Source organism: Rattus norvegicus, chromosome 10 (genome assembly GCF_021556685.1).
Source record: "Rattus norvegicus strain SHRSP/BbbUtx chromosome 10, alternate assembly SHRSP_T2T, whole genome shotgun sequence".
NCBI lineage: Eukaryota > Metazoa > Chordata > Mammalia > Rodentia > Muridae > Rattus > Rattus norvegicus.
The window spans coordinates 74,515,251-74,583,251 of record NC_141543.1 but is presented as its reverse complement, the minus strand read 5'-3'; the positions used below and the strand labels follow the sequence as shown (position 1 = coordinate 74,583,251).

Here is a 68,001-nt window from a genome sequence, read left to right as displayed (position 1 = left end):
GTGTGTGTGTGTGTGTGTGTGTGTGTGTGTGTGTGTGTGTGTGTGTGTGTGTGAGAGAGAGAGAGAGAGAGAGAGAGAGAGAGAGAGAGAGAGAGAGAGAGAGGGGTGGGGGAGAGAGAAGGAGAGAGAGAGTCCCTCTCATTGGATGACCTCAAAGCTGAGGTCCACTGGCTTTGTCTCAGTATAACCCTTCTGACAGTTTTATCTCTGGTCCTGAGTGATAAAGCCATGTTTGGGGTTTCAAATGTGGTAAAAACAAAAATAAAGCCCCAAGCTTGGAAATAGTGTTCTTCATATGTTAAATCCCCACACATGCTCGGTAGCAGAGTCGTGTAGGAGACAGTATGAGATAAACCTCCAAGACCTGGATTCCATTCCCACTGTCCCTTGGTGAGCCTGGTCATGGGGCCCCACCATTTTCTCCTCTGAGGCTTCGGTGCTCATTGATTCAAGGGGGCGTCTCATACCTTTCCAATTCACTCAACAGAGTCTTGCCTGGACCTGTTCCGACCGGAAAGGCCAACAAGACAGGAAGTGACTTATATCCAGCAGGGAGGGCGACAGATAAACAGGCAGGTGAACAGACCAGAGTGGCAAAGCATGTTCTGAAAGATGGGAACTGGGGGCTGCTGCGAGGAGAGTAGGTTTCCTCCTTCGTTGGGAAACTCGAGTTTTCAAGCCAGAGCTGAACATGCAGTGGTGACTCCCTCGGCAGATGGTGCCAAGCAGAAAAGGTGCCAGGAAGATAAAGCTGTAACCTATGAACAAGGGACATTGTGGAGGCTGAAAGATGGACTGCATACCAGGGACAACCGGTGACGTCCTCAGGAATTCCCTTCCATCTCTACCTCAGGTCACTGAAATGCCTACTGTAGCCTTAGATAGCTGGGTGTGGAGCCTGTGATCCCAGGACTGGGGAGGCCAAGGCAGGAGGGTTGTGAATGTAACTCCAGTCTGTGCCTATGGTGACAGCTCAGCTCAAAACAAAAACCTACCCCCCCCAAAACAAACAAAAACCCCAAGGAAACAAAATAAGGGGCTGGAGAGCAGGCTCAGTAGTCGAGAGCATTTGCTGTCCTTCCAGAGAACCTGGGTTTGGTTTCCAGCACCCTCCTCAGATAGCTCCCAATGCTGTCCCCCGTTTCAGGGGATCCAACACCTTCTTCTGGCCTTGAGTATTTGTACACATGTGCACATACAAGCAGGTAAGTACAGACACACATAAAACGAAAGGCAAAAAGAAAAAAAAAAAACCCATGTCAAACTCTACCAAAAACTCTCCCTATAAAACCCCACAAACCAGAGTTCTGTGTAAATCACCCTGAGGTTAGAAAACCCCATCCCACAGTAGGAAGCTGGTTAAATCACTGTATCAGAGCAGCAAACTACAAACTGTCACTGAAGTCACGGTTTAGAAGAATCACCAATGTCCACCAACTGGTAAGCAAACTGTCCCACTGCAAACAATATATGGCAAAGCCCCGGTTCTAAAGCTCAGTCACCCACAGTGTATCCAGTATCCTGTGCACGTGCACACACACACACGCGAACACACACACACACGCACACTTGGACTGTAAGTCCACAAGCATGATATAGACTCATGTCTGTACACATAGCTTCACAAAAGCCTGTAAGGAAATGCATTACAATGACATTAGTGATGTCCCTGGAGTGGGAAGGTCATTTTTACCCACATCCTTCTTAATTTCTCTTTTCCATGAAGACCTCGTTACTTTTGAAATGCAGAAGGCTATTCATGGATATTATTTTGAAATTAACTTATAATGGCTGTAATATAAAAATAAGGTACACGCTTTCACATAAGGAAGTGAGGGCGAGCCTTGGGGAGCAGAGCCCACACTGACTGGGAATACACTGGGCTGAGCTGTCTGACTTCCCCTTTACACCGCATCATGGGGTGATAAACAAGAGTTTATAAACCCCTTGGCACCGAAAAGGAGTGCTCCTGGCTCAGGGGAGGAAAATGCCTGGTGCCCCAGGTAGTCCAGGTTGGCCAGGTAGTCCAGGTTGGCCAGGCTGCTTACACTGCTATTGCTATTTCCAGAGGAAAAATAAAGCTGGCAGTTAATTCTCTCTTTCTTTCTTTCTTTTTTTTTTTTAAATTTCCCATATGATGCTGTCAGGGGCTGGGGAGACAGCCCAATGTAGAAGGTTCCCCAGCATATGAAGATCTGGCTTCTACGTACAGCACCACATATGGCTCCCATAGTTACTGTACTAGACTGGAATCTCCTGAGAGCGAGATCAGTGCTAATTATATTGTTTTATTCTCTTTAATTTTTTTTTTGTTAAGGAAATTCTTATTTTTATTTATTTACACACAGGGTCTCACTGTGTAGCGTTGGCTGACCTGGAACTTGTTCTGTAGAACTGACTGGCCTTGAATTTAGAGATCTGCTTGCCTCTGCCTTCTGAGTGCTGGAGTGAAAGGCAGGAGCCACACCCCCAGCCTGATTATACTGTTAGCTTGGGTTTATTATCGTCAAAGAATATGCTGGCTTTCCAAAAAACATCAAGAGTTCATAAATTCTCCAGAAGATTCTGCAATGCACCAACCACCCCTGTGGCATGTTCTGAAGTCTCAGGCTTTGCTGGAAGTGGAGACATTAATGCAACCAGTAAAAACCTCCCAAAGGCAACATACCTCAGACCACTCAACTCGGAACCTGTGAACTGTTGTGTTATTAAAGTGGGGCTGGAGAGATGGCTCAGTGGTTAAGAGCACTGACTGCTCTTCCAGAGGTCCTCAGTTCAATTCCCAGCAACCACACGGTGGCTCTCAACCATCTGTAATGGGATCAGATGTCCTCTTCTGGTGTGTCTGAAGACAGCTACAGTGTACTCATATATAAGTGAATGGATCTTTGAAGAAAAGAAAAAAAATAAAGTTGTCCCAGGTGACGTCAACATTTAACCTGCCCTGCACCATTGTTTCTAATGAGAACTTGATAACTACCCTCATCCCACCCCACCCTACCCCAATACTCATGCCCAGTCTAAATGACTTTGTGTTCTCTGTCTCCACCTGCTGGCCATTATACCAAACTGCAGCAGTTTAACTGTGCTATTTGTATATCCAAGACCTTGCTACTTTTAAAAAAAGTTTGCTAAATGGATAAAAAAGAACCAATGTGATGAAAAGATTAAGTAATAAGAACATATAAAAATCGGGGCTGGGGATTTAGCTCAGTGGTAGAGCGCTTACCTAGGAAGCGCAAGGCCCTGGGTTCGGTCCCCAGCTCCGAAAAAAAGAACCAAAAAAAAAAAAAAAAAAAAAAAAAAGAACATATAAAAATCATATCCTTTCCAATAATGAGATTGTCCAGGAGTGTTAAATACATTAGGAAAAAGCATGTTAAAGCCAGGGGAGTATTTGGGAAATAAGACGCAGCCAGTGATATTTACTGAATTATAATTAAGCGTAAGTTGTAACTCCTCTGTTTTGTACCACTGAGTCATTGCCAATGAATTGTTTTAATTTAGTCAAAGTATATTTTGTCCTATTTTCCTGATGTATTGTTGACTATGGGTACTTAGTGGTGAGGGTTGGTGGGTAGGAAATACAGGTCTTGGAGCTGAAGAGATGGCTTAGTGGTTAGAAGCACTTGCTGCTCTTGCAGAGGTCCCAGGTTTAGTTCCCAGACCATACAGGGCGGCTCCCACACAGCCTCTTGTAACTTCTGTTCCGGGAGGAAAATCTGATGCCCTCTTCTGGCCTCCGAAGGTACTACAATCCTGGTCACAGTCATACAGGTAGGAGGTAAAATGGAAAAATAAATCTAATATAGTGGTGGGGAGATAGCTCAGTGAGTAAAAACACTTTCTCTGCAATCTTGAGGACCTGACTTCAGTTCCCCAGCACCCACCTAAAAGAGCTGGGTACGATCACCTGCACGTAACCCCAGTACTATGTGGAGTGGACAAAGAATAGGTCACTGGGGATTGGTGGCAGCTAGCAGCTAGCTCAGCTCCAGGTTCAGCAACAGACTCAGCTTCAAAGGAATAATGCAGCAAGTGAGAGAAAACAGAAAAACAGAAAAGTAGATGCCCTTCTCTGAATGAACTCTACAGGCACATGCCCACACATGCCCAGCTACCACACACCTGCACACAAGCACACAGACAGACACACGTGCACACACCTGCAGATGCATAGCTACCACAGACATGCACACAGATAGACATATACATGTGCACACACACATACACACACAAGCACACACCCACAGATGCACAGCTACCACACAACTGCACACAAGCACACAGACAGACACACGTGCACACACCCACAGATGCATAGCTACCACAGACATGCACACAGACACATGTGCACACACACATACACACACAAGCACATACTCACAGATGCACAACTACCACACACATGCACACATGTACACACACACACAAACAAACACACTGTCACCACCACCACACAAACATATGCACACACAAAATCTAATTTTGATTCTGATGAAAATATAAGTTTACAGACTTTTTATACTATTGAGTTCTTCAGCCTAGGAACATGAATTTATTTTCTCTTTTTGTGTCTTTTTTTATGAACTTCAGTAAAAGTTTTTATTTCTATCATAAAATACGTGCAGAGGCCTTCATTGTATCTATTCCTGAGTATTCTATTATTTATGTTGTCATTGTGGATGTTAATATAAAAAACAAATTGATTATTGTTGATATATGGAAAGGCTACTGATTTGGGCATTTTTACTGTTTAGCCAGCTGCCGTATTGGCTCTTTATATAGTCTATTATTTTTCTGAGTTTGTTTCTTAGTTTCTGCACATGTTGTATGTCAGACTGACTTTATGCAATGATCGTTTAGAATGTTTTTAAGAAGTTATTTTTGTTTTTAATCACATTGGCCATTAATTCTTGTACGATGTTAGCTGACAGTAGGAAGGCCTGCTTGCTTTTGACATTTTAGATGCAAACATTTTATTATGTTGATAACTACCTTTTTTGTTTGTTTGTTTGTTTTTGAGATGGGGCCAGCCTGGCTTTGAACTCACAAAGATCTGCCTGCCTCTGCCTCCCAAGCGCTGGGATTAAAGGTGTGCTCCACTACACCTGCCTAATGGGCTACCTTCTAATTCTTCCTAGCTTTACATACTTTAAATATAGATTCCAATTATAAAAAAATTAAATTACATGTGCATGTCTGGGTTTGTGCATGTGAGTGAGTGTCCACAGGGCCAGAAGGTGGGACTGGATTCATGTCTTGGAGCTGGAGTTTCAGGAGGCTGGGAACCAAACTCACATTCTCTGTAAGAAAGGAAGCACTGTCTACCACTAAGGCATCTCCACCCTTCTTCCCTATGGTTGAAGAGAAGTCTTGAGTGAGAAAGGACACTGCATTTTGCTGTTTTATCCACAGTAAGGTGAGCGGTCGGCTCCTCCCACTGATAGAACTTGTCTGCATTCCCAGGGCAATGCCCCCTTGCATTGTCTTAGACCAGACCAAGAGCTCTCACAGATCTGCTGAAGGGATGTGTCCTACCACTGCCCTCCTCTCCTCACCCCTCCCACGGGCCACTGTCACTGATAGCCATGCTGTGGTCCTTGGCTGTGGACAGAGATGGCAAACACAGGAGTACTCATTACGGGAGACTCAGCCGTGACTAGCCCTCGTGTAAATGTCCTTGTCTGTCAGAGCTGAGGCTCCCTTTAGCTAGGCTGGAGGGCTGGAGGTCGGGGAGGACCAGGAGGAATGGGAGGATTGGGAGGGCTGGAGGACGGGGAGGACCAGGAGGAATGGGAGGATTGGGAGGGCTGGAGGATGGGGAGGACCAGGAGGAATGGGAGGATTGGGAGGGCTGGAGGACAGGGAGGAGGAGGAAGGGAAGAGGAGGACTGCCTGCTCCAAGTGGTAAAGCGACAGGATTACTCATCTCATGTGTGGTACTTGGGATGAAACCCAGGGCCCCCGTGTAGGGTAGGCAAGCGCTGAGCTACACCAGAGTGGAGTTTAGCGCCATGAACAGGAGACTGAATCCAAGGCCTTTCTGCTGTTTTGGATCGATCTACTGGTGGAGACTGTGGCAGTGTGCCCTGCTGTCTGCTCCTGTACCAGGACGCCTCAGTGAAAATCTGTTCCCTTTCGACAGAAGTGGGAACCAGGACACCTGCAATATCTAGAAGTGTTTCTGTATTTTCCCCTTTAGGTGAACCCCCACATCCATACCAGAGACCCAGAAACCAAAGGGTTGTGAAGAAATGTGAAGTTTTATTCAAGGTGAGCAAAGCCTAGGAGCACATCATCAAATGAACCATCAGGTCCTGTTTCACAAGTATTTTCACCAAGATACAAACCGGTGAAAAGCTCAAACCAGACACAGCCTGACAGATTCTCTGTCCTAGGAAGGTGTGAAAGAAGCCATAGTGGAAGATGTACTGAGGAGGGGATGGCCCATGGGTGTGGAAGCCATGCAGGGTCAGGGCAGCGTTAGCTCGACCCCTGCAGCCCTCCATGTCAGAATCACCGATGAGGGAATACTAGGTGACTACTCCCTTTGGAGAGGCTAGCCCTCTACCATCGGAACATGAAGATTTAGTCAGTGTATGTCCCCAGTCACTGTCTACAGCAGTTTCTGAACCACCATGATAGAAAAGGAAAAACAAAGAGGTAAACTAGGGGCAAAGGAGAAACACTGATGAAGTACACTCAAGTGTGTGCTTTAAGCTAATTGTGTAGGTCTAAGGTGATTGCTAGGATTCACTCTTCCATTGGTCTCCACCTGAGGCGGGGCCTCTCAACTGAACCCAGAGCTGGCTGTATTTGCTCATATGGTGTCCACCTGGCTTTTTGGTGGCTTCCAATCCACCAAAGGGGATTGAATCCCCTTTCCTTTCCGGGGATTCAAACCATGCGTGCACAGTACTTTTACCACTGAGCCATCTCCCCAGCCCCTGCTGGTGTGTGTTTGAGACCTGTATGTATGTAGCTCAGGTTGGCCTGGAGCTATGCAGCAGGGAGAGCCCTGGCCCTCCGGCCTTGACTCCTCAGTGCAGGGACGTCAGGTGTGGATCACTGCACCTAGTGTTACTTCTGTTTGCTAAGACAGGTTTTGCTGTAGCCCCGGCTGGCCTCAAGCTCTTCTTCCAGCTCGGCCCCCAGGGTGCTGGGATAACAGAAATGGGCAACCACGCCTAGTGGGCTTAACTCTCACAATTACATATCACCAGACCCAGTCTATGCGTCTTTGAGTTTATCCCACATCGAATGTAAGTGTGGAGTGCCTTCTTTCTTATATAATCCTACATTTTGGATGGAAATAATTTTACTAAATTGGTTGTGGTCAAAAGTACAAAACAATCGGCCAGAAATTACTTTAACAAATGTTTGACATTAATAAATAGATTTAAAAAAAATCTCTCGGGGTTGGGGATTTAGCTCAGTGATAGAGCACTTGCCTAGCAAGCGCAAGGCCCTGGGTTCAGTCCCCAGCTCCAAAAAAGAGAAAAAAAAAATCTCTCATTGAAACCATCTAAATTATACAGATAACCTAAAATACACAAATTAAAAGGTGGCTGGTCAAACGGCATATTTAATGTATAGGACCACATTATCCTGAGGGTCGTTTGTAAATTTAGACAGAAGTTGGCGCTGCTGTGGCCCAGGCTCCTGGGCGGTGGGGAGGTGGAAGGGCCCTGGGGTGCATGAGTGCTGGGTGAGCGGCTGCACACTCGAGGGCTGCTCTGCAGTCTGCAGCTGCTGCAGCCATGGCGGCAGCCACCGCATGGACCCGCTCTGCTTGTTACTGTGCTCTTTAAAAAAATCAGTTTACTATTAAAAAAAATCCTGAAAACACAATTCTGGTATGATTCTAATCTCTAAATTTATTGTCTTTCTTTCTGAGACTCAAAAGACCTCCAGTTGCCTGGGCCCAGGCCCATAGATCCCGACTCCTTGTATCTTGGTTGTCTGGGTTAGAATGGCCAGTAACGGAACCACTCTCCAGAGTGGCGGAGCCCTTTGAGAAAAAGTCTGAGAAATGGCCACTGACCCGTTCTAAACAAACGCTGACAGATGCTCCTGCCCTAGAATGAACCTCCATGTGTCAGGCGCACAGGGTCGGTGTCTGGTTCCCACTCGTGACCTGTGAGGGGATGGTGGGAAGTCACTGATCTAAGGACCCACGGAGCACTGCTCGTTCTCCTGAGGAGTCACAGTGAACGGTCAGGATGTCCTCTAAGAAGCCTACGATGGCCCCTTTGGCTGTGTCTCCAGCCAGTGCCTGCACACTGTGTATGTGCCTCAGGGCCACTCTGACCATCTGGTTTCTTTCCTGTGGGCTGTGGACTGCTCCGGGGTCATCTCCCCCTGCTCCTGACTTTAAGAACTGTAGGATGTAGGACCGGATCATATCCCCGTTCACTGTGAGAGTCTCTTGAATGCAGGGCAGGTCTGAGGCACTGGCTAGGCCCAGGAGGTGAAGCAGCGCTTGGCAGACGTGAGTCCGAAGGCTGGCACAGTACTTGAACTCCAGGAAGTCTGTAGTGTCTTCACTCCTCTGTAGGGCAGTGACCAGCGCACTCCAGATCTGGGAGAACTGCTCTAGGGACCCGTACTGAGCTCTCCTGCCCGGGACGGAGAGGGCTGCCGCAGACCTGATGCGCACCTTGAAGTTCTTGCATGACATCACGACCGATGTCAGGGCTTTGTAGGCTTGGGAGGTCCACGGGGCTGTCCCTGGGAAGAACTCACAGTCACTGCAACTAGTCAAGGTTTAGAGACAAGCAGGGTGGGCAGGAGAGGGTCGAGGGAGTGTGCATTCTGTGGTTGCTCCACTCTTGTGATTACCATGTGGTGGAGCTCTAACAAGAATGGTCCCGTAGGCTTATGTGTTTAAAGGCTTCGCCATGGGGAACTGGCACCATTTGAGAAGGACTAGGAGGTGTATTGTTTGGAGTATGGGGTGGGCTCTGTGGTTCCAAAAGCCCACGTCAGGCCCAGCCTCTCTTTCTGCTTGCGGATCAGGATGTAGCTACTGATCGCAGCGCCATGTGTGCCACCATGGGAATGATGGACTAAACCTGTGTGAGCATGCCTGCAACTGACTGCTTTCCTTTACACGTGATGTTGCCTTGGCTATGCTGTCTCTTCACAGATACAGAACAGTGACTAAGACTCCTCTCATTAGACCAGGACAGCAGAAGCCAATTTGGGGGAATCACAGGGAAGGGACTAAGTACTGACCCCTGGCTTCCCTAGTTCCCTAGACAAACCTGAAGCATGACCTCTGCTATCTGTGCAAAGGGGCAAAGCCTGGAGAGAGGAGCAAGGATGGAGCTGCACCCCACCTGCTCCCGGCAGCGTGGCTGTGTCTGTAGGCAGCAGCCCCGTTCCTGCTGCACCAGGCAAGTTGCCATAGCACATTCTGCATTTTGCTGTTAAGAAGTTAAACACACTTCTAGTTTCAAGAATGAGATGCTCACATCTGTCTTTCCCCATTCCTGTGGCCGCCCCCAGTACAGCACGTCTTTAGAAGGGTTGCTAGCCACTCTGGCTTGGGGGTCTCCGACTCAGATGTTTTCTCAGCCCGCCCTTTCTTTGTTGCTCTCAGAAAGACTCTTTCTGTTCTGTGAATGCTAGTGACATTTACAAGGGCCTCAGATCTCACTGTCCACAATCTGTTCCTGCTTCAGTCGTCTTACATGCATCCTCACAGCTCTGCAGCCCCCAGCAATGTCTCCACTGTCTCCCTGGGGCTGTTCTGCCTGGACGCTGTGCCAGCTGCCCCTCGCATGGTGCCTGCTCTGCTGGTCTACATGGTTGTCCCTTCTTTCTCAGGGACACACCCTTAGCTTTCCAGTTGTGACAGAGGCTGAGATGTAGAGCCAGTACTGACTGGCATTCCCAGTGGCTGGAGTCCGTACACAGAAGCTACTGGCCCAAGACAACGTGTCAAGCAAGGCTTGTGGTGTTCAGGGAAGCATGATGGGGAGGGAGGCCCTGAGTATCCATTTCTGAACCCAGAACTTACGGGATTTGAACCGTTCCCTCTATTCCGGAGGCAGCTCTGTGGACTTGGCCAATTCCCTCTCTATCTTTTCTAAGTATTTAATGAGGTGATACAGTAGATGTGAGGCAAACTCCCACTTCAGTTTGCTTAACCTAGTATTTTCTCAGCTTACAAAGAGCAGCTTTGTAAACATGCTTTTTAAATGGCAGTAAAACACCTCCTCAAACTCTGACTTGTTCCATGGCCCCATCAAACTTGGTTTTCTACTCCTGTGACAAGAGCCACTGTGACGAATGTCTTTAGCAACGGCACAGACTGGCATATTCCTTCCCTGGAGGCTCCTGACAGGCAAGGGGAAGGAGACCATCTTACCTAGTGGAAGAGCAGGGTTTTTAAAAACATTTCCCATTGCGTAACAAGCATTCCATCGGACTTTCATGGCAGCCTCATTGACAACAGTGGAGATCAGAGCCTGGATAGACTCCTCAATGATCTCGGCGAACCTGGGTCTTTCTATGTGAGAGGGTTGCAGAAAATGAAGCAAATTCCCAAGGGCCCGGACTGCATTGCTTTTGACCTGGAATGAAACATAAAAGGCCTCAGAGTATTTTACCAGATTAGCTTCAGAAAGTATAAATCCCACTTTTAAAAAGACCCTCCCCATCCCTACCCAGGTCAAAAAACAAGAGAATAAATGAGACAAGAACCCCAAGAGAGCGCTGAGTCCAAGAACACTGCATGCTCACCGGACCTAACTTAGGAGCCCACACCTTTTATTCGTTCTTTTTTTTTTTTTTTTTTCGGAGCTGGGGACCGAACCCAGGGCCTTGAGCTTGCTAGGCAAGCGCTCTACCACTGAGCTAAATCCCCAACCCCCGAGCCCACACCTTTTAAACGTGCCGTGTAACAGCGGGCTCTTTATCGCCAACTCTACTTAAATGTGAATTTTTTCTTTCCTTCTTTTTAAATAGCAGATAAGCGTGACTATATCATGCAGTAATATCAGTGAGAGAATGCTGGGACTTCCATGGGAAACAAAGCAACAGAATACACTGACGGTACAGTGGGCAGTGCCTGCCCGGAGCCCCTGTGAACACAGGAGCCGACAGTCAAACTGCCCCTGCTGGAGCAGCTGTGCTCACGTGTGCACCCTCGCCATCTTGCATGTACCTTGTCTTTGTCCGTGGAGGCCTGTATTGCAGACTGCAACATTTTCAAGAGCAGGAGTCCAGAGAACTCATCCTGGAAACTTGGGTCTGGTGTGTCCCTGTCCCACCCAAGGCACAAGGCGGGATAAAAAGAAAATACCACTTAAATGTGCGCATACAAAGGTAGAGCCCCCTTTAGAGGTGTGAAAACTTGAGGAAAACAGGTTGTCAGATCTTTTCAGATTGCACCAAGAACTCACGCATCTTTCTTGTTTTGTTTGTATTGAGCCAGGGCCTCATTATAGAGCTTAGACTGGCCTGGGACTTGGTATGGAGCCTGTGTTGACTTTGAATTTGTGATCCTCCTGACTCGGCCTCCTGAGTGCTGGGATTACAGGCACATGCCACCACACCTAGGTGTCAAAATGGACATTTCATACCTGGAAGTATTCACTGCCTGTAGACACCCGTAAGCCCAAGGCCTGAAACAAGCACTCAGGAATGGGATGGAGAAGGATGCACCCTTTGGCAGCCTCTGTGTGGCAAATGTTTACTAAACACCCAGTGCAGAGAATGGCTCTGTGTGCTACACAGGCCTCTGATGCAGAACTAAGTAACAAAGTAAGTTGGGACCAGCTCTAGTGACAGGAATGGGGCATTATGGGAAAGGAGGCAGATTCTATTTGCACACTCCTTAGTACTGTTCAAAATCTTTTGACTTGTGAATATATTACACACATACACACATACATACATACACACACACACACACACAGCTATTTTTTTCTTTCTCCAATGGAGTATCCTGGGTATATCAACTATGCTTCAGGGCAGGCTCCTGTTTTTTGAGAGAGGAGGGAAGAAGGGATAGAGGGAGAAAGAGAGGAGGAGAGAGAAGAGGAAGAGGGAGAGGGGGAGGGGGGAGGGGGAGAGGGAAGGGATGGGAGGGAGAGAAGGGGGAGGGGGAAGAGGGGGAGAGAGGGGGGAGGGGGAAGAGGGAGAAGGAGAGGGAGAAGAGAGAGAGAGAGAGGTGTCAAATATGAAGTTGGATGGGTAGAAAGGTGGGGGGATCTGAGAGGAGTTGGTTGGGAGAAAATCTGATTAAAACATATTATATGTAAAAGAATTTAATAAAATAAAACCAGGAAAACCTCTGCATCCTAAGAACAGGGCAACTTTTACAAAGGTTTTTGACTTCTACTGTGATATTGTCCACACTTACGACAGCACATGGCAGTTTTGAAGACAGAGAGACAGACAGACAGACAGACAGACACACACACTGTAATAGAGTAATATGTATTCTTAATACATTAAAAAACCTACTAGGTTTATTGCTTAGAGGAATAGTAAAACAAGGCAGCAAGGCCGCCTGTATGACACGGGGAAATTCTTGCCAACTGTTTCATGGTAGGGATGGAAGACACCTTTAGGAGCTCTAAAACAGACGCCACTCAGGGAAAGCGGCTGAGTCACTTACATGTTGACAATCAGAGTATCTGTCAGGTTGCCCAGGGACCAGGCTGCTTTGGCACGCACGTTTAGTGACTTATCTTGAAGGGACATCAATATGGCATTTGCGGTGTCTGCAACAAATATGACGTCCTGTACAACAAACCAGGCTATATTACTAAGGAGCTCACACTGCTGCTTCTGAACTTTACACAGGTCATTTTCACAGAAAGCCATTTCCGGTATTTCTGATTTTGATTAAAAGTTTGCTATGGGATCAGTGGGAGCTGTGGCTGTCCTGTGTGTTCTGGGCTGGGCTGACTTCCGCCTCCTTCAACAACGCTCTGCCAGTGGAAGCATTTCCCAAACGCACCGTTTCTCAATCACTGCTTCCATGTGGTAACATCGTTTCTCATCTTTAGTCAGTCATTCACTAATTAAACATTTGCTGCACACCGGGCCCAGGCAGGGTGTCAAACGATTAGGAAATGAAGTGTAGGTGCTGTGCAGTGTGACAGCAGCTAAGGAAATCCCATCACATAACAGGCTAGTTTCCTTCACTGTCAACTCTGAAGCCTCCTACCCACACTAGTAGTGGTATAGGTGCTGAGGAACTGGAGGAGGGCATGCCAGGCTTCCTCTCACCTGTCTGAGGCAGGGGAAAAGCACGTAGACTCCAAGGGCCCTGGAGGTCGCGGCTTTCACTAAATGGTTCTTGCTGTCATTCAGGCCGAGCAACATCGTGATGCACAAAATCTGCTTGTCATTCTGCAACCAGAAGGTTCAAGAAAGGGAAAGTGAGAAGGAAGAACTGTGAGCCAAAGTCTTCCGAGAGCAGCTGTGAGGAGACTGCCTGTGTCGTGTTCAGTCCCCACTGTGACCTTCGGCCAACTCCGGTAAAGGGCAGGCGCAGAATTCTGGGTAAGGCACACACAGAGCATCTTATCACACATCTTTCATCGGTGTGAAGGAGGTCATTTAATCCTTCTGTTCATTACTGCCCACAGCCTCCTGTATAAAAGCTGATTTGCACAGCCAAGAACAGAAGCCACTGAGGAATGAAGGACAGGAGCGGCCAAAATCAGATATGAGATCCGCACCCAGAGTGATGGGATCCGGGGATATGGGCTGAGCAAAGGCCTGGCCGGGGTTGAGGCCTCCTAACAAGGATTTCCACCAGTTACTGCCCACGTGCCTCCTCTGATAGGCAGATGGTGCAAAGCTTTAAAGAAGTTCAGATGCCAAAGAGCCGGAGGAATGGCTGGGATGTGGACCCAAGTCTCACCTCAGAACATGACCACGTGTGTTTCTGAAATCTGCCACCCACACCCACACCCACACCCTCTGAGGCCAAGAAGCAAGGCTTTCCTGGAGGAGTAACACTTCACTGCCTTCAGGAAAGAATCACACTGGGGCCCCACCACCCTGGGTGTGGTCCAGGGGTGAGGGCACATGGCAGGTTACCGGCAGACTGCTGAAGGCCTCTGGCAAGATGGAGGACAGGGCATCGCAGGCGCTCGCCTGGAGAGTCGGGTGCTCTGTGGACTGCAGGGCTCGGGGCAAAGGACCATTCAGCATCGCAGTCCAGAACATCGCCACCTGGAGCAGAGGCATGACGGCCAGTGTGGGACCTGCTGATGCCACGCCCACTAGAGAAGGGTTTTGCTGAAGTGGCAGATTTTTCTACGTGCTTTCACTGGTCATCTTCCACAGTAATGGAAACACCTTCTGAAATAACCAGCCACATCCAGTGACACAACTACAGTGTCACTGAGTTGACAGAAATAGTGACGATGATGATGGTGGTAGAAGCGATGATGATGGTGATGGTGGTGGTGGTGGTGGTGGTGATGGAGAGCAGAGGGTAGGTAGCTACAGGGTTAATCAACAGTAGCAGCTTATAGTTCCACGGGGTAAGAAGTCCTGGGGCAGGTGAGATGGCTCAGTGCATAAAGGCTCTTGTCATACAAGCTGGTGACTTGAGTTCAGTCTCTGGAACCCATGTAAAAGTGGCCACAGAGAAAGAACCAACTCCACACATGTTCTTCTACCCCCCACATGTGGACATTACACACACCATATCCCAGTAATAATAAACAAACAGTTTAATGAAAACATTAAAATCTATAAGGCTCTGGTGTGCTATTCCACAACAGGCTTATTCTGAGTTTTATTTGTTATTAATGTGCAAATGTATGGACATATGTGGACACATGTGTCACAGTGCATGTCATGGGGATGTCATGGGAAAACTTCATGGAGCTGGTTGCTTATGTGTGTTCCAGGGGTCACACTCAGACTGTCAGATGTGGAGCCTTGGGCCGGCGAGTACCCTTTACCCACAGTGCCATTTTATTGGCGCACCATGGTTTTCAACAATGACATCATTGGCTCCACTTCCTTACTGAGCACACTAGAACAATGACATCATTGGCTCCACTTCCTTACTGAGCACACTAGAACCCAGAGGACACTGCGGATGGAGTGACTTACCATGTGGACTGGCACTCTCTGTTCAGGGGCCGTGCTGGAATCTGGCTTGTACTGCTGTATCAAGCCTGTACCCAGTTCTTCCAGGAGCTGCCAAGATACAAGATACGAGCTGTCAGAGCGGACTCGGCTCTACAGAGGCTGTAAATACTGTGCTGTAGTTTCCAGACCATCTCAAATCAACAGGAAAAGCAGCTTCTCTTCCTTTCTTTTCCTTTTGGTTTGTTGTTTCCAGACAGGGTCTCATTATGCAGCCCAGGCTGGCCTAGAACTTAAGAGATGCAACAGCCTCTGCCTCCCTCTTGCTGGAATTAAAGGTGTGCACACAACTTAGGAAAAGTAATTATTTCTAACTGGTTTTTCTCTTCTTGTCAACTGTGACAGAACTATTTTCTTCATGGAGTAAAACCGACACCTTATGCTTAGCTAACCCTGAGCAAAAGCTCCAGGAGGGAATGCGCCCCTCCTCACCTGAAACCTGAGAAACCACAGAGGAAAACATGTCCCTTGTAATGAAATTACCTTCACGCCGTGGAGCTGAATGGATGGATTTGCTTCGCACATGCACTTACAGATCACCTCGCCAAGCTCCATCAAGTACAACTGAGCCATTGAGAAATAGCCCCTTGCCAGGTGGGCCAGAACCTACAAGAGAACAGGCGATTAGCGTGGGCAAGGCTGCACGACCCATGCGTGTTCCCACATCGGCAAGCACTCACAGCCAACAAGGACTTAAGTCTGACGCTGAAGAAGCGAGAAGCAGCCGTCACCTAGCTACTGCTGGCATCAGCTCTGTGACACTTTACTGGTCTACGATGTCTCACTCGAGACTAAGTGTTTGATGTAGGTTTTTGGAGTTTATAGCTGGAAGAACACTGAGCTGGAAGGGTAAAGCGTGTGTTTGGTGTCCTCAGACGATTAACAGCCTGCAGAATGGAGCTGTGATGGCTACTCTTGGCATCAACCTGACTACATCTGGAATTAACTAAAACCCAAGTGGCTGGGTACATGTGTGAGGGCTTTTTATTTTTATTTTTTTTAATTAAAACATTTGAATCAGGGAGACCCACTTTTAATGTGGATCTTTTGAGGTGGGAGGGTCCACCTCAAAAGCCTGGGCCACGGCTTCTGCTGGCCGCCTATATAAAGGCCATGGAAGAAGGAAGCTCATTCTCTTTGCCTGCTTGCTCTCACTCTTGCCGGCGAGTCCACTCCTTTACAGGCATTAGAGTCTACTTCTTCAGGATTCCAGTGTGTACTGAAGACCAGCAGACATCAGCCTCACGCGCTGAGCAACTGTTGGATTCTTGGACCTTTCTGGTAGACAGGCATTGTTGGCTAGCTGGGCCATGGCCTGTGAGCCATTCTATTAGGTCCCCTTTATTCTCACACACAGACAGACAGACAGACAGACAGATAGACACACGCCACACATGCATGCACGCACATAGAGACAGAGACACACACACACACACACAGACACTCACACACATACAGACACACACACACACACACACACACACGCACGCACGCACGCGCACCCCATTCTGTCAGTTCTGATCTTCTAAAGAACCCTGACTACACACAAGCCTATATCTCAAACTATACCCGAGTATAGGCATGTTTTCTGTCAAAAACCTTTCTTTCTGTCTATCTCTCTTTCTTCCTTTCTTTCTTTGTTGAGACGAGTTTTTACTATGCAGCCCTGGGTGGCCTGGAGCATGCTATGTTAAAAAAGCTGGTCTTAGATTCACGAAGATCTGCCTGCCTCTGCCTCTAAGTGTTCCCTGCAAGGGGTATTTTCTTCCTTCGAAGGAGCAATCATTTTGTTTCAATAAATAGATATAAGATGACAATGAAGAATCTATACGGAATGAACTTTAAGTTGCAGAAGCCCAACTTAGTCATTATGTCCCTCTGTCATATAATACTTGACGTGACTACAATCCTCTGGAACAAAAGAGCAAAAAGGGAACACATTCAACACTTTACAAGGACCGCCCCAAACACAACAGAGCAAAGGCCACCAGATGGCAAGGCCATTCCATGCACCTGCCCCTCAGTCGCCCTCCTGAGAAGGAATGGTCCCTTCCTCTCAGATGGGGTCATGGCGCTTCCTACCTGTAGCGCCTCCAGCCGCATGGGGGATGGTTCATAGGTGCTTCCCAGGGCGGAGCCAGCATCGCTACCTGAGCAGGAATCCTCCTTGGGCAGCACCACAGTGGAAATGCAGAGTCTGATCAGCCAGCAGGGCTCTGCTGTCCCCTTTGGTGAGCTGAGTGATGCTTCTTCCAGAGAGGGTCCTGCAGGGAGTGCCTTCCAGCCATCAGGAGTGCTGAGGTGAGGGGTTGCTGAGCTGCTGCTGCGCCCAGAGGAACAGGGCTGTTGAAGAAGCAGCTGGACTTCTGGCAAAGGCGCGTGAGTGGACACTACAGCTCCTAGGAGTGTGAGACTTGACACTCTGACGTTAACATCTGTCCAAAGAGAGGCAGGGCCTGTCACCATGGAGCCATATAATTAGGCTTCTAACTTCAGTTCATAGAAAATATGGGGCGGTCTCATGAAGAAACAATTTGAAAAATCACGGACATTAGACATTCTACAAGACAACTGACTAGGAATATCCACATGCGAGGACTAGAAAATCACTGACGGCTGGCGGAGCTTCCTCTTTAAAAAGGCACAGAGCCCAGGCATGGAGCTGGACTTGTGGAACCCCAGCCCTTGCTCCTGTGGAGCACGAGGGTTTGGTTCCTGGGGACTCTGTCCTCTGCTGGCCTCGTACACACCACATACACTCCCACAGTCACAAAAGTAAGGCCAATGAATCGGTACAATCCTAGAGTGCTTCATACGGTGACAAAATGTTATTAGTCCATCAACCTGAATGATTCTGGGAGTTAAAAGGAAAAGGTATAAAAACCAACCAAACAAACAAAACAAAATGAAAAAACACAACCAGGCCCAGAGGTATCTCTCAGCAACTGGAGCAAGTGCCCGTAAGCACAAGGCCAGGAGCTTTGATTCCCGGAACCCACGAAACTGCTGAGAGGGTACGGTGGTCCACTCCTGATTCCAGTGTTCAGAAGACAAGAGACAAAGCCTGAGAGGAAAACGTCTAGCCAGTGCTCTGGGTCCAACCGAGAGACACTGCCTCGATGAATAAAGTGGAGACTCCAGAAAATGCCCGAGGCCAAGCTTAGGCCTTCATATGCCCACACTCATGCAAAGGCCCCCAGGAACACACACTCACACCACACACACACACACACACACACACACACACACTCACACCCACACCACAGAGACAGAGAGACAGACACACACGCATGCACACACTCAGACCACACAGACATAATAAACGAGAGAAAGGAAAAGCTGAAAGGCCCCCGCTTGCATCCAGTGTTTTGGATGTGGCTGCCTAGCTGCCCCAGCCCCATTTGTTGAAGAGCTGTCTCGGCTTCTGCTGGGACCAGCTGCTGAGGAGGAACGTGGGTGTACTTCCGGCTCCCTACTCTCGTCCACTCATCTATGTTCTATACTGTCTCTAGTAGGCTTTATAGTAGGTTTTGAGATCGTTATTTTTTCCTCCCTGCAAACGCTGAGGATCGAACCCAGGACTTGGCACATCCTGGGCAAGTGCTCCATCACTGCGCTCAACTCTCAGCCTAACTTCTCTGTCAGTACTGCATTCCCTACCCTAGGTCTGCTGGATAACTCGAGATCCTTTTGCTGGCACTTTGACTGGGATTCCACTAACCCTTGATCAAGTTGGAGGAACTGAGACTGAGTCTTGTCCATCAAAAAGGGCTCTTCCACTTCATCCATTACTTTGTAAGTGTCCAGATGAAACTATAGATTTCCTTAGATTGCCCCTAAGTGTGTTAGACTTTGAACATTTTAATCATGAAAACATTCAAGTATAAAGTAAAACATCTGAAAGGCCTGTTGAGATGTGGGGGCTGGAGATGCAAATAAAGAGAAACACACACAGTTAAAACTAGCCGCTGCCTCATCAGGAGACTTGAGGAGTGTTTGCTTTTTGCTTTTGTTGTTGTTTTGTTTTGAGACAAAGTTTCTCTGTGTAGCCCTGGCTGTCCTGGAACTTGCTCTGTAGATGAGGCTGGCCTCAAACTCTGAGATCTGCCTGCCTCTGCCTCCTGAGTGCTAGGATTAAAGCTGTGTGCCCAACTGAGAGCTGGGTTGTTAACTATGCTTTTGCCACCACTGATGAGAGGCCTCGATTCAGGACCAATCTTTTTGTTTCCTCACTGACAGACTGGTGTATAAGGAGTAGGTTGAACTCAGCCTATCATTTGAGCCTTAAGAGAATCCTACAGAACAGGCACAAACAAGTCTTCCTGTTAGGAGGAGACTGGGTTCTGGACGGGCCTTGGCTGTGGGGATGAGGAAGTGGGCACTGGTGTAGATCCTTAGATTCACACCAGGGCCAGTGTCCCTTCCACAGCATTCCAGAGAACACCCGCATTGCCTCCTTACCCTGCAACTGACTGAAAACTCAGACTAAGAGTGAGTCTCACCTGAAATCTTGCAAACATAGGAAAAGGAACATGCTAAAGGCAGGTGCTCACAGCTCATATCCTTATGTGTGGGAAAATCCGAGACACAGCACTAAGTCTACAGTTAGAGATGTGAACCAACTTCAGAGGGCTTTACGTGACCTTCACAGAGCACGGTACAGAAGTCAGGTTCTTGTACTACTGTTTTTCTCCCCGGTACATGACTCCCTCCCTCCCTCCCTCCATCCCTCCATCCCTCCATCCATCCATCCATCCCTCCATCCATCCATCCCTCCATCCATCCATCCATCCATCCATCCTTTCTTCCCTCCCTCCCTCCTTTCTTCCCTCCCTTCTTCCCTCCCTCTCTCCCTCCCTCCACCTTTGCCGACAGATGTTGATTCCTATGTGCCTGACACAGCCGCTCGTACTTGGCTCACTTCTAATCTGAGATGTGGTTTCTACTCAACTCACGGTCAGTTCTGCTCATTCCCTTCCCAGCTGGCCTTCTAGCAGTGGTTGAAAGCCTTGAAAGGCTGAGACTTTCAGAGACTTCAGAGGTAGAGAGAGGCACTGAACACTTCTCTTTCTTTTAAACACTGCTACTCTACATTTGATGACTATAAAGAAGAAGTCCGTACTACCAACCTTTGTGACGGATGTAAGGCTTTATGTGATTCCAGACTTTGGTTAGCAAGCTGAGTTTCAGACGGTTGTAGGGGGCGTTTGATACTAGATTCGCAAGGCACTGCAACATAATAGAAATACACATTTGCAATATTTAATTTAAAAGCTTTTTTAAATAAAAAAATTTATTTTTTACATTTATTGTTGTGTGTATGATTATGTGGAAGTCAGAGGGCAGTTGTGGGACTCTGTCCTCTCCCACCACATAGACTCTGGAGATCAAAGCTGGCAAGCACCTTTACCCACTGAGCCATCCCACCAGCCCTCCCTCCCATCATTTTTAAAGGTCTTTATACTAAATGAAAACCAGTCTTTTTAATGTCTATTGTTAGATTAGATAAAGAGGTATAGACTTCCAAACAGGTATCTTTAATATAACTGTTACTTATACTCTTAGGTCAAGTTACTTTTAGATGATGTGGAACACTATACAATATATTAGCTGAATTCCACAGGTAATTAGGGACTTACCTTAATTATCTGAGTAAGGGTCTGGGACGAGGACTCTGCTACCAAAGCTAACAAAAGACATCTGTGCAACTCTCTAATGCTGGACGCAATCGTGACCGAGAAGGGCGTGAAAGCTCGTTTGTGGTCACTGGTGTCTTCAGCAACAGAAAGGAACTGCTTTGAGCCTTCCAAGATGGCAGACAGAACTTGAAGAGCACAGGCTCTCGTCTGGAATCAAGATGATTCACACCGATCAGTCAGACATTGGAAGTCAGCCTCCCTTCCTCCTACTCAATATTGCACGTATTCAGAGCCAGCTTATTAGGAGAACCAAGGGCAGCTACACAGTACCACTGTTGGCCATAGGCCAATAGTTAGGCGGAACTCCACGGTCTACCACAGCACACAGATCTGCAGTCCTAAGCATGGGAATGATGAGAGATTAAAGACCCACATAACTAAGCCTGGGGCCGATGGAAAGAGAGCCCGCCAGCTCCTGGGCTAGAACGACACAAATCTAGAGTATGACTCAAAGTTCCCGAGAGTACCTGCTCACATTCTACTCTGAAGCATCTGAGTGTGTCTGTGCATATTAACAATGGTAAGTCGACCTTAGACACACTTGGGTATAGGAACTAACACCTTTGACTGACAGGGGGCATATGTGATGAAGAATATAAAGTTGTATGTGTATATGTTCATGTGTGTTTTCATGTGTGCACATGTATGTGGAGGCCAGCGGTTGATGCCAGGTGTTTGCCTCAGTTGCTCTCCACTTCAGTTTTAGAGAGAAGGCCTCTCACTGAACCTGGAGCTCACTTGGCTAGGCTGGTTGGCTAGCGAGCCCTAGGGATCTATCTGTTGGGAGTCCTCAGATTCTCTATGGCTGCACTATGGACCTGGGCTCATTTCCTCATGCTCACACAGCAAGCCCATAAACACTGAGCCTCTCACAGATAATATAGTAAGAGAGTTAACGGACAACAGTCCAGATCACCTTATATAGATAGATGGTTTTCAAAAACATCAGAAATCCACAAAATACGACATTTACAGTCATTTATCTTTGTTTGAGACATATCTGCTCCTAACAGTTCCCCTTTGGTGGATTCAACAAAGAATTTGAACATCTCTACCTCCAGATGAGGTAATACTTCGTGGCGAGACAGCCATTAGGCAAGAATTGCCTCTATTCATCTACAGACTCAATACTGTCCAGAAAAGGACATTACAGAATAAGTTGACTGATAGTTTCTGCCAAGCCAGGGTGATTGGCCCTTAGAAAGTCTGTGTTTCAAAAGTCTGTCAGAGGATCTTAGGTCAGAAGGCCAAAGACTTGCTCTCACATATTGCTAACAGGGAACTGTGCTAGTGGAAATTTGTGTCTACAACCTGTCTCTGGAAACCATATTAGGCTTCCTATGTTTATAGATATTTGGTCATTCTCAGATTTCTGATGGAATTGAAGACTGATTATAGTCTCATGGACTACTCAAGTTGTTTAACTTTGAAAATACATATTTAATTAGTTATCAGATAGTAAAGAAGCCAACCAGGATATGGTATAGATTTTTAAGCCTTTCTTAAGCTGGAATGGATAACTAAATATTCTGTTTAACTGATAAAACGTTGGACTGGGTGTTAGGTGTATTTTATGCTTTTAATTACAAAATGGTAACAGTTGTGCTCAGATTACATCTGAGAGAACAATTTAATTAGACAGAAAAGGTGTAGTGTAGGTTGATGTCATTATGCAGGTGAGGGCTGGCACAAGTTAGATCAAGGCCATTACTGGACAGTAAAAGAATAGGGCAGAGACAAAGTTTTTGTGAGGCGGGGGAGGAGGAGGAGGAAGAAGAAGAAGAGGAGGAGAAGGAGGAAGAAGAAGAGGAGGAGGAGGAGAGGGGAGAATCAAGATGGAGACAGAGGATGACCCAGATCCAGGAGGTCTTGAATTGTCAAGGTAGCTGGGATGGATTTCTGTAGGCAAATTTATCTTATCTAGGTGGGCGGTTTATATCCTTATCTGTTGGTTGTAAGTTTATTGTGTGGATGTATTATAGATTAAGAATTTAACATATAAATCTGATTGTTAAACTACAAGTTTTTAGAGCTTTGATTTGCTGGGTTACAGGGATGTGAACAAAGTTCCCAGTGGGCAGAGTCACAACCTGTCTCAGTTCTCGAAGCCGTGCTAGGCTATAGAATGCCTGGGGCTAGCGTGGTGTGGTGCCACACTAGAATGGCCTTCGAAATGGGGTGTGTGTGTCAGATATGGAAACCACCAGTCAAGGGGACAGTGTGAAAGCAGCTGACAGAGAAACAGCTGGAGCACGCAGCTCCCTCAGGTCTGCAACTAGTGAGAACTCTCGGGGACTGGTTCTGCGGTTGAGAACTAGTTTAAAGAGGAATGAACATACCCAAACAGAGGGAGACACTCCGTCTGCCATGGGGTGCTTGCTGATGATTATCAAGACTGGCAAACTATTGTTTTTCTTTCTTGAAATTGCCTTTCCTCATTAAAACATGTAAATCATTCGTGATTTTCTAAGATATGGGAAAATGTGTTAGCACCTTATTTTATATCCAGCAGTACCTTGTGTTTTCATAAAACATTGCTTAGATAGCCTTTACAACCATCACACCGTACAGTCCACCGAGGCAAGTCACTTCCTAGTTTGCCTGTTAAAAACACCACAGCTGCAGTGGGGCTCACGGGAGACACGGAAGTCACAGCTCAGTGGGCTTTGACTTCAAGCAGCCCTGGGCTTAAGATGTAATCCTACCATGTGGTCCACAGAAGCCTGAGCCCTTCTCATTTCCTACTTGCTAAGGTTCTCAAGTCAAGGACTGGGATGGTATTTGTGAGAGCAGAATTCAGAGAAGACCAGACAGGGCAGAGGGGGGAAAGGACACAAAATGTGACTTCTCATACACTTCGGTTCAGCATCCTTACCTTTGGAGATGGATCCTTTAATGTGAGTGTCATTAAGGACACAGACTGTGGGCTTCCAAGCTCTGGCGTGTCAGGAACAAAGGCAGACCAGTAGCCGTATAGAACTTTTTTTTCTATCGATTTGATAGTAGAGAGAAAACAAGCTAGTGCCCCTTGGCGAACCTTGGCTTGGTATGACCTTTCAGAATGAGGAAAGAGTTTTAGAAGTTTTTACAATGGGAATGGAAAAGGTATTTACTTAAGCAGTTCAAATGTTTTGAGAAACTGATCATCCTCAGGACGCTATTACCCCTTTCAAAGTACGATCAAAGCAAGTTAGGTATTTTTGTTCCAAGCTATTAAGTGTGGTTAAAATGCAATCGGACAGAAAATGAGAGAGCAAAATTTTGATTAGGAAACCAGAGTTAGACAAGGACAGGGCCAAGTATCTATGCATATGCCTAGAGGACACCCCAAGTGACCTTACATGGGTCATGGTGCTTGACTGAGGTGGCCACATGCAAAGCCCCTGCCCTTTTTAGTGGCAGTGACAGATGATTCAAGAAAGAACTGTTGGGCTGGAGAGATGGCTCAGATGTACTGACTGCTCTTCCAGAGATCCTGAGTTCAATTCCCAGCAGCCACGAGGTGGCTCTCAACCACCTGGTGGCCTCTTTGGCTTACAGGCACACAGGCAGGCAGAATGCTGTATACATAATAACATCTTAAAAAAAAAAAAGAACTGTCACACACTTTCCATGGCACTAATTACAGGATCGTGTAACTGAGAGCCTAAGCCAGAACAGAGGGAAAAGCTTTCCAGAAAAAAGGACTGGTGAGCTCACTCTGGAGAGGACTAGTGGTTAACAAAATGGACCAGCCAGAAAGCAGCATTCACAAGGCAGATCCAGCAAGTGGCCATGAACCCCAGTGGGGCAGGCACGTTCTAAAAGTCACATGCAGCTAAGTATCAGGTAGAACATCGTAACAAAGTACTACTACCTCATTTTACCCTGCATGCCTCCTTCTGCGTCTGAATAGTCTGACTCACTGCTGCTGACCCTTTTCCAGCTAGAGATGGTGAAGGGTGAGGAAACCTGTTCTCTTCCGGTAGCTCTGCCTCCATCCACAGGCAAACCCTGGGAGCCCCAGGGGGAGGAGCACCAAGCGCTCTCGACACATGTGTTCGCCTGGTCCATGCTGAGCCCTGGGGCTGCGTCCACTTCACCATAGGGCTCCTCCTCCTCCGCTTTCTCTCCTTGTTGGGTTTTCTTTGGTTTTACTTTGTATTTTTTCTTTTTATTCTGATTTTTAGGAACAAAAAAGACACAATACATATATACATACATACACACATATACGTATAAATATATGTTACACATGTACATTATGACAGTCATCCTCAAACTACTTTTAACTGAAGTCATTGGTACTTTTCCATTTGAAAGTGACTGGGGATGTTCACACGTGCAGTACAAGGAAAGGTGAAGAGGACAAAATCAGAGAGCAGCGTGATGTGCCCAGCATGGTGCATGATGCATGATGCACACAGCTACTGCTGGACAGACCCCTGCATTCTTTAGTCTCCAATAGAACTAAGGGAGGAGACAGCTGTCTAGAAAGGCAGGGAAACATGACGGTAGGTAGCATGGTGGAGACAGTGACCTGACAAGAAGGTGGACTTCAATGGCTTTAGAGAAGAACTGCCACATTATGACCTGAAGGCTAAATGCAGCTGCTTCTGCTTCCGTAACTAAGCTTCACAGGACTGCAGCCACACCCATCTGCTTCTGCATGAGTTCCTGCCTGCTTTCGGGCTGGTGTATCTGTGACAACCACCTCTTTACAAAAGGGAGCAAGCATATTGATTCTTCTTAGTTTGGAAAGGTGGAGGAATGAGCCTCAGTGATGGATGTAAAGCAAATGCTTGCACAGTTACACTGCCCAGACCGCTGAAGCACAAGGTGCTCCAACTGGTACTCTCAAAACCTAATCGATTTAAAATTTCAATATTAACCACACGAACTAGCGAACAAGCTCTTAGTGGCCTCCTGAGGCAGTCGGGAAGCTGATCATAGAAAGCATACACAGCTACATAGCAAGCACTTGGATGCTCCACGGCTGAAATCTCAGAGAACAGACACGCACCGCAGATGGTCGAGCAGCACTGGACTCCGGCTGCTGGGGTTTAACTGGTGATCGCCCATCGTACTGCGGAAGTGGAGTTGGGTAGAGCACTGCGGGCATCTCTATGTTTAATCCAGGGAGTCCATGGAACATGGCTTTCTAACAGTGAGAAGTGAAGAAAAACAAACGCCACGTGAATCACAAGACAATCATCAGAACACAAGCAGACCAATGTTTCAGAACTATTGCAGAATAAACATGAGACAGCGAATACTGGAAGATGATGCTCTAAGGAGTACTTAATCTCATCCTCCCCTCCCCCATGTTCCTGACTTCATCTGATTCGGAAGCTGAGCAGGGTTGGGAGTGACAAGTAGTGGGATGGGGGCAGGACCTGCACTGCCTCACACCTCATTAGACGTTCTCGAGTGTCTATACTTTTTCTTATCCAGTCACTTTTATCCAGTTATGTTTTAAATTGTTTAAACCAATTTGCTATTTTTCTAAATCCCAGTCCTTTATTACTTTTTAGATTTATGTGCCTGAGTGTTCTGCCTGCACGTATATAGACCATGTGGGTACCCAGAGTCTGTAGAAGTCACAAGAAGGGGTTGGATCCCCTGGAACTGGAGTTGTGAATGGTGTGAGTCACCAGGTATGTGTTGGGACCTTTGCGAATGGAACAAGTACACCTAACCCCTAATTTATCATTTTTATGTATTTTTATATATTTTGCATGTATTTTTATATATTTCCATATCTGTCTTAGTTAGGGTTCTATTGCTGTGAAGAGATGCTATGACCAAGACAACTCTTATAAAAGCAAACATTTAAGTGGGGCTGGCTTAGTTTCAGAGGTTCAATTCATTATCACTATGGTGGGAAGCATGGCATCGGGCAGGCAGAGTTGGTACTGGAGGAGCCATGAGTTCTAGATCTTCATCTGAGGGTAGCCAGAAGAAGACTGTCTACCAGGAGGCATCTAGGAGGAGGGTCTCAAAGCCTACCCCCACAGTGATACACTCCTTACAACAAAGCCACACCTCCTAATAGTGCCACTTGATCAAGCACACAAGTGTATGGGAGCCATACCTGGCTATAGCATAATGCAAAATACATTTAGTCCAACTTCAAAAGTCCTCACAGTTTATCATAGTCTCAACAATGTTCAAAGTGCAAAGGCTCCTCTGAGATTTATACAATCTCTTAACTGTAATCCCCTATAAAACCAAAATTAAAAGGCAGATCACATACTTCAACATCACAGGATATACATTACCATTCCAAAATGTCATAGTGAGTAAATACTGGCCCAGAGCAAGACATGAAACCAGCTGGGCAAAATCCAAACTTTGTATCTCCATATCTTATATCAGTGAGCTCTTCAGATCTACAACTCCCTTTATCTTTGTTGACTGAAACAGCTTCTTTCTCCTGACTGGTTCCACTCCCTGTTAGCACTTTTCCTCTGCAGGTATGCCATGGCTCTGGCATCTTTAACTTCTTGAGGTCTCTAGGGTAACTTGAACTTCAGTTTCTTGTTTCAATGTCTGGGATCCACACACGATCTTCTGGGCTCCTTCAAAGGGGTTGGGTTTCTTCTCCAGCTCTGCCTTCAGTAGTGCTCCAGGGTATAGCTGATGCCACTCTATTGCTGCTGCTCTTCTTGGTGATCATCCCATGGTACTGGCATCTCCAATATACTGGGGTCTTCTGCTGAAACTAGGCTTCACCAATAGCCTCTCATAGGCTCTCTTTGTATGACCGCTTCAGTCCTGGGCTGTCAACTGCACTGAGGCTGCACCTTCTCCAATGGCCTTCCATGGCATCTCACAGTGCCAAGCCTCAGCTGCTCTCTATGATCCCTCATGCCTTCAAAACAGTACCACCTGGGTGACTCCTACACATTACCAAGTCCAGCTGCAGCATGAGGTACAACCTTGGCTATCTCTGTAACACAGCTTCTTGTGCTCTCAGAAAACACTTCCCAGATTTCACCTCGGTGATGCTGGTCTCTTCTTAATCACTTAATTTCTTAGCTCCAGCTAACCAGCATCAACTGTCCCAGTAATCCTTTCTATTCTTGACTCTAAAGCCAGAGCCACATGGTCAAAGCTACTGAGTTCTGCAGCTTGCAGGGGCTGGCCCCTTGTTTTATTACATCATCACCATGTTTGTATACTCCTTCACTGCCTAAGCTTGGCTGTCCTGGAACTTGCTCTGTAGACAGAACTTGAACTCAGAGATTTGCATGCCTCTGTCACCTAAGAGCTGAGATTAGAGGCACGGTCCACCATGCTTGGACTTTTCATGGCCACTATGCCTCAAGACCAGGATCAAAAGCCCTAAGATCTGTATCATAGGTGTAACCACAATTTCTGAATTGAAGTCATTTCATATTAAAAGTCCAAATGAAAACAATAGTCATGTAATAATAATGCCTAACATGATATAATTATCCCTGTTCAACTGCAAATGCATAAACAATGAGCTTGGCTGGGTGGGATCTTGTCCAGAGGTCACCACTCCCTAAATTCCATTTAATATCCTTGAACACAGGATTTAGCTCCATTGCACTTCCTGATGCCCATTTAATACTTGAACCATAAATTTTGTATTTTTCCTTTCTAAGCTTGCTACGCTTGATCAAAAGGCTCTTTATAAACATGAACCACAGGACAGAGTCTAAACTTGATTGATTTGAGATGTCCTTTGTCAATGTAATTAATCTGAATCTTTTCACCTTAGCCTCAGGCACATTTTTCAGACAAGGGCAAAAAGCAGACATTCTTTACCAAAATATCACGACTCTCTAGGCTACATACTAAAATTCTCCTCTGAAACATCTAGAGCCAGGCCCCACAATTTAATCACCCTCAGGCCCAGTGTCTTCCACTTCCTGCTAGGATGGCCCACTGAGCCCCACTTTAAGCATTCCACTGCTTTCCAAATCCAAGGTCCCCAAATCCACATTCCTCTACACAAAAGCATGGTCAGGCATATCACAGCAATGCCCAGTCCCTGGTGCCAACTTCTGTCTTAATTATGGTTTCCACTGCTGTGAACAGACACCATGTCCAAAGCAACTCTTCTAAATAAAAACATTTAGTTGGGGCTGGCTTATAGTTTCAGAGGTTCAGTCAATTATTGTCACAGTGGGAAGCATGGCATCCTGTAGGCAGACTCGATGCTGGGGGAACCATGAGTTCTACATCTTGACCCAAAAGCAGCCAGAAGAAGACTGTATCCCAGGCAACTAGGAGGAGGGTCTCAAAGCCCACCCCCACAGTGATACACTTCCTACAAGGCCACACCTCCTAATTGTGCACTCTCTGGGCCAAGCATATTTAAACCACCACAATATCTGTCTGTCTTTATTCAGGGATTAAGAGAAAATAATTAATAATAATAAAATAATTGGTCACAAAGTTAGACTCTAACAAATGTCTTTGACCTGAGGTGAACACCAAGGCTCTGACTCTTCCTGGCTGAATTGAAGGGTGCTGGGCCTCTCAGAGTAGCCTGACTTTTCCACTGTGTAGGCTCAGAAGCTCGTAATGACAGCCTACTGCTCCTTCAGAGCACACAGATGAAGGTGGTTTCAAGATAATCTATAATTAAATTATCTACAGATCATATCACAGATTTCTAAGATTCAAAAGTAATTCTTAAAACTTGGGTATATTTGCTTGATGGCAGTTGTCCTCTGCTCTTAATTTTATCTGAGAACACTTGAACATGAATGTTTTATTCTGCTCTTAAAATCCGTGTGAGAAATTCTTATACCCCACAGTTAGCGGAAGAAAGGAGAGAGGATATAGGACGGCCCCCATATTCAGGTGTGAAGACCTGCCTCACCTTTAGCACAGCGAGAAGCGCTCCCAGGTGCTCGGTCTGTGTCAGCCTCATCTTCCCACCATTGAGGAGTGACTGGATGCCTTTCAGTGCATTCTGTAACAGCTGAGGGTGGGGAGGCAGGGATGCAAGTTAGAAGGCAGAATAAAATCCGGCTCCTCAGGGACCAACACAATAGCAGTTAGAACGGAAGAGAAAAGGGTCCCCTCAATGGTGAAAACCTTTCTGGGTCACTCAGCGGAGATGAGGACCCAGAGAACAGACCTGATGCACTCTGGGCCGCTTTTTAGAAGCAGGGACAGCCACCCACTGCAGAGCCTAGCGACCCAGCTCCAGTTTCCAGGACCCACGAGACAGAAGGAAGGAAGGAAGGAAGGAAGGAAGGAAGGAAGGAAGGAAGGAAGGAAGGAAGGAAGGAAGGAAGGAAGGAAAGAAGGAAGGAGGAAGGAAGGAACCAAACAATTTCAAGATCCTCTGATCTCAAAGCAAGTGCTATGGCATGCCTACATGCGCGCGCGCTCTCTCTCTCTCTCTCTCTCTCTCTCTCTCTCTCACACACACACACACACACAAACACACACATACACACTCACACATACACATTAATGTGCTATGGCCTGCCTACATGCACACACACACACACACACACACACACACACACACACACACACATTAAAGTGCTATGGCATGCTTACATGCGCTCTCTCTCTCTCTCTCTCACACACACACACACATATTAAAGTGCCATTTAAAAACTGTCACAGGACAGAGAGATGAAGTGACGATCTCTGTAAGAAACCACCCTGAGCAGCCCGTGAAGGCAAGGCCTGGGTAGGGTGGGAGGGCAGCTCTGATCACCACAGATTTCTCAGCTCAGTAACCTCATCTCCAGGGCCCTGCCCTTCAGAAATACTCCACACCGGGGAGGATGTGAACTTGTTGAAATAGCGGGGAAAGTTTCATGATCATGGCTACAATTTAAAATATGCCCACATAGCACCACATTTGTCATTAAAAAAGATGTTATTGAGCAGATTTTCTCCTTTTTACCCTAAAATCAGTCATAATCATTGCATTGTTTTTAGACATGGGAATAGAAAGAATATGGGCTTTTAAGTTGTCGAAACAAAACTGAGAGCAAAATCAAAGCAAGCTAAACTCATCCTTATCATGAGTCGAAAGGTGTGGCTTCAGTGCCACTGACATATAGACACCAGTCATACAGACACGCATGCACGCACCCGTGCACCCCAAAGACTCTGTCCTATGCCTGCCACACTCGGATGTTGAATAGCAGCCCCACCTACCATGCAAAATGTTATATCATCCATATCAGACGATTTTGGAGACTGTAAAATGGTCAAGAAAGCTTGGAAGCAGACAAGCTGGTAGGACTCCTCCAAGTATGGCTGTCCTGGCACACTGAAACACATGTAGAGGAGACAATTCAGTCGCGTTTAAATGGTGCTTCCAGAAGAGCAAGCATTAGCAGCGGCGATGCAGACCACTGAGTCTGGAACACGCCCTGAATGCCTACTCTGGCTGACTATGGCTGACTAGTTACTGCTGTACTGGCACAGGCTTGGACACGCCTGAAGGAGGAAGGGAGATTTCTAAACATCACAGAAGTGTAGTTTAGGAAATGTGGAGAAGAAACGATCTGTTTTGGTTCTGCCCTTCAGTCATAGGCGGGAAATAAGGCAGAGAACATGACTGAGTCTGCTTTCCTAGGCACCAGGTGGCACAGTGCTACCCAGACACAAGGTCAAGTTTGTGCTGCCTGTTTGTTATTGCATGCTACAGACCTGCTCCATCTTCTTAAAGAAGAAACTGAACAGAAACTCTGACACGAGAGCCTAAATTCACATGAATACTCTTCCTAAAAGAATATGGTTAAGATTTACACCAGCGGAAAACAAACCGACATACTGCACACCTGTCGCTTCCAGCACGCATTTCTCCCTTCGCTTCTTGACAGTCTTAATTGAAAACAAACGATAGGACAACCCTGTGGAATGGCATGGGGAATGTAAACTAGGGTCTTTTTCTTTGTGTCAAAATAAAAGCCTGTGGCCCAAGCTGATCTGGAACTTGCTGCTCGGAACAGCCTTAAGATAAGGACCCTCTTGCCTCGGCCTCTTGGGTGCTACTGGAAGGCGCCACCAGGAATAGCTTAAGCTAGGCCCGTTCTCTAGGTTGGCTTCAGGCGACAGAACAACCTACAGAGGACCCAGGAGAGGCCCTACCTTCTACTATTGGGAAACCCGGATCCACGTACCTGAGACATAAGTTTGCCATGCAGTGCACTGCAGCTCTCCTGACTTCAGGGTCAGAGTGAGTCACGTCACTCAACTTCATCAAGAGGCCGCTCTTACCTAGCAAGTCTGGGAGATGCTGGAATGAAACATCAACAGCGTGGGCCTAGGAACCGCTTCGAGGAAGACTGTACTTGTTAGACAATATTTTCTTAACTAAAAGGCAGTTAAATATAAAAAAATTAACTGTTAGGTAAATCCTTCAATGGCTACCCAAACATAAGCTAGAGATCATTAGTAGGAATCATTGCTAGGTCATTGCTGGGGGTCTCCAGTCTTGGCTACATGGACAAAAGGTGCGGATAATAATGGTTGCCAGTTAATAGAGTGACGAGTACTGTCTCACTTCATCCTCGGAGCAACTGTCTTACACATGAATAAACAAGGCTCCAAGACACTCAGTAAGAACGTACCTGGGCTGTACATGCAATTAGTGACAGGATGAATACTGAAAAATCGACATCTTGGCTCTCAAGTCTGTGCTACTGGCCTTTCAAAGGAAAGGCACAATAGTTTAAACTACCTGTCATAGGTGGCTTCAGCAGTTAACCTGACACAAACATATAGTCACTTGGGAAGAGAAAACCTCAACTGAGGAATTTTCTCCATCAGATTGGCCTGCAGGAATATCTGTGAGGCATGTTCTTATTGGCATGATGGGTGGTGCCATTCCTAGGTCTAGGCAGTTGGGCCTGCGTTGTGTAAAAGAGCAGCTGAGCAAGCTGGGGAAAGCAAGCTAGTAGGCAGCATTTCTCCATGCTTTCTGCTATAGCTCCTGCCCTGGCTTCTCTTAACGATGGGCTATAAGCTGTAGTATGAAATAACCTGTTCTCCCACAAGCTGCTTCTGTTCATTATTTATAGCACGGAACAGAACCTTAGACAATACCTTTTGACATTTTGAGCCATTGCAGTAAACCAGAGCTGCCAGGGCTTGAAGAATTTCCATGTGTGTCCAAGGGCTACACTGCTGAATAGCTGAGATCGTATAGGTCAACAGGAAATCTAAGTTCTGCTCATCCACAATCACCTGCCAAGAAAGGAGAAAACAGAGATGCTCTAACTTAAGAGAATGCATGTGCAAGTTTGATCAGGATAGGGGAGACCTTCTCCTTGCCCCAGGGTCTCTGTCACTTCTGTGATCTCTCCAAAGTAGAATCTGGTAGTCCTTGTAACTTTCCCTGGAACTAATCAGAAATTGACAGATATAAATACGGATACAAGATTCAATGCACTGAAATGTCTTAGTTCAATTAAACTGACTTAATATGTAGTAGTTACTTAACTAATACACAGCAAATAAACATGTCTGCTAAATACCTGCTCTGTATCTGTCATGATGCGAGGAATACACCAAGAAGCTATGACACACTCCTCTCCCCACAGAGTTTATACTTCTCTTGAGAGAGAGAGAGAGAGGAGGTGGGTGGGGCGCTAACCAAAATTCAAGTTATGGACATTTAAGTCCATACGTAGTATCATCAAATGCTAGACGTTGGCTATGAACTGTAAGTGCCGCAGGTGATGGGAAGTTTTCCAACTGCCAGTGACACAGAGATGAAGCACACTGGACAACAGTAAAACCTCAGAGGTCAGCCCGCAGCTGTCTGCGACATTCTGGAAAGAGCCTCAGCTCATGTGACACACACAGCTGGTTACAGCTCAGCATGCATCTTACTCCCTGATGGCAGGGTTCTGGTTTTGCTGGATGCCCTCCTCTCTTACAGTCTGGAGGAGTCTGGCTGACACAATGCTAACTAGTATCCATACATTCATCTGCTCAGGGGTTCACTCGGGAGTTTTAAAGATGGAGAGCTGCAGAACAGACCTTCACAGAAATACCTCTGGACTTTTTACCCTGGACCTCTCTTTTCCCAAGCTGCGTTGGGGGTTTTATGTAGACTGCAAAGATAATAGTTTCAGGGAAATAAATATTGGTAGCAAAGAAATAGGGAATCACGTAATTTTGTCCTGGGATATATCTTGGTCAATTCTATTTTTCATGAAAAAACAAAACAAACAAGCAAACAAAATCCCCCAAAAACCTAGATGGCATGAATGATCTGCCATCAATTGTTGGCTTATTGAACAAAACATAAAAGACTATTTCTCATAAGCAAAAGCCTAGAATTTCTCAGAATATATATTTGGTCAGTTAAATTTGGATTTACTGATGCACTTTTCTTAAGCACTGGTATTGTTACGTTGTGATTTTTGGTGGTCCTGATGCTGACCTTGAACCCATGGCCTCGTGTGTGCCGGGAGCTAAGGCTCTACCATTCACTGAGTTACATTTCCAGCCCAAGACATTTTGCTTTTCAAAAGATTAGACAACTGGCCTGGGTGTAGCAGCAAACATCTGTAATCCCAACACTTTAAAGAAGAACAAAAAGGTCAGAAGGTTAAGGTCTTTCTCAGGCCAACCCGAGCTAAGATCCTGTCTCAAACAAAACAAAAAAGTGAGCCTAACAGAGCTATGCTGTGGTCTTTCACGATCTGAGCCTTCAAGTTACATACACGATTACCTGTAATCTGTTAAGTAAACGATGGATCAGCTGAGACACTTTGCTCACAAGGTGGTTCTGATTAAGAGGCACCAGCTGACAAGCTCGCACAAGAAGAGCACTGACATCCTATTTATAAAAACAAAACCAAAACAAAGCAAAGATAAATGCACCTGTTAGCCAAGTAGACCTCCCAACCCCAAACCCCAGTCAAATGGAAAAGCTCAGTGACTGACTGCTCCACACCCAGGAAGGAAAAATATCTGAGTCAAAGTTGAGGTAGAAAGTGGGGACTGGAGGAATGAAGTTACAAAAATTAGTAAGTACTAAAAGTTAGGAGAAGAACTTTACCATACAGTATTAGTAAATAAAAGAAAGGCTTCCAGCACATAAAGGCACATGCTATAGCTAAAAATACCAAGAGAGCTGGACATGCAATGCTATTGGGCAAATCAGAAACGACACTTATACATTAAATTAGAAAATCACACACACACACACACACATACAGAGAGAGAGAGAGAGAGAGAGAGAGAGAGAGAACACTATCTACAAATTACACCATCTACAGATGTTTAATGAATAAAAAGGGACCAAGCATCTATTATGTGTCAGGCAGTAGGCTAAGCCTTTTGACTCCAAGGTGAAACAAACATTTCCCTGAACCACAGAGGTTTTACAATCTCAAGAGGGAGGCAGGAAGATAACAAAGAAAATTTGAAGAACGAATAGAGCTTTGCCAGACAGACAAGTAATCAAAAAACAAGGGGACGGGATGTATTGTGGGAAGCCTTGGAGATGTGAAAAGTCCTCAGGTGCTTGAACCTGACCAAGGCAGCAAGTTCCAAGTGACTGAACCCAAGAGGAGAAACAAGAGAGAAGACTGAAAAGGCACACATGTTGTTGTGCAAACTATCAAAGTATATAAATGAAAAGTTCTCTTAATTTCACTTAGTTCCACTCTGCTACCTTATATGTGGTGAGCAGTTCTGGATTCCCCTCTCCCCCCTTATAGCCTTGAGCCCCATATTTGTCTCTTACTGTACGGATCATCCATTTGCTTCTGCTATTTGCCAATATCCATTGAAAATCTCTGATTCGTTTACACTTGTATGGATTGTTTTGGTTTTTTAACCCAAACAGTAGACTCTGGCAAAGACTAGTCTGCAAAGGGGCTCGAGTGGAGGAAGACTGGTGAGAGACCAGGGGAATAGTCCAGGAAAAAACTGTTTTGCCTAACCCGAAAACACAGCCAAAGAGAATAGAGAAGAGCAAGTGAACTGAGAGACATGTTTGAGACAGACTCTGAAGAATTTTAATTCAACAGGCTCCGGGATAAAGAAAAGAAGCAGTGTGCACGTCTTGTGTATATCTGGGGTGGGGTAGGGTAGAATGAACTGGGGATTAGAAGCGTGGGAGACAATGTATTTATCTTTGCGAGCTATCAAGTTTGAGATCCTCCTGGGTAGGACTGGCTCGAGGACTCTGGGAATTAGCGATCTGATGTGTATGAATGAGATCACTCTGACAGCAGAGGTAGAGGCAAATGGGAACTAGTGCAGAAACAAAGCAGAAAATACAGGTCTTATGGCAAATTTAGGCTCCAATCTAGCTCTGCCATTTGCCAAAACCGTGACGCTGGATCTTTGTGAGCTTCAGTGTGTTCATCAGCGAAATCGACTAAGACTATCCTCGTTCCGACATTCCTGGAATCGCTCACCAGAGATGGCAGCTGAGGGCTTTAGAGCAGAAGCCTTTGAAAGATGCTGGCTTACGAGCTTTCAGATGGAGGGCAGAGAATACGGCACGGACCGAGGGAGAGAGCCAGCCTGGAACTAAGTCATCCGGGACGCGGGTGAGACCCGGAGGAGCCGGTGGGAGGAACCAGCCGTTGTCCCGGCAGGGTGAAGCGCGCTGCCTACCTCCGGGGCCACGCCGCCGCCCTCACAGTAGTTCTCGGAGATGAGCTGGTCGAAGAGCAGGTGGATCTCCATGCGGGACACAGTGCTGTCATCCGGCTGCAGCGCGCGAAGCCTGGCAGACAAGCGGCGGAACCCATTGTTCTGCTCCAGGGACAGCTCCCGCGGGGCCTCTCGCGGCTGCTCACAAGGAAGAGAGGCGGCGACCTGCACCGCCGCCATTTTTCCTACGTGAATAGCTTGGGAAATACTTCCGGGGCACCGCTTGGGGCAGGGCCTCGCGTGCTCTAGTTCCGGAAAGCCTTTATTTGCGCTACAGGTTGCAGGCGGTGCTGTGATTCGGATAGGGAAAAAGTGGCAGAAATAAGGCCTGGAAATTTGCCACCCAACTGTCCTTACCCTCTCAGAAAGTTTGCTCCCAGGCAGGGCTGACATTGCGAGAGTTTCAGATTCTGGCTGGAGTTGGCGAGCACACTTGTAGATGACAGTGGCAGAAAAGTTAGCTATGTGACTTCCTTCTACTCTTGATGTTCTGATAGGACATCTTATCGGAGTCCTTGATTTCCCCCTATCCCCAGGCACAACATACCCCCATCCAGAGAGATAATCGGGTTGCTACAGCAATGGTTTTCCTTGCTTAAAACCTAGAGTATTGGGCTGGGGATTTAGCTCAGTGGTAGAGCGCTTACCTAGGAAGCGCAAGGCCCTGGGTTCGGTCCCCAGCTCCAAAAAAAAAAAAAAAAAAAAAAAAAACGTTAAAAACCTAGAGTATTTGAAGCAATGCTTAAGATATGTTCAAATATTGCACTGAGCTAGAAGGATATAGAGCTTGGTTCTTACCACCATAAAGAGACGGTGTGAACTGTCTGGGCTTAATGACATATATGACCCACATAAGTATTCAAGACTGACTGGCCTTTGTATTATGTGTACTGATGTATTATGAATACTGACGCTAAGCTGTGAGTTTCCAGTCTCGGGGTAGGAGGTGGGTGTGTAGGGGCACCTACCATGTTACTCTGGTCAATTCAGGAAGTCTTCAGAGGTCTCCCTGGGAACTCTGTATATTTTTTCTCCTTCAGTTGGTGATGACCACAGAATAGGTATGTTCATTTTCTTGGTGGACACATATTGCCACCCACAAGGATATATGCCATCAGAACTTAACATATTGGCATTAGTAGCTTTTCCACGATTAGGATTAGGATTAGAGAAACAGTTTAAAGGAAGGAGGATTTATTATTATTATTATTGTTGTTGTTGTTGTTGTTGTTATTACAATTATTATTAAATTTTCTGGTGCACAATTTTAGGGGGTTTAAGGCTATGCTTGGCTGGATCTCCTGATTTGCTCTGGAGTAAAGCAGAATTATCACGACAACAGGAGTGTTTGGTTGGGGTTTCTCACCTAAAGAAACCAGGAAGCAGCAAGAAACAAGTCAGGCCCAGGATAAAATACCCCAGCAAGATATACCTACCTCCTCCAGCAAGTCCCCTCCTTCCTAAACAGTGCCATCAGCTATGGACCAGAGACATGTCATATTCAAACCATAAGAATCTCTAACCAAATAACTCAAGTAGTGTGCAGACTTTTACATTAATGCTTTATTAAAAGAAACACCGCCTTGTCCCTCCCCATGTGTTCCTTGGAATCTCCATGCATGGCCTCCATTTTCAACTGTTTCCTTGGTCACAGAGCTCCAACAGCCATTTTTCCCCCCAGGTAGAAGCTAAAGGAAGAAATGAACAGTAATTTAGAGAAGATGGCCTTTGAGAAAATTCTTTGTTGGAGAAATAGATATAAAAATTATACATGAGACCTGCTGTTTTGGGTACCTGACTACCCAGAATGCAATAAGAAACACCAGTTCTTGATCTGGAAATCCATAGCACCATCAAGAAGCCAGAAAGCACTACAGGGGGCTGGATAAATAACTGTTCTGAACATGAACACTTTGGTCCTGGGGTCCAGCCATGGTGGGCTCTTCTTTCTTGTCAATTCTCCTTGAGGCAGTAGAGGGGGAAGAGCATTGGCAGAAAATAAGACTTTTGTCTTAGGAGATATGGGTGTAAGACTCTTGTTTTACGAGATATTTAGGGTTGTTGTATAATAATTAAAAATTCACTTATCTAAGTCTAAGATACTTTGCTACTGTAGCTGACCTGCCTTCTGTGAAACTGTAGTCTCTGGCATTTAGCACCTCATCCTAAAAGAGCAGGAGATTAAGTAAAGGATTAATTGCTAGAGCTTTTTCCCTTTTGTCCAGATACCTCTTGCTTGTCAGGCTAGGGGGAAGTTTAGAGCAATAAACTTCTATTGAACTAGGAGAAGAAAATCATTCTTGCAGAAGGAAAAACTTTTACATAAGAAAATATGCATAAACTCACATAAATTCATATACAGATTCATGCATGCTAATTTATACATTTCTATTCAAACCAGTTGGGTTCAACTCACACGTGTTCTCATAATTACACACTTACACACACACACACACACACACACACACACACACACACACACACACACCTATACTTACATATGCATTTGGAGTAAAAGACCAAGCACCAGAAAACAGAAAGAACTCACTCATTCTGGATGAAAAATGAGCTCCAACCTTTACTGCATAGAGAAAGGAAAGCTTCTACCCTTTTAATGCTAAATGAATTAAACCCACATTTGTAAGAAGAAAGCTTTGTTCCTTTAATAAGACCAAGCCTGCCTTGTTATTAAGAAATGACCTGTTTTGTCCCATGGTAAAGAGAATCCTGCCTGCTTCCTCTGCTCTCTGCAGCTTCTTATTCTTCTTTTTTTCTTTTTTTTTTTCTTTTTTTCGGAGCTGGGGACCGAACCCAGGGCCTTGCACTTGCTAGGCAAGCGCTCTACCACTGAGCTAAATCCCCACCCCTCTCTGCAGCTTCTTATTTTTCTTCCTTCCCTCTGCATTCTGCATATTGCTCTTGGTATTTTATGTTACCTATAGTCTAAGTTATTCCACTCTGCATTCTCCTTCTAACCTTGCTCTTTCCTCCTGCTCTGATGTCACAATAATGCTGTTATTCTCAATGCCTTTTCTCCCAATGCTATGCCTGTACTTCTAAGTTCTTCTTGAGTTCAGTTCTGTCTAAAAAGTTCTGTACAGATCTGTCTAAAAATATTCTGTCTAAAATGTTCTCCTCAGCTCAGTTCTGTGTCTTCTTTTTTGTCCTCAGCACTTAGACATCTTTCAGAATACATGATCACATGGTAAAAGTTCATGACAAGTTTACACAGATTCAAGTAATAAATTGAAATAGAAATTTACAAGGGAGAATGTTTACATGCATATCCATTAGGACTAATTTTCCCACCAAACTTTAATATTCTGTCACAACTCCACAGTTCCATCGAGAGTTAAAAACATAACTAAGTTATTAGTGATGTTTTGTATAAATAAATCCAATCAATATTTTATCTTCTCTCCTAGCACCTAGAATAAATTGTTAGTTCCCTTTTTATGACCTTTAGTTAATGGTTTTACAACCTCTTGGAATGTGTTCTGGGTAGTAGAAAGTCTGGTTACTATCTAAAAGCAATTAATTGGTGACACATGGGAGACTGATAGAGTTCTCATTGCAGTTTTGGCTATCAAAAAAGGATCGAATAGAAGTCCCACTGTAAAAGAGCTTAATAAACACTGATAAAGTTTTAGGAATTCTTAATAGGGTCATCCTTAAGAATTAAGAAGTCATCTATTTGTCTATACAGCACCACTACAAGACAGTACATCGTCATAGATCTGCAGAGATCTGCTCAAAAGGGTAGGCTAATACCTAGTGATTATCATATCTATTTAATAATAACAGAAAAGCATATTAATAGCAGGAATCTTTCCTAAAATGATTTTCTTCTGGGCCATGCCTATAGGAGCAAATCTGTCATGGATTATTATAATCCGAGGCAGACCATCCCAGGAAGATCACCTGCTAGTTATTAGCTTGTCCTATGATGGCTCCTGACACTTTGGGTTTTGTTTTAATTTAAAATGTGGTATTATTTGTGTGTATGTTTATATGTGTGTGTGTGTGTGTGTGTGTGTGTGTGTGTGTGTGTGTGCTGTCATGTGCACACCATGGCACACATTGTAGAGGACAGAGGACAACTTTTGGGAGCCAGTTCTCTCTTTCCACCATGTGGATCAAACTCAGATCACCAGTCTTGGCAGCAGGAAATGTTACCCACTGATCAATCCTGTTGGCCCAAACAGTTTGGTGTTTAGCGTACATTCTAAGTCTGCTAATACAATTTAATCATATTAATACAACTCAATCATGGTAGTTTTTTATTCTTTTTAAAAAATTAATGGGTACTGAAAATTAAATAGGGAAACATTCAATAATATGAATGGCATCAAATATTTTTACAGCAAAAGGCTCTGCTTAGGTCAATATGTCAATGTACATCAAAGGACTAGCAGGAGGGTCTCTGGTCATTGGTTACACATGTCAGGTTATATCCCAAAGGAATAAGTAAGGGCATGTGAATTTTAAAATTCAAAACACAGCCATGTTAATATTATAAAATAACTATTTTAAGTGCACATTTATAGCGATTGCTGGCAGAAGAGCATATTCAATGGACTACAGAGAAAGCAAAGATGGTAGGCTGGAGCTGAAGATAAGTGTGGAGATTAAAATTGTCCACCAACTATTTTAAAATGAAATAGCTGAGAAATCAATTAGGTCCAAGATTCTCATTTTAAAATATATTATATATTTATGCACAGTTAAATATGCACTACAGTCATAAACAGAAATCATTTGGGGTGATTTTTATCTTCTTGCTCAAATATGGCTTTATTTTTCTCCTGGGTAGACTAGGTTGGGAAATTATTCTAAAGGTTTGGAAAGCACCATCTTGTGGTAGGTGCTTCTTCATGAAGAAAAAAAAAAGGAGATATAGGGAGACACATAGATTCCATTCTACCAACTTCTAGAAGGTTCCAGAGAAGTCAAATGTACAACCTTTCTGGTCTGGGCAAGATTCAGAGGAACAGAGAGGCAGATTTATTTATTTATTTATTTATTTATTTATTTATTTATTTATTTATTTATTTTTACCTGTTCTTAGCTTGTAGCACAGACGTTACTGCATCCAGTACTGACACATTGTTCCCCTGGCCCACAGTCCCAGTCGCCACTGCAGAGCTCAGCACAGGTGCCTAAGTCAGAAAAAATCAACTGAAAGCAGGCATGGTGGAGTAAACCTATCATCCCCAGGACTGGTAGGCTGAGGCAGGCGGAGATCATCAGCCAAAGGCCAGCCTGGATTATTCAGTGAGTAACCCTCTTGTAGACAGACAAATAGGCTAGTGAAAACCACTATGCTTTCAATTCAAGTACTAGGGATGACAATCCTCAATTAAGGAGTAAATCTCACCAGTTCCTTTTAACTCAATTCGTAGTAGCATTTGTGAAGTGTTACTGTCTATTTCTGTTAAAACAAGGCACACACATAATCTCATTAAAGTAAGCTTACTTTAGAGACATGGATAGAGGGATTGCATCTGTGGAAAGTAAGGGAGAAGGTTGCATCACTTTCCCAACATCACAGTACATGGAGCAGAGAAGGGGATATTCAGACTTGCTGGTTACCTTACAGTCACTCTGTGAAGTTAGTCTCCCTACCTCTGCTTATAGCACGATCCCTAAGTGTTTCTGGTGCTGCTGATGGTTGGAGGTGAGAAAGTTCAAGACCCATTGTCCCTATTCACAGTAGTTTGATCAATCATTAAATATTTATGATCGTTTGCTATACATTTAGGAAGGACAATGACATAGAAAGGGCCTCTTAGAGCCTTCAAATGCAAGTGAGAAACAAAGCAGTGTTTCACAAGTGTCCTGCAAGGTGCATCCAGAGAACTCAAGGGGCTCAGAGGAGATAAGACATTATTTCTTGTTCATCAGAAAAGTAAGCCTTGGAGTGCACGGATATTCTCAAGGAAGAATAGTGGGGGAAAGGAAGACTGCTGTGAGGAAAGATGCCAAAAGTCACAAGGGGGGAAATGTATTAGGGTAGGGCTTTGGGGAGGTCAGTGTGGTACCTGGGACACAGGACCTACAGAGTCACTCTGAGGACCTGAGACTGACTCTTCAAGCTGCCTTAGACACACTATCTGCCACTCTCAGTTCCCTGGAATAAGAGGAGCCAGGAGGATTGGCAAGCAGAGGTCTGGGCAAGTTTGGGAGCAGGAGAAGTAAACATTGCAGAGGTCAAGCAGGTCACCAGGACCTGTGGATTTGGGACTTCACTTAATAAACCAAGAGAAGGTCCCTTGGGAGGATTTTCTGCTGCAAAAGCATAGACAGAACCAGCATTCAACTAGTAAGCACATTGAAGAAGGAAGAGAGGGGCAGAGAGAGCTTCTGGGAAGCTATTGCAATGGCAGGGCCATCGAGTAATCAGGAATGGACACAGTGAGTCAGGGCTGTGAGGTAATCAGGAATGGACACAGTGAGGCAACAGGAGGGCAAAGGACAGAAAAGATGGAAATTGTTTCAAAAACAGGCAGTTGATGGAGTAAACTAAACTCTAGAGGCCTAAACTCTATCTAAAGACATTTAGGAGCAAGCCATTCCACCCAAGATAATCCAGGAAAGAAGCGAACTGCAGTGTGTGAGTTGTGGGGTAGGGATGGGTGGACAGCATCAGGGCTGCAAAGGTGAGACTTTACTACATAGAAGAGTCAGGAGTCTCATCCAGAGGACCTGAGAAGAATGTGTCAGGAGTTTAATGAGGCTGTAGTCACCAAGGGGCTAAGGAAGAATGGGCAGAAGATTAAGACTTGTCCTTTGAGGCCAAATGAGGTGAAGTGGATTGTGCTTGTAACCCCAGCATAGGAGGAAAATTGCCATGAGTTTGAGGTCAGCCTGGGTTACAAGGAAGTTCCAGGCCAGCTTGGGCTGCAGTATGAGACTGTCTCAAACAAACAAACAACAAAACCCTTTCTGAGAATATTGTTGGTGAAGGAGATTGAGATTGACCTGTGTTTAACATAATTACAAGAATCTTTTCTGTAGACAGTCAAGGTAGATGCTGGTAGAGAAGGAGATACCTGGGAGATGGGGACCGGCTGAGGGCAAACAGGAGGGGAGAGTCCAGTTTGGTGACCCAGCAAATGGAGAGAGAGAGAAAGCAGGAGAGGAATTCTGTTCTGCAGAACTAAAGAGAACTGTTTGGTTTTCTTTCCTCTATTTTCTCCCCACTTCCTGCCCACACTGGTTCTAGCTGTCTTACTTCTGATCCTTCAGTCGAGGGAAAAGAATGCAACCGTTTGCCTGGACATACCTAAAAGCTGCAGAGGTCTCACTGCTGCCTGCAGCTCCTGCACCTTTAGGCTGAGGGTGACGAGGGACACCAAGAGAAGGAAGGCTCCTAGCTTCATTCTGCTGCTGAAGGATTTTAGCCAACATGCAGCAGGGCTAGAATTTAAACCTTTCCACCCACTGACCTAGACAGCAAGGCTAGGGGCAGGCCTACACACCACTGAAGCCAAAGCCCCGCCTGGAAACCAGCTTTGCTAGCAACACACACTATGCATGTCCTGGGTAGTGCCACGTTACTCAAGCTGGGCTCCGAGCCAAAGAACACCCTCCTCTGTCCCACGGATAAACCTCCTAAAGCTGGAAAGCTGGGGCGGGTAAGGGGCTCTCATTCATTTTCAATGAAGTATTAGAGATCTACTCTGGGCTAGGAATGAGCTACGATAAGGAATGTGTCCTCAGGGAATGACAATCCAGGAGCTGGGTGTCAGCAAGGACACCATCACTATTTTACTTCTCCCTCCCTGCTCTAGGACAATTGTTCTTGTAACAGAGGACAGGGAGAGGCAGTGGGAGAGCTAGTGGGGTGCAACCTATTGAGGAGACAGTAAATCAGTGTCATTGTTTTCCTCTGCCTTGATGCCATTATCTCTGCTGTTTGGAGGCTTCATTTTGGGGAACCCCAGCTGTCAATATGCAAGTTAAACCCTCCCAGGATGCCTCTCAAGCTGCAAGCTGCTGTGGGACTTGGGGAATGGGGTGAGAGTGACAACCAGCCTAGGTGGAACTTTCATTCCCTTCTTCTTGTAGATACGCCTACTACTACAGATGAGTGATTTGTAACTCAGACTACCCTTGGTTTGGATGCCAGGGGATATCCCCTCTTCTTTCCCTTGTGGTGGGGGAAGGGCACACATAATGTGTCAACTTGACACAAGCTAGAGTCATCAGAGAGAAAGGAGCCTCAGTTAAGGAGAGGCCTCTATGAGATCCAGCTGTAAGGCATTTTCTCAACTAGTGACCAAAGCGGGAGGGCCTAGCCCATCATGTATGATGCCATCCCTGGGTTGGTGGTCCTGGCTTCTTTAAGAAAGCAGACTGAGCAAGTCAGTAATCAGTTTCCTTCCATGGCTCCTGCCTCCAGGTCCCAGGCCTGCTTGTGTACCTGTCCTGACTTCCTCCAGTGATCTGGCAGTGCAAGCCAAATGACTGCTTTCCTCCCCAAATGGCTTTTTGGTTATGGTTTTGGTTTCATTGCAGTAATAGAAACTGTAAGTAAGACAAACACTATCTCATAAATACCTTAACTTGAAATGAGCTGGAAGCAGGGGGTAAGAGGGGGAGTGAGAAGTCACAGTATCTGTTGTCCCTTTGTAGGTGTCTCGGGAAATGGTTGATTTCACTTTAGAGAGTGAGTATTTGGGCTGGGGTTATAGCTTAATGGTAGAGGGCTTGGGGTCCTAAGTTCAATTCTTAGGAACACACACACACACACACACACACACACACACACACACACACACACACACAGACATAGACACAGAGACACAGACACAGACACAGACAGACAGACAGACAGACAGACTCACAGTAAGGGGAGGGAGGAGGAGGGAGAAGAAAAAACTTCATGTTTCCCGAGGACCATGGTCCCTAATTCTGGAGCTATAGGAAGAGTCTTCCATTCATCTGTCACAGCTCTCATGTCCACAAGTTGGAGGTCCTTCTGACGAACAACTGATGCCATCAACTGCTCGCTCTCCCTAGAGGGTTAAAAGACAGAGTTATGGGCCATGCAGAGAGTATTTTTGCACGCTGCTTTAACTCCACTCTGCCTAACCCAAAGGGAGATCCACTGGTGAACGATTTCCGCAGTAGTCTAAAATCTGGCACATCACTGACTTCTTGTCACTGTGATAAAATACCTGGCTCATGCAACTGGAGGGAGGAAGGATTTATTCTGCCTCATGGCTCACTGTTTGAGGGTGGGGAAGGCATAGCAAAGTATGCAGCTACGACTTCTCACAGCTTTGCAGACAAGAACAGGGAAAAAGAAACAGAGACAGAGAGACACACAGAGAGATAGACAGAGAGATATGAAGAGACACAGAGAGAAACAGAGACAGAGAGGTACACACAGAGATCAGGTCCTAAGCACTCCATCCCATCCCCAGTACCCTGCTTCTCTCAAGCAAGCTCTAGCCCCTCAGGTTTCTGAAGCCTCCCCAGACAGCACAGCGCCCCTTACTAGAGACCAAGTGTTCAAACATCCAAGCCCATGCTGGGGACAATTCACACTGGTGCAGAATGCCTAGCGAAGATTTTAGAGTTCTTAAGCACTGAAGGGGTTACACAGTGCATTTTCATGTAAATTTGTATTTTCAGCACACCTGAGACCTGAAATAAAAACATTTTCTGAAACTGCACAAAAGTTGAAGGCATGTGGTTATCATTCTCATTTCTTTTCAGGCAGCCTTAATTCTGATTTTACTTCTGGTGCCCTAAGCATGCACTTATTGGTCCCAAGAGATACTCAGAGCTGAGTGGGGACCTGCGAGTTTGAGGGCTATATTCCATCCTGCCCCCTCATGTCTTCTCTTGTGCCCCACTTGTCTCCAGCATCCAGGCACTCCCAGCTGCTCTGTTTCATTCACCATGCTGGGTACAGTGAACTTTAACCTACCCAACTCAGGCTCTGCCTGGAACACAGAATTCCTTTCCCCTTCTTCCGGGAATGTGGGCATTCTTGTCTGTCAGAAGTCAAGTCTTATCTATCTAGTCATCCTAGTTCAAACTTTATCTCTGGAACTTCCCCAAGTCCAAACCCTGGGAAAGTAACTTGGTCTTCGGACCGTCATAGTTCTTATTGATTCCTGTTAGCACATAACACTTAATTACTGCTGCCTTACATTTCTCTCCTGGGAGGATTTGATAGGGAGGAGAGGTTGGTTTGCAGTGCCCCATGATGGGTGTTTATTGTTCTTAGTGATTCTTGGGAGTGATGGTGTAGATTTTATTTTATTTTTCTAGCCTAATGATGATGGGGTGGAGAAAAGATTGAGAATGGGAGAAGTTGAGGTGGACCTACCTAGAACCCACTCGGGGGATCTTGAAGCTGCCAGACCAGGTATTCAATAAAGGTGCACACCCCAAGATGACAGTACTGGGGCTCAGTAAACCTCCACTGCAATCCCACCACGTTGCCACTGAAAGTGTGGCTGTAGGTAGATAAGAATTCACTCTAGCCAATAAAGAACTATGTTCATTTTGAACCAGTTTATGCATCTGCTAGCGTGCGCCATAGCTGGCGTGCAGTGGAGGGGTTATGGAGGCAGCAGGTGTGGGACTTATCCCTAAAGAGCTTCCACTCTAAAGGAGGACAACGAACAAAGCGTCTACAGAAACCCTGCTGGCTGAGAGCAAAGTCTAAACTTGACCCAGGCTTGAGTCATTTTGGAAGAGGGGACCTTAAGTGAGAAATGGCAGTTGAGAAAACGTCCCCACCAGATTGGCCTGTGGACAAGCCAGTAGGACATTTTTAAATTAGTGATTCATGTAGGAAGGCCCCCCCCCCAATCTATTGTGCGTGGTACCACACCTGGGCTGGCGGTCCTACGAGCCATAGGAAAGCAGGCCAAGCAAGCCATCCGGAACAAGCCAGTAAGCAGCGCCCCTCCATGGCTTCAGCATCAGCTCCTGCCTCCAGGCCCCTCCACTGACTTCCTGCAGCAATGGAGTGCGACCTAAGAGTTGTAAGTTGAAATAAACCCTTTTCTTCCCCAAGTTATTTATGGTCACGGTGTTTTATCACAGCAACAGAAACCCCGGCTAAGACAGAGAGTGCTTTGTTTACAGAAATAAAAAGTAGAAACCGAAAGTCACCTTGCTTGCCCAGGACTACCAAGGGCGACTCCATTTGCATTTTGCATGGGTGCTCTCCGCTCTCAGCGCTCAGTGTACAGATGCCCTTGCTAGATTTATCCTAACTTGTGTCAGACTATTTTATGCTGCCAATTAAGTAGAGTGTATACCTCAAGAAACTTCATTTTCCCTTGTTTAGAATGAGAGGCCGACAAGACTGGTGCTGGAGAAGAAGCACACTGCAGACGTGAGCCAAGGGAGCGAGTGTTCACCTGCCTTCACTGAGCACTGGCTGTATTCCGGGCTAAGCTCTCCACCAGTGTTCTTGCAGACATGCCTGTGTGTACTGCTCCAACAGGCGGGCAGGTGGTTTACAGTTACAGTGTTGATTGCCCCAGAGGAGGATCTGTGTGAGGATGTGGCAAAGCCATCTCTGCCTCACTGTCGCTTCAGCTCTGCCTTTCACTCCCCTCTGACCCCCTTTTTCTGTCTTGAATCATGTGAGGGAGAGAGTGATCACCAGGACACCGAACGTGGGAATTTGACCAGTGGAGCATCAGCCAGCCATCTTTCCAAGTAATAGTACAGGTGAAGCCTGTGAGCTACACACACACACACACACACACACACACACACACACACACACACCCAGAGAGAGAGAGAGAGAGAGAGAGAGAGAGGTCTGCTCTCATGTCTCTGTCCTGTGCTATCCTTTCCCTGTCCTAATACTAAAACTCACTAACCTTGCTCTCTTCTGACTCACCCTGAAGTTCTTTTCTGTGGTAAAGAGCTGGTTTTACCTGAGTGGACGCCCCTAGATGTTGCCACTGGCAGTTCTGGGCTGCTAGCCCTGCTGTGCTGACAGGGGTCTTCCTGTACTGGGTATATGAGATGAAAAAATAATACAGGAGATATGTGTTCATACTCTTGGCGCGGACCCTTTAAACCGTCAGCTATCAGTCCTGTGAGGGCTTACCAAAGGCATTACTAGTAGTAGTTCATGGTTCCCATACATGAACAAGAGGCAATTTCTGATTAAAAAGTCATACGTTTGGGCAAGCTCAAAGAAAAAGAGTTAGAGGCAATACAGAGTACAACACTGTCTAGGGGAGACTGCACTACCCAGAGGGCTCCTGTTCTTGATAAGAATGCTTGCTAGGCAGAGTGGTTGTGACAACATTGATTATTGAGAACTGGTGTTCCAAATACCAGCAGCCCTGCCCCTTAGTCCTGAAACTAGAGCATGAGACCTGGCGGGGGCTGAAGGGTAAGGTCCACACCCCAGGAGTGTGAGACTTGTGTGTCCACCCACCTATAGCTCTTCTTCATCTGAACCAGATCTAGATAGTGTAACTGCTAAGATTCTGCTGAGCACCAGAGCCGGACCGTCTGCACTCGACCCCAGCCTAGCAGACACCTGTGCAATTGAGGATGCGTTCTTAAACTCCAGCATCGTGTTGCTGAGGAAGTCTCCTTGGTTTCAGCATAGATGGGCCAAGACAGAGAGGATACCACATGCCCTCTCACTGAGCCAGGCTGGCATAAGCAACCTGGGGCAAGACAGGCGTTTGGAAGCCTGACCCTGAAAGGTATCTGATGTTTCTGAATGAGAGACCTTTCTCTTAGCATTGAGTGATGTTGTGCTTTCATACCTGCATGCCAAGTGGAGGAAAGTAGCCTCTCCCCCTCATAGTTGAGACTACTAAAGAATGGAGGCCACTTTGAGTGACAGACAGAAATGGGGTGGGGAGAAAGGGAATGGGCATGGACCAGACAGTTGGATGTGTTACATTAGATACATACACACACATGCACAAACACTTTCTCCTCTTCCTCCTCCTTTCCTCCTCCCCTCATCCTCTTCCTCCTCCTCCTCCTCTTCCTCCCCATGTTTCTGGCTATGTGTGTATTGGTGTATACATGCATGTGTATATGCAGGTGCACACACCTATGTCTTCATATAATCAGGCCAAAGAGAATATCAGGTGTCCCACTCCCTGGCTCTCTACCCTGGAGGCAGGGTCTCTCACTGAAGTGGAGCAAGCTGGCAGCCAGCCAGCCCCCATGATCCTCCTGAGGATCACCACATTCTTAGTACATCTCAATAGCACCTACCCATTCTGTGATTCTGTCGTAACTTCGTGTCACCTGTTAGATAATTTCCTGTGACTGGGATGGCACATCTCTAAGGTAAACAACTTACAGAGAGGCAAGGTTTGTTCTGGTTCAGGATTTCACAAGTTCCCATCAATAGTTAGTCAACTCCACTCCTTCTCGGCCCCAAAGCAAAACCGTGCCTCATGATCAGACCATGGGGCAGAGAAAAGTTTGCCTACCTCAGGGCAGGCAGCAGGTAGAAAAAGAGGGAGGAGCAGCGAGTGTTCCCTGTATCTGCTTTAAGTTCATGCCTCCAGTGACCTAACTTCTTCAAACTATACCAAACCTCCAAGATATTTCGCCACCTCTGAATGGTGCCAGAGGCTAAAGATGGTGCCTTTACCACACCGGCAGGCCTTCATGTGGACAGTCGTCGAACACCCTCACACTTTTAGCCTACTGAGGTGGCGGGTGTTTGGGGTGGTGTGTAAGTTGGGGGTGGTGGTTTGGGCATGTCAATATTTTGTCACACAAGCAAGGGAATACTTGTGACCCTCCAGGATTTCTGCACAAGAACGAGACAGTGACGTTCAGAGGGAAGGGGAAGGCCGACAAGTGCTTTGCACTTACCCAGAAATAAATGCAGACTCACAGGCCATCTGTATCTGCCCATGGCACAGATCCCTTGGAAGAAAGGGGGATTCTTGGATTCCACTCCAGACCTACTGGAACAGAAGCCCTGGGGTTGGGGTGCAGGGATCTGGAGTTTAATGAGACACTTTTCCCCAGCGGGGTGCTCTTGCTGCACTTGTGATCCATTAAAAACCATCTTACTCTATCAAGTTAGCAGTGTGGAGGATGCGTACTGGATTCTACACTCACATGTCAAGTGAATCCATTGGGTGGGCCTAGTTGGCACTGACATGCCACCATCAGCTGGCTTCTCCAGATACTCTTCCCATTGCCCACGTATCCAAGCTTGGCCCGTAAGCCTGAGAGAATGAATGCGTTTTCAAGCTGTTCTTGCATTATGCATTCTGTCTCTGCTCCTCGGCCTCAGGTCACTTTGACACATTTCCTAGATTTACAGCAGCAACAATCAATTCTAGGCTTTCTGTAAAGAAGCCAGGGGTACAGAGGTGCAGTGACACTCACATCCACCAGGTGGCAGCATGAACGCTGGGACGTTGGCAGCTTGACTGAAAAGCCTGTATGTTTCACATATGGGTTGGGGAGCAAGGTTTGGGCTAACTCCCTTACAACGCTGTAATTTCCAGCTCTTGCTGAGAATAAAGATAAGTTTATATGCGAGAATAAGTTGATATCCTAATGTTATCTAAACTTGTTTTTACTAAGAGTATTTCCAGCTTTTTCAACTTTATAATGACTTCTAAGCAAAATATTATCTACCTGTGTCCTCATGGTCTTCTGCCCATAGAAGAGTGATGTATTTCCTGATTTTCAGATACCAAGGCTTCTTCCTTTCTCTTTGCATCCAGTGTAAGGACAGGGCTTACTGCTATGGTGTTGATTTTGACATCATTGCATGATGGGCTATGTCTAGCTGTAGACACACAGTATTGTGTGTGTGTGTGTGTGTGTGTGTGTGTGTGTGTGGTATTTATGTATGTATTTGTCTTTGTGTGTATGTGTGTATATGTCTATGTGTGTGTATGTCTATGTATGTGTGTGCATGTGTATGTGTGTGTCCATGTGTATAGAAGTTGTCACTTAGGATGTCAATGTGGTTTTCTCTGTGAGAAGACAGGATAATATCCTTTCTGAATTTTCCCACCTTAAATACATATGACTTGTATATTAGGGTAAGAATAGAGGGTTTTGTGCTCAAAAAAGTCTGGGAAAGCTTCTGTGATCTACTCTTCACCCCAGGCAGACAGACTTAAGAGCTGAGATCCTGAGCACTAACCGTGGAAGTAAGGAAAGTCAGGGCAGAGCTGGGCATACCCTCACTGGGGTGTGTGGGGTGTGGACCTGGCCAGAGCTTGGTGCTTCTACCTGATTCCAATGCTGGAGAGCAGACATGACCATGTCCCTTCTTGATATATGATTCCACAGACCGAGGTCCCTTGGCAGCAGCCCACATAGATTTCTGAAGACAGAAAAGACACCATGAACACAGACAAACCTCTGAGATATGTCCCTGCTTATGAGATAAGTGTGATGGCAGCCATTGGCAATGAGGAAACGGGTCTCCTCCTAGACAGTATTATTATAGATTGTAATGGAATGTGAAATATAATGTGATATAAAATAACACAGTTACTGGCATACCATAGAAAACATGGGAATAGTGCCTGCCAACCTTTTAATGGTAATTATTTCAAAAACAAAAACTTACAGACAGAGCTGATCTTTTCGCTTATAGCACTGAAACACTTTAACTTTTGCATAAAATTTCAAGTTATATATTAGCATGTATCAGGTGTACATATTTATGTGCACTGTGTGATAGTTTAGTTCATATACACATGTAGTGATCAAGTCAGGAAAATCACCATGTGGGTCGCCTCAAACACTAATCACTCTGTTTTGGGAGCCTTCAATCTTTTCTAGTTATTTATAGTTATAGGTAAGAAATTATCTATGTAGACCACAGAGTGAGCTAGTGTGCTATGGGACCAAGGACTCAGTCTGCCACTGTGCTTTGGTGCTAATTATCCAAACCCTTTCTCCTCTATACTTTTCCTAGATAGCCTCTGGCAACCTCTGTTTGCGCTCTACTTCCGTGTTACCAACGTTTTGTTCCTATAATGAGTGGGAACACACAGCATTTGCCTTCCTAAGCCTGGCCTACTTCACCTAACACAGTGTCTTTTGGCTTTATCCATGTTGTTGCAAATAATAGTACTTCATTCTTTTCATGACAACACACAGTCCTACCACACATATATGTACTTGTCTGCTCATCCACCAGTGGACACCTTGGTTGATTCCCTACCCCGGCCATTGTGAATAATGCTGTAGCAGGGAACGCAGATATGTCTTTGATACAATGACTTCATCTCATTTGAATGCCCAGCGGCGGGATTGCTAAGTCAGACGGCAGTCCTGTCTCAAAGTTTTGAGGAACTCTTGTACTGCTTTCTGTACTAATTTACATTCCTACCGAGACTTCCCCAGTGGGAGTTTCCCTTTCTCCACAGCCTCACTAGTTTTGTTACTCTGGGGCTTTCTAGTTCTAACTGGGGTGAGCTGGTGTCTCCGGTGGTTTTGATTTGCATTTCCATGATTGCATCACTTTGCCTTGTACCTATCGATTCCTTACAAAGAGCTGACTAAAGAGAGGCTGCTTTGTGTCACTACAGTCATAAACCCCAGTCAGGCAGACATGTGAGACGCTGGGTCAAGGTTTCTGTGCCTAAGCTGTTGCAATAGTAGAAATGCCCGAGTCTCTTCTTGGCAGCGGGTGCTGGGGGCTGTACTTGAGAAACAGGGATAAGGGGCAGGGGGCAAGGAGTGGTCCTTGGGCCACACATATGCCCTCTTGAAGAAATGGCTTCCCTCGATTTCATATTTGTCTGCTTCTGTTACTTATATTTAGAGAGTCAGCTATCAGGGTAGAGCGTTTCATTACCCAAAAAGAAAGAAAAAAAAACAAAGAGAAGGAAAGAAAAAAAGATAAAGACCTTGCATCAATCTGACGGCATGAATGATATGAAGAAACTATGAGAGGCAGGAAAGAAAACCTGAAACATTGCCTGTGGACAGCGGAGAGTGACAATTTGGGGTTGTAGCTCACAGAAATGTCCCGGCTGTGGTTGCAATGCAGCTCTCCAGAGAAGGGAGGGGAAAGGGTATTGAAGTAATTTTACAGGGGTGCGGTTTCTGCCGCTCTTTCCCCATTGAGCTCCCAAGCAAACAACACAAAGACATCAGAATTTTTTTTTAACAACTTAAACTGGGCAGGTTTTAGACTATTATAACCCAGCTAGGAGATTAATAACCAGATAAGTGCTGGATTACTTGCCAACTGAGTCTTGCTCTGCTCCATGTATGCTCAATGCGAATTTCTTTTGGCCACACACTCATGGTCCATCCTGTCTCACGGCCACCTCCTTCTTTGCTTACCTTTTTCCTTCTCTCGTGGTCCCTTCCTTAATCTCAAGTCCTGCCTTCCTCTCTCTCCTGCTCAATCACAGGCCTTTTATTATCGAATCAGAGATTATAAGGGAGCTAGCTTTATAGCACATCGGTGAATAGAATGTCCATGTCCAGACTGCAACCTGATTGTGGAGCACAGAACTCAGCACCGGAATACACAGTGCACAAGACCAACCCCAATGTAAAGTCGCTAGGGAGAATGGGAACATGAGGGAGAGCTGAATTAAAGAGGAGATGCCAGCCAGTCTTTCTGGGGCGCAGAGTAGGACAATGTTGTCCTGCTCCAGCATCAGAGGGCAAGCACAAGAAGTGTTATACTGGTAGCCTGCAGAGAAGTGAGCACTGTGTCATCAGTAGAAACACTAGCATCCTCACAGAGTGTGAAACCAGTACAGAGTGCACACAGGTGTCCCTGCCACACCCACCCGCCATGGTCTAGCTATGAGGCTCCTATGTCTAGGGGATGAGGCCCAGGTTTTTGAAATTAATGCTTATGGCTAAATGATGGCTTCACCCTGCGCACACCTTTTCTTTAGACTGACAAGATGCTCGAGGAGAGGACTTGTCATCCACAGTTCTGGAGCTTTCCTGACCACGGAGAAGGAGAAAGCATGAGGCAGAAGAGAGGAGCTCTTTGCCATGACTCTGCAGTGCAGGAGTGTCTGTGATTTCCCAGTTTCCTTGTTTGAATCGTGAATTCCTTTTCACAGTTAAAGAGATGTGGGAGTGGGGGTGTGTGAAGCCAGTTCCATATCAAACACAGTGTGCCAGGGCTAAAAGTCTAGTGTGATCTTCAATTTCTGGTTCATGGCTTCTGTCCAGGGACAGCAATATGACTACAGAGAAGAGAGGGAACGGGTGGCAGCTTTCCTTGTGCCCGAGCTCCCGTGGGGGCAGTCGCTATTTTAGAGGGGCAGAGCATACCTGATGTGGGGTCATGATGGATGGAGCTTGGTGGTAAAAGCTCTGATTATGTCCCAAGCGCGTAGCATCTCTCCCAACCCCTCAACCGTTTTTAAACTCATCCCCATCCTTAGCCATCCCCCCATTTCTCTTTTGTAACCTCCTTTATTTCAGTGGCAAAGTAAGCCCAGTTTGGTAACACGTTCACAGCACACACGACACAGTGAGGAGAATATCCCAGGGTTTAAGTACAATGGGCTTCTTGTTCTTATCTTTCCAGACTTCCAGTTGTTCTGTGGCTTCCCTATCCAGTGGCAGTTGCTCAGGGAGTCGTGTGCCATAGCCTGGAATAAAGGGGCCAGGGCTCAGCAGGGACTTTCAAATTAGACATCAGCAGGACTTACTGAGAAAGAAAGGTTTTTTTTTTTTTTTTTTTTTTATATTGGGAAGCATAATATTCAGCTGAGCAAAGGCATGGAAAGGACACAGGATGTGAGCCACTTTCATCCTAGAAAAGAGGAAAAGCTTTCAGGTCATAAGGAAGAGGGGGGAGTTCTTGGAACAACACCATCAGAGTGCATCGTTTATAAATCCTCTGACTTCTCCCTGCAGTGGCCTATGGTTTACGCAACTTAACATCTTAACCCTCTGACACTTCATGGAAACATGCACTGATTCCAGGTACAAATAATAAGAAAATATTAGAAAAACAAACATTTTATTGTGGAAAGTAAAACACACTAATCTCTCCCTCCCTCCCTCTCTCTTTCCCTCTCCCTCCCACTCCCTTTTCCTCCCCCCCCCGTGTGTGTGTGTGTGTGTGTGTGTGTGTGTGTGTGTGTGTGTGTGTTCATGCCTACATTTCCAAATACATTGTTTGGAAATTATGTTAACTTATGTTGCAGGTCTGAGAAAGTTATTCCATATATACTAGTAAAAAACAATACAAGAAAATCACAAATCTTAATCACATGCGATTAGTCTGTGCAACAGGAAAGAACATAAGAAGCACATGGCCCAACAAGATGAGGATGTGTCTCCTTTGATGGTGGCATTAAAGCATTCTTTAAGGTCTTCTTTTTCTGTAGATTCTGATTTTTCTGTAGTGAGTATGGATAAATGTGCATTCACTGAGAGATTCGGTTAACCACCTCCAAAGGGTCTCATACTTGAAAATGTTGGTTCTGAGACAGGTCTTTTCCTCTGAGAAGGGTAGGGGAAGTCACAGGATGCAGCTAGATTTCTGCTGCATTTTTGGTAACCACACGATTGGGGAAACATTAGTCTTGGTCAATCGCCAGGTGGTAGTTCTGTAATGTTTAAATAGGATGTAGTTCATTTCACTATGTCTAATGTACGTAGCTTCATTAGAATGTGTTTTTTTTTAAAACGAAATCTCAATTGTTCGATTTAACTGATGAAGACTTGGAAGTCAGATCCTCGGGTGAAAGCCTGCTGTTTCAAAGGGGCAGAGGAGATCTCAGCTGAGCTTCCACCACAGCTGATGTCCCAAAGGAAAGGCCTCCTCCACACAATCTCAAAAACCCCTCAGATTGAATGTCCCTCCATTCTACTTCCGTCCTACTTCCTGTGTGTCTCTCTATCCTTCCTCTTTTTTTTTTCTTCATTTTTTTTTCGGAGCTGGGGACCGAACCCCGGGCCTTGCGCTTGCTAAGCAAGCGCTCTACCACTGAGCTAAATCCCCAACCCCTCTATCCTTCCTCTTGATTCCTCTTACTCTCTATGGTTTTTTTCAACGTTAATTCTCTGTTAACTGGTTGCTTGCTCTGCCTCTTGACCTATCTGTGGTTGACATAACTTAATCCTGTTTACAATATTTAAGCAGGAAGCTCTTGCATTGAAGGTGTTTGCTAGGGTTGTGCCACACCACAAATAACAACAGGGTTTTTTTTTTCCAGTAAATAATACAATCTCTAGGTTCATAATGTGACCAAATAGTCTGCAACATTTCCACATTTTGTCAAAATAAAAAGAAAAGATTTTAACAACAACACAGTCAAACTAGTTACACAAATGAAGGTATTTCTACCGAACTTTCCACAGTGTCCAGGTGCGCATTTGGCAGCCTTAGAATTAAGTATTTTGAGTTCAAAGTTCTGTAAAATGTTCATGTCAGTCTCATGTGAACCCAGCATTTAACAAACTGATTGAGGAATTAGAAATACGGCTGATATTGGATCTCATGTTTATGATGCTACTCTGATAGGAGAAGTCATTTCTAAAAGTTTTAAGAAAAGTCAAAACGTCATCCGTCTTGACTTTGGCAAGCCAGGTTATTTGAAAAGGGAGTGTAGACAAGGTGTTCCTAGAAACAATGTCTTTTTCCTAGAGCTAATACAAAACGGAGCCTTCTGGAGTATACAGAAAGTGTGGCAAAGGCTGGCACTGGACTAATGAGTGCAGATCAACAAGGTGCAGACAAGGTAACCCTTTGCCATCAGGAGATACCTAAGAATCCTTCCAAAGACTCTGAGATCGAATTCAATTTAATTGTTTCCTGTCAGCATCAGGAGAACTCATCCACGGAGCAACTAAAAGATTCGATGCTGGGGTTGGGGATTTAGCTCAGTGGTAGAGCGCTTGCCTAGCAAGCGCAAGGCCCTGGGTTCGGTCCCCAGCTCCGGAAAAAAAAAAAAGAAAAGAAAAGAAAAAAAAAGATTTGATGCTTTAGGGGAACACCCATATAGAAGGGGAGGGGGAGTGGTTAGGGGGATGTTGGCCCAGAAACCGGGAAGGGAAATAACAATCGAAATGTAAGTAAGAAATACTCAAGTTAATAAAGATGGAAAAAAAAAAGATTTGATGCTTGTTGTTAAAAAAAAAATACTGCTCTGAATGTAATAAGGACAGAACGGCGTCAGGAGATAAAACAGCCTCAGGAGAGAGCAGAAAACAAGTATTTTAGCAAATTTATATAAATGACCAGAGACCAAAGCTAAAAATATAAACAAATGGCCTTGAAATGGAGGGTTTTGCGGACACAGGAGCAGATGGAACAATAATGTCACCCAAATCTTGGCATCTAGATTGGCCTGTTCTGGAGCTAAATATTCAGCTTCTAGGGATTGGAACTTTATCTCAGGTAAAACAAAGTGCAAGATGGGCCAAGAATTAGGACCAGACATAAAAATAACTTTTATTTGCCAGACGTAATTGTCATCTCAGAGGCTCACTGCTGAATAAGCTTCGTCTTTCTAGTTCTCTCTGAACTCTGGCTGGCTTGTTCAACTCAGCTGTTCTGGCTTAAACTCCTCTCCAAGCTGACTGAGTCAGTGGGGCTTCTCTCAGCTTCTCACTGAATTGCTTTATCTGGCCTCAAACTAACTCTGACAATTTGTTCTAATTTCCTGTCTCCTTCTGGTTCTCTAACTCATTCTGTCTTCACCTGTAATCTGTCAACCTGTCTCTGTAAAACTGTCCCAGTGAAAGTGCCTCCACCTTCTCCCACCCCCAATGCTCTCTTAGGCAGCCCCTCTTTCCAGTGCTCTTCTCATGACTGATTCTGTCAAACCTTCCTATGATTTGTCATTTTGTCTGCTTGTCAATTAGATGTCACTTTCAAACATGGGTGCTTCCTTGTAGAAACTAACTTTACCTTCGTTGTTTGGGATTAAAGGCATGTATTTTTCACAGCATACTTTAATAAGGGTTCAACCTCTCTTCTCATCCATCATCTATCAGATATAGGTGAATAGGTAGGAAAGTAATGGTTTATTAGGATTCGGTCGAAGTGGACCTGTTTAGAAATAGTTCATTGGGGCGACTGCAATCTTTGTGGTTACCAGTCCAGCCTAGCAGCAAACACGGAACACTAATCGGCAGTTATAGTCCAGTCCACTCAGCAGACACCACACACAAATCAGCAAGGTCAGTTCAACCCAGAAGAAACTGTGAGGCTTGCCAATTGGCCCGTGTCTGCAGAAGCAACAAGAAGCTGCAGGACTCTCACAAGAAGTTCTTGGCGAGTTCCTATGAAGTCACCACAAGTGAAGCTCGGCAGTTCAACCTAAGGTGAACCAACACACGGGTGTTGTCTAGTGAGGCAGAGCAGAGCGAACCAGTGCTCCAGCTCCCACTGTCTATGGATTCATATTTATATTTCAAAACATCATGCATCCTTTCGTGCATTTGCTATAATGAAAAACATCCTTTCAACCTGTGTCAGCTTCAGCAAAACATTCTTTCACATGTCTGACCCAGCAAAACATCATTATAACCTAACTGAATCTTCACTTTAGGTGTGTAATAAGGGCACGTTTGTATTCCAGCCAGTGGGATTAAGGGTTTGTCATCATAGCTGGATCACAGAGACCTAGAAGGCCTTTGGATGTGATCCTTCACCATAACGGCCATTTTATTAGACTAAAATTCCTCTACAGAAATGTACTCTACATTACAATGTCTTTCATCTAGATAAAACTTACACATAATGTTATAATATAACTATGCATTATCTTATATAGTTTCTGTATTATCATTGAATTATTCTTGTGGGGAAAAAAAAGAGTATAAGAAGGAGTCCGGTGTCTGTTGGGTAATTACATTCCTTCCTTAAGGCCCAAATTTAGATACATTGTTTTAATTAGATGACATATCCTGGCGGCTTATAAATGGATACTTGGGAGGTGAAACAAAAGGATCAAGAGTTCAAAGTCTTCCCTATCTACATAGTAAAGTAATACATTTGAGGCCAGTCTGGCACGCTTGAAACTGCCTCACCCTCCCCACACCCCAAAAGAAAAAGAAGATGCCCTTAGTAAATTATTTTGTGGGCATCATGGAAAAAGTGTGTGGTGTGTAACCACAACCTTTAACTACTGAAGTAGTTCTCTGTTGAAAAGCTTAATTTAACATGCTCCTCCCCCAAAGAAATGTCTATCTATGAGGGTTACAGTAATTCTGGAACATGCCTCAAAGGAGCACCACTGCTCCCCACAGGCACCTGCCCCAGTCTCACAGGAGACATATTCTCATCCCAAAGGATGATGGGAAAGCTCTACTCTTGTGTATCAGAGTATTATCAACATCAATAGAAACACATGTTTTCCCTACATTAAAGACATTAAAGGACAAAGAAGTAAATCTTACAAAGCATTTAGTTTAGTGCCTGGAAAATAAGTGTTTCCTTTGTAAAAGTACACTCAATAAAGTTTTTACTTTTAAATACAATGACTGGAAACCATCTGGGACCCAACATTTGCTTCTTGGTTTGATATTTATAATTATTTATAATTACAATTTCATTTCTAGGAATTCACAGGAATCATCTCCCCAGAATACAAAGTATTAATGTTGCATTGTTGGGGTTCAGTAATCATCACCCAAGCCACGTGGACATTGACCTCAGTTAAGAAAGAATAGCTTATTGAACACACACTCCAAGACTGATGAGTAGGACCACAAAAAGGACTCGAAGCCTAAATGTGGCACCAGTCTGTGTGGTGGGTTTGGCTTATCGTTTGTATTATGTTAATTGGGTCCCCAAAAATTGCACAAGATTCTGTACGTAAGACGCTGAGGGTCCCTGACCCCAGTTGGCTTTGATTGGTAGATAAAGTTAATGGCGGTCAGTGGCTGGGCAAGGAGACAGAGGCAGGACTTTAGGATTCAAGGGCAAGGGGACTGAGAGAAAAAGAGAGAATGGCTATGATGGCAAAGGAATAAGATCCAGGCTTGAGAGCTGAACAAATCATGTAAGAGCTGGGGAAGAATGACCCAGGGGGGCCTCAATTGGGTCTGGGGTAGCAAAGATGGAGTATATGTTTTAGTAAGTAATAATTCAGGAGCACCAGAGGGGAGATGTTAGCAATGTGGAAGTTTGGGTGTGGCCCGGCCATTCAGCATATTAAATATAAGACTGCATGTGTGCGTTTCACTCAGGAATCCAGAACACTGGGGTGGGGCGGGTATCGAGGAACTCCAGCTGTCACCGCTGAGGAGATTAGAGCGGATTAATCAACTAATGCAACAAGTCTGTCCTCAGGGCAGGTTTTTAACAGGAAAAACCAGGGTCAGAAGTTCAAAGGCAAGCAGTGAAGTCATACAACACTTTTGGCTAACTAGACAATCAGCTAACTTTCGAGCTGATTGGTCCTAGATGAAGTAAGAGGGGAGGTGCAGGCAGTGAACTGGGAGTTCTGGTACACTGAGATAACAGAGTATAAGTGATTCAACCGTAACTTTTTGGCTTATTAGTAGCGTTCTTCAGTGTCAACTATAGATAATTACTTCTGGAAAGTGGAGTCTGAGAACCTGAACTTAATTTCACCTTAGGAGACTGAGTACAAAATGGCTACAGTTATGTTAAAAGGAGCCGGCCTCAACATCATGCTCACTACAGCAATCAGTACAACAGCAAAATGTCAAGCAAATAAAACGGTCGTAGGAGGTTATTGGTTAAGTGAATCACAGTAAATCCATTCACTGAACTCATAAAATCCTCAAAGAATAAGGTTTATGCATAGTCTGGGCAAGGTGGTGTACACCTTTAATCCCAGTAATCAGGAGGCAGAGGCAGGTGGATCTCTGTGAGTTCGAGGCCAGCCTGGTCTACAGAATTCCAGGACAGACAGAGCTACACAGGGAGACCCTGTCTCAAAAAACAAAAACATCAAAAAAAGGGGGGGGACTTATTTAGTGTTGACACAAAATGTGCTTCTCAGTAATGCTAAGTAGCAACAATATAAAATGCTACACATACTAGAATCTATCCGATTATAGACTACATATTGACTTAAGAATGGAGACAACAGTGGAAAGCCGGTGTTAATTTCATTACACTTCCTGGACAGACCTTGTCTTTCCTCTTCATTGACCATTGCCTCAGTTCCTTCACCTGTAAAATAATGACATTGGCAGTGTTGCAGGGAAGTGCTGAGATTTAAAAGCAATAATCAGAAGACGCCTAGCAGAAGTCTAGTCTTAGAACTTGATGGTGCCCGGAATTGAGGTGACTCATGCCAGAAATGCCAGCTTGTGGGAGGTGGAGGAAGGAGGGTTGTTGTGACTTTGAGTCTAGCCTGGGCCAACCTGAGCTACAAAAGTGTCTCAACAAATAACAGTCTTGCTAAGTCTTCTTCTTACAATGACCATGAGTCTTTTAGGTAGTGTATAGTAGTGTATAGCGTGAGGTTGTGTAATCGCTTAAAAACACCAAATAGTACAGAGCAACTTCACACTATTGTTTCTCAGACCTGTTGGAGCCAGTAACATCTTTTTCCTTTTACAGGATCACCAAGTCATTGGCATAGTGTATTGTGTGGGTCTCCTAACATTATAAAAGGTCCTATGAGGCAGGTTTAAAAGGTATTAAAACTCGTAAATGTGAGCAGAGTCACTGTCCTGTAGCTTTGCATGGAGGGCTGTCAATGAGCCTTGTATTAGTCTGTTTTCTGTTGCTATAGCAAGATACCTGAAGTTGGGCAATTCTCTTTTAAAAAGGTTTATTTGGCTTATGATTTTATAAGCAGAAGGTTAGGTGTGACTTAGCTTCTGGTGAGCGCTTTCTCATTGTGTCAAAACACAGCAGGTGGCATCCTGGTTCAGAGCACACGTAGAGGGGAGGGATCACACAGTGTTTCTGGAAGAGAGAGGACAGGAAAATCCAGGCACATGCATTTATAACAACCCATTCTAGACAGGTGAGTCTAATCCACTCCTGCAAGAGTCAATCTACCCATGAGACAGACGTTATGGGATAAATGGTTCACATTAAGGCTCATCCATTTGTCATGAGATCACTATAAAATGGGTATCATTAAAAAATTGTATTCTTTTCAAAAATTAAAACTGTGCATGTGTGCATGTGAGTGTAGGTACCCATAGCTTCCACTAGGGGGCATTAGATCCCCTGGAGCTGGAATTACAGGCGATTATCAATTGTCCTAGGTGGTAGCTGGGACTGAACTCAGGTTCCCTGAAAGTTCAATTCCTGCTCCAAAAAGAGGGCTCCTCTCTCCTGCACCAAAATAGGTATTCTTGACCCAAATGTATGAAGACCTAAGCTCTGGGAGCGTAGGCAACTTACATGAAAGCAAAGAGCTAAGAAAGAGTGGGCAGAGCTTGTGAGAGAAGAGTTTTAAAGGAAGATTTAAAAAGAAACCTCTTAATGATGATGATGGTGGTGGTGGTGTTGGTGGTGTTGGTGTTGGTGGTGGTGATGATGGCTGGAGAGATAGCTCAGTGTTTAAGAACACTAACTGCTCTTCCTGAGGTCCTGAGTTCAATTCCCAGCAACCACATGATGGCTCACAACCATCTGTAATGGGATCTGATGCCCTCTTCTGGTGTGTCTGAAGACAGCAACAGTGTAATCATATACATAAAAATAAATAAATAAAAAGAAACCTCTTTATACCTACCAAGCCCATGGAGCTAGCGGCCATGCTTGCCCACAAGTTAGAAGAATGACGGTAGCCTGGGACTATCTCTCCTACTGGGCACTTCAGGAGTAGCTTTAGGTACCTAATTAGGGAAAGAGGGGGTTTGCAGAGAAAGCTCAACTATCCAGAAGGATGACACATAGGAAAGAGTTTCTCTTCCTGGCTAGATTTTGCACAGAACAGAAGAAACAACCCTGAACTGGCTGCTGTGCTGTGAGTCATCGGGGCAGCCACTGGCACTCGCATTTGTGGTCACTTCTCAGGAATTCTGGGTGCTTTTTCTTTTCCAGCATACAGCTTAGAGGGAAGTACAGAATGAGACAGACATGGAGGTGGCATGGTTTGCAGGAAAGAATTTTGACTTTGGAAGCAAAGACCAGCTAGGCCGTTCCTAAACCTTTTGATTTAGGACACACGTGCCATATTTCTGAGACACAATTTCTATGCACTTGAATTAAGGGTAGTATTTATTTGTGCGTCGTGCCGATTAAGGGAAGAAAGGAGAACTCTGCAGGCGGCATTCTCTCATTCTGTACTACATAGCATTAACCAGCAGATGGCGCAGTGGGCTCCACAAGCACCGTCCCTATTTTTTTGCTCTTGAGGCAAAAACCAGACTGCTTCCTCCAGACCAAGGGGCAGGACACTGATCTTTAGTGCAGTTTGGCAGACTCAGGCACCACTAAGTGCAATTTGGAGGAAGACATTAACTTGGTCCAGTCAAGGGTGTGTGGAAACATTTGAGAGAATCATTTGGTGGCTAAATGTCAGAGAAGTTTAAGTGTCTGTGGGTCTAGAGTTTGTAGGTAGAATGGGTATTGCATTGACAATGATGTTTCCTTTGGGGAAGGGATGGAACTCTGGAAATATATCCACGGCTAGGGAAGGCTGACCAGGGCAAATGGGCTGGCTACAGTCTGTCGTGATGGGTCCTCTTCCTTCCCTATACCCACTGTGCTCTCTCACACTATTTCATCAAATGCCTAGAGAGAAGAGAGTGGTTCAATTAAAAGTGTCTGGGCCTTATAAGTAATAAAATTTTTTAAAAATGCTTATTATGACGTTAAAACACATTAATTAGCCAGGAATAAGTCCAGTAAATTATCTGCTGAAAATTACATATTACAAAAAAAAATTGAGAGATTTAACAAATGGAGGCACATACCTTGTTCAGGGTTAGAAGAACTTCTATTTGTGATGAGAAAATAATTTCCCCTAAATTGAACTATACATTTAATACATTCTCAGGCAAAATATTGCAACTGCTCTTTTTAAAAAATTTATTTTATATATGAGTACACTGTGACTGCCTTCAGACACACCAGAAGAGGATATCAGATCTCATTACAGATGGTTGTGAGCCACCATGTGGTTGCTGGGAATTGAACTCAGGACCTCTGGAAGAGCAGTCAGTGCTCTTAACCACTGAGCCATCTCTCCAGCCTGCAAAGGCTTTTAAAATGAAAAACATTATTTTAAACTTTACATGAGAATTCCAAAAGGCAATAATAATCAAGATAATTCTAGCTGGAGTCACAGGATTTAAGGTTCTCTCTATACATACTTATAGTGTCTTGTAAATGGATACACAATAGCAACGGATCAAAGTTAGAAAAGCAACTATGTATGGTCTACACAAAGGGAGCCCCAGCTCAAACAAATGTTAAAGGAAGAACATTGTAGAAGTTGGTCTGGTTCTCCTGCCCAGCACTATGCTCACAGAAATAGACTCAGCTCAAGATAGATTTTCAGTGCCTTGGCCATATAGCGAGGCTCTTCTCTGACTAGATCATAACCCAATTACTCTGTCTACATTCGGGCGCATGGCTGGCTCCTGAGCTCAGGCACCATGCCTGTGTCTCCTCACATCTTCCTGGGTAGATAGATCTCCCATGCCTCATTCTATCCCAGAATTGTTTCATGTTCCACCTCCTGTTTCCTGCCTAAGCTTTTGGCCATCAGATTTATTAAGGACAGGCGACACATCCAGACAGATGTAAGATACTTTCTCTACAAATGACCTCTTGAATAAAGGAGTTTTATTACTTGAATTACTCATATAAACTAAAAGAAAACATGACTCTTACTTCATGCCACTTCCAAAACCTGTTCTGAATAAAAGCTTGGGAGACGCCGTGGGAAACACTTTATAAAATACATGGCTGTTTTTAATAGTATGTCAATCAGATGGCATTAAATTAAGGGTTTTTCTTTGTTCAATGACACAGAAGGTGGGAAGAAAAAGGTATAGCAGGTGAAATGTTTACAGTCTCCAACAAACTACTCATGTGCAGAATCCATTACAAATTAATAAGAAAATACAGGAAAATGGGCAAAAGTATTGAAATGTCAGACACCTCACAAGGATGAAAAATTCAACTTTAAGTCTGGCAAGGTGTTTTTAGGTATATAGATAGCGTTGACATAATTTTTGACTCTTCACAAAACTTCATCGAAAAATATTGGATAATTTAAACAACAAACTTTAAAACACATAGACAATAACTCAGGAAGCAAGGTGTCTTCCTCAAGTCCAACATATGAATGGGAAGGTTAGGACAGACCCATCGCCACCTCCAGACAACAGAGCGCTACAAATCAGCTTAGAAGCCAGGAAAGCAAGTGGCGAGGTGGTCACAAAGCCAGGGTTAGGTTCCCCTAAGAACTTACTGTGGGATCTGCTGCTGCAGGAAGAGCTTCATCCAACCAAGTAACGAGAGAGAGAGAGAGAGAGAGAGAGAGAGAGAGAGAGAGAGAGAGAGAGAGGAAGAAGGAGGAGGAGGAGGAGGAGAAGGAGGAGGAAGAGAAGGAGGAGGAAGAGGAAGGGAGGGGAGGGAAGAGGAGGAGAGAGAGGGAGAGAAGGGGAGAGGGAGAGAGAAAGGGAGGGTAGAGGGAGACAGACAGACAGACACTAAGGACAGTAAAAGTACAATGGCTGAAGAAATAAATCCACGTGACCATTTAAGCAAGCAGCATATAACAGTGGCCATGTGGTCTGACACAATAGGATTATCAGATGTTGTGGGGACTATGTTGTTTGATTGCCAAACTAATCAGCAAAGTAAGTGTGAGAAAACAGACTATATGAGGATTTTAAAATACAGGTCAGTCGTTGGGGATTTAGCTCAGTGGTAGAGCGCTTGCCTAGCAAGTGCAAGGCCCTGGGTTCGGTCCTCAGCTCCGAAAAAAAAATACAGGTCAATGTGCATAAGCAGTTTCATGTAATGCAGATTTTTCTTAATAATGATGATGCCAGTTTGATGTTCAGTCTTCAAACTGATCCACGAGATCACAAGCTACGACAGTATTGAGAATCGAGTAGGAATGGAATGAGCGCTGGAGGAAGACTAAGGATATGTGTACACTCTGCAGAAGCTAGACAGAGACTCTGGGACTCAAAGGTCTTCCAAACGCAGCATCAGGTCAGAACTGAAGTCTTTGGAATACATTTTCTGGACCATCTTGGACTTAGTTAGGCTTTGAACTGCTGAGTTCATCTAGTTGTTCTGTGTCAGTCAGTTATGAAACCCAGAACTTCAGCTGTCATCATGGCGATGTTGTAAACTGACCTACATGGAGTTCAGACACAGCGTCTGTTCCAATGAAATGGAAAGAGCTTCTGAAAAGGCAGTGAGCGGGACGGCTCCCAGCAGGAGTAGAGACAAAGGCTTACTTCAAATCAGCTCTTCACGAACAGAGATGGAAACGGGGAAGGAAGAAAGTAGCCTTAGTTCATGTTATTAATACTACTCACATTAAATACAAAGCCTGCGTATAGATCTGTAGTTGGGCACTTTCTAGAAAGGCCTTGTGTTCGTTCCCCACCACTGGGGGAAAAATAGGGCTGGGAAGATGGCTCATTGGTTCAATTCCCAGCACCTACATGGCAGCTCTCACCTGTCTGTACATCCAGTTCCAGGGGATCCAACACCCTCACACAGACACACATGCAGGCAAAATACCAATGAACATAAAATAAATAAAAAAATAACAACAGAGAGCAAAAATCACACAAAGGACCAGGCAGAGAGGCATACACCTACGTCCCAGCACTCCAGAGGCTGAGGCCAGAGGATGGCGAGTTCAAGGACAACCTGGGCTACATACAGAACAAACACAGAAGTGTGGGAAAATACGCTCTGGGAGAGGAGCAGTGAAGTTTCTCTGGGTGACGAGGTTGGTGAGATGGCAGGAGCTAGTCTTTCATTCAGTGTTAGTCATTTTGGGTTGTGGACTTGCTTTTCAACCCTAAGTATGTATTTTGGGAAGGTGAAAACAGAAGTTCCCATGGTGAGAAAAGTCAAGAATGATCAAATACAGTAGAGTTAGGGATGTGGGAAGAGAAAAGATTTTAATGATAAAACCTTATGTCATTGAAGTTTTATGACTTGAAGTGCTGTTTATAACAGAGGTGGTGTGAGCCTGTACCCTCAGTACTTGGGAGGCCTAGGCAAGAGGATCACCACAAGTTCAAGGCCAGCCTGAACTTCTACAAAGTGAGACCCTGACCAAAAAAAAAAAAAAAGAGTAGAAAGAAAGTATCACTGAGCTGGGTGTGGTGGCTTAGCACCTTTAGGAGACTGAAACAGGTAGAGCTAGCCTGGTCTACATAGCAAGATTGTGTCTTAGGAAAATTAAGGGAAAAAAATTCCTTACTGAAACCCAAAAGCAACTCTAGCCACACCCGCTTCCCTACTAGTACTCCCTCCCCACAAGTACCTCCTGTTGAGCAGAACTTTCCCCTGGAGCTGAACCTGCAGCTTTGGGGGGTCCATTGTTTTACAATATGAAACAGAGTGTTTTAAGTCCACAGAACTGAAAATTTAGAAACGTCTGCCTATTGACCTGCCTCCAGTATTATGTATCTGTGGGTTTTGGCTTCAAGAGCCCTACCCTGCCTTGAAAGTTCT

At 45.2% G+C, this 68,001-nt stretch overlaps 2 protein-coding genes and 1 long non-coding RNA gene across 6 annotated transcripts; 1 reads left to right on the top strand and 2 right to left on the bottom strand.

Annotated features, from left to right (window-relative positions):
• Positions 1-7,860: 7,860 nt before the first annotated feature.
• Positions 7,861-36,649, bottom strand: Heatr6 (HEAT repeat containing 6). 4 transcript variants are annotated; one of them, XR_015630913.1, is made up of 20 exons: positions 36,411-36,649; positions 34,510-34,617; positions 32,874-33,014; positions 31,949-32,064; positions 30,978-31,092; positions 29,674-29,775; positions 25,837-25,974; positions 24,691-24,992; positions 23,710-23,887; positions 20,775-20,981; positions 20,265-20,364; positions 17,218-17,570; positions 15,619-15,741; positions 15,100-15,186; positions 14,071-14,205; positions 13,252-13,374; positions 12,635-12,740; positions 11,177-11,273; positions 10,379-10,583; positions 7,861-8,733 (listed from the first exon to the last, which is right to left on the bottom strand). XR_015630913.1 is itself a non-coding variant. In XM_087573704.1 (20 exons), exons 4-20 carry the CDS (start codon positions 32,026-32,028, stop codon positions 8,162-8,164), a joined length of 3,042 nt encoding a protein of 1,013 aa, XP_087429830.1. In that variant the 5' UTR covers positions 32,029-32,141; positions 32,874-33,014; positions 34,510-34,617; positions 36,411-36,649; the 3' UTR covers positions 7,861-8,161. The 4 variants fall into 4 exon arrangements, 3 of the variants coding, with proteins under 3 accessions (XP_087429830.1, NP_001073366.2, XP_087429831.1); XM_087573704.1 differs by having other exon boundaries at positions 12,635-12,759; positions 31,949-32,141; NM_001079897.2 differs by having other exon boundaries at positions 12,635-12,759.
• Positions 36,650-37,990: 1,341 nt separating this feature from the next.
• Positions 37,991-43,854, bottom strand: Wfdc21 (WAP four-disulfide core domain 21). The gene is made up of 3 exons (NM_001003706.3): positions 43,735-43,854; positions 41,508-41,608; positions 37,991-38,137 (listed from the first exon to the last, which is right to left on the bottom strand). Exons 1-2 carry the CDS (start codon positions 43,829-43,831, stop codon positions 41,514-41,516), a joined length of 192 nt encoding a protein of 63 aa, NP_001003706.2. The 5' UTR covers positions 43,832-43,854; the 3' UTR covers positions 37,991-38,137; positions 41,508-41,513.
• Positions 42,926-50,974, top strand: LOC148003012 (uncharacterized). The gene is made up of 3 exons (XR_015631889.1): positions 42,926-43,062; positions 44,854-44,980; positions 47,767-50,974. It is a non-coding gene; the product is annotated as an uncharacterized LOC148003012 (long non-coding RNA).
• The last annotated feature ends 17,027 nt before the right edge of the window (positions 50,975-68,001 follow it).

What these genes read in the sequence shown, in the direction of transcription:
- Heatr6 (NM_001079897.2), bottom strand. Translation starts at nt 36,629, where the DNA reads ATGGCGGCGGTGCAGGTCGCCGCCTCTCTTCCTTGTGAGCAGCCGCGA. An exon ending in ATGGCTCAAAATGTCAAAAG is followed by an intron (nt 32,065 to 32,873) that starts GTATTGTCTAAG and finishes GTTTCATTCCAG; the next exon opens with CATCTCCCAGACTTGCTAGG. An exon ending in CGCTTCTCGCTGTGCTAAAG is followed by an intron (nt 25,975 to 29,673) that starts GTGAGGCAGGTC and finishes TCTCACTGTTAG; the next exon opens with AAAGCCATGTTCCATGGACT.
- Wfdc21 (NM_001003706.3), bottom strand. Translation starts at nt 43,831, where the DNA reads ATGAAGCTAGGAGCCTTCCTTCTCTTGGTGTCCCTCGTCACCCTCAGC. An exon ending in GAGACCTCTGCAGCTTTTAG is followed by an intron (nt 41,609 to 43,734) that starts GTATGTCCAGGC and finishes TTTCTGACTTAG; the next exon opens with GCACCTGTGCTGAGCTCTGC.